Source organism: Drosophila miranda, chromosome XR (genome assembly GCF_003369915.1).
Source record: "Drosophila miranda strain MSH22 chromosome XR, D.miranda_PacBio2.1, whole genome shotgun sequence".
In the NCBI taxonomy this organism is placed as follows: Eukaryota; Metazoa; Arthropoda; class Insecta; order Diptera; family Drosophilidae; genus Drosophila; species Drosophila miranda.
In genome coordinates this window covers 145,444-212,614 of record NC_046674.1, presented here as the reverse complement: position 1 = coordinate 212,614, position 67,171 = coordinate 145,444, and the positions used below count along the sequence as shown (strand labels likewise).

Here is a 67,171-nt window from a genome sequence, read left to right as displayed (position 1 = left end):
GCCCACACAAAGGACGAAAATCTGTTGCATCCACAATATTGCAGATTCGAGAAAACTAAAAACGCAGAATCATAGATAACGACCATATCTATCAGATTGCTGAATCTGGATCAGATCAGATAATTTTTATAGCCAAAAGCAAGAAATCAATTTGCAGTGGACACGCAGCGCCCGACGTCACGCTCAGACTGATTTTCTGTCTCTCTCGCACGCACTCTTTGTCGTGTCGTTTAATATTAGCGGCGTCTGCCGGAGGAGAGCCATACTGACTTAGTATCGGGTATAACTGTAGAGTTGCGGTGTCCGCAGCAACTCACAACGTTCCCCCTCGTTTTTGCTTGCAATTTGGAAAGTGCCGCCGTCTCATATCGGTTTTCTTTCTTTCTTTCTTACCATAGTTTTTTGTCGAAACTGTCGAATGCTGCTGCCAAGGGAAGTGACATAAAAAAGAGGAAAAGGTAAAGAGAGTAGAATCGATAGACGAAAGAATCAGAAAAAATCTACCCGCTGCGCTTTTAGAATTTTCTGCTTGTGTAATGTTTGCTTTGTATTTTAAAGAAATTGTAAAAACTATAACAAAAATATAAATCAATGGGCGAACAGGGACCAACAGCAATCGAAGGCAAAACGGGAAACCAATGGAAAAAAAAAAAGCCAAAGTAAATCCAATCTAAAGACCAAACTCCTGGACTCCTGGACACATCGGGACACAGCGCTTTTCGGTAATGATATACCACTGGAACACTCGAGAACTCTGTGAGACGCTGGGCTGAGTTGGGCTGTTGGGACATACAATCAAAGCCAAGACACAGGCACCATTGGGCTAACCAGAGCTCTGTTTGTTATCCAAGTGGTGCTGGGGCTGGGGCAGGGGTAGGGCCAGGGCCAGAGGCAGTGTGTGCAACTCGACACTCTCGCTCCCCACATGGCATTCAATCTGCTGTGGAGCTGCCCAGCAGAATCCCAGAGACACAGATTCAGAATTGGAACAAAAAGGAAATGCCCCCCCAAGGACACCGAAAGATAGTCGATCCATGGATACTCTTTAGTCTGATTTTTCTATTGACACAACAAATCAATTCTATCTTTGCCCTGCATCCCGCGCTTTGGAAAATTCAATCGAATTGTAAAATAAATTTTTGCCCAAAAAGAAGGGAATATCTTATATCACATTTTTGAGATGCTCCCCCAAGGACTACTCAAGGATGTTTAATAGAGAATGCGAAAGAAATTGTTTGTCGCCTGCATCGTCTGTCTTTTTCAGGCAATGCCCCAATGCAATGCAATGCTCGGGTCTCATGCTGCGTTTTATTGAAAGAGAAATTGAATTTCCATTGAAGTTCTTTCTAGTTGGGATGCCAAGATAGGGAATGGGGGATAAAGAATGGAACGGAAGCCCCCCGCCCCGACTGTCAGGTGTTAAGCATATGGCATAATGGGACACTCTTTGTGGAGAAGAGTGGAGCTTGAGGCTTTCTGGGCTGTCGAAAGACTGTTGTTGATTGCATTTGATTTATTTGGCAAAGGACATGCCGCAAATCATAAACGCATTTCAAATGCCACAGCAGAGTAGCTACTGTCCCTGTCCCTGTCCCTGCCCCTGTCCTGTAGCTTTCCTGTCATAGTTGATAGATGTAAGCTGCGGCTGACTAAGCGAGCAGGTGAAAATTGCCAACATGAGTTGACAACACGAACAGGACACAACGGACACACGAGACAGCCATGAAGGGGCGAACGAAATGAGCTGAGATGGTACTATAAAAACTATTTTCTATGTCCCAGCGAGTACTTGGCACTGACTACGGACTATGGCCTGTGGACACGGACTGGCTGCTTCTGGCCTGCATTTTTACCAGGGTCCTACAGTCACGTCCTGCTGTTGCAAGAAATATGGATTTATATATAAAGTACATATATATTGTGTGGGGCCATGATAGCCACAAATATGACAACTACAACAATAGCTCTGTGTGTTTGTGTGGATGTGTGTGTGTGTGTGTGGCTGTAGCCACCAGGAAGCGGTCATGTGGGGCGTGTGCCAAGTGGCTTAGCCATTTTTACTATTATGGTCAAATTGAGCTCTGCTCTGTGCTTGTGAATGAAAATTATGTTGCTTAACTCGGATTTCGGTTTGGCATTTCCATGCATTTCCCTTTCCCACCTTTCCCTTTCGTGCACTGAGAAACGAGTAGCAGGGTTTTGGTTTGCTTGGAGGTTGGTTTGATGATGGTTCGACAGGTGTTTCATAGAGCTAAGTCGTGGCTCAAACTTGGTCCGGTTAGTTCGAAAGTGGTTTGACCGTTGTTCTTTGTTTGACACAAGTTTGAATGTGGTTCGATAGTGGTTTGGTCGTTGTTTGACACAAATTTTAACGGCATTCGATCATTTTCATAATTTTTTGAGCGATGTCCGATGGATTATGGATTGTGTTCCCGCGGTAAGTGTATTTAGCGACTTGCTATCCATAAAAAAAATCGAAGCAAAGTGTTTCGGCGATGTCTGACATACCGACTCTGACAGACATTTCCTTGAATACAAATATTTTTTCAGATCATGATATTTCTGTTTGCTGTGGGGAAAATTAAGCGTTTATTTACCATAAAGCGATCCGCTTAATTAGCTTTAATTAACTCTTTATAATTCTCTCGGCATTCAAATCCACAGCCATTCCCCATCTCATTTGGAATTTAAATACAATGGTAATTAATCAAGCGAACGCCTAAAGTCAATTTCAACAAATTGATTCAAATTTGTTGGGCAAAGCGGCCTGTATCTGTATACAGACTCGCTACAGGACTACAGGACTTCAGGGACAGGGCGCACCCCCAGAGGAAGAGTCAAACAGTCAGAGTCGGGCGGCGGCGGTGTAAGCCGGCTATTTGAGTTTGCCAACACGCAAAAGGCTGCCGCAGTTGGCAGCACGTACACATACAGTGGCTCTCACACGCACTCGCACACGCATTGTCGTGGGTGGGGCTCCTGGTTCCAGGTAGCTGGTTCCTGGTTCCAGGAGTCGGAAGCGCAAACATTTATTGCATCAATTAAGTTGGACATGTTAATTGCGTTAAGTTGAAACATCACGCACAGGCACGGGCATGGATGCAGGGTGCACAGGTGTGTGACGACTCCATCTCTCAGAATGCTCCATGGCCATGTGTGTGTGGTGTGATGTGGCAAGAGGATTGTGTGCTTATGTAACAGCCAAAGCGACAATGGCAGGACTCTGGCAGCAGGAGCTTTGTGAAAGGCAAGGCAGCATCGAACCTATTTACGCATTGCGTGTTAATTAGAATTTTGGTTTGGGTATTGCTTCGGGGCCTTCGGCTTTTGCCATTCCACAAAAGGGTCTGTCTCTCTCTCCCTCTCTCTCTCTGGATGGTGCGTGCATTTGAAATGTGACTTAAATTCAATTAAATTGCCAATTATTACTCGAACAAACGAAAAAAAAAACTAAAAAAACAAAAACCCACAATACAAATCGTTGATTAATTGCATTTTGCCAACCACAAAATGAGATTCAATTGGCATGTATTTCTGTATGTGTGTGTGTGCCCGCAAGGCAAAATGCCCCAAAAAGTATGCTTCATTAAAGTCATGTTCTATTTGCATTGCAAATGCCATTACTCACGAGTACGGGGTCTGACTGCCACCCCTCTCCTTGTCCTTCTCCCTTCCTTGCCAGTGCATCAACAGTTGTCGGCCGCTGCCTTAACCTATCGCAACTTTTAACCACCTTATTATTAACTCTCTTCCTGCCGTCTCCGCTGGCTTGCATAAATCACTCTGCACCCAAAAAAAATTCCGAAACGTAAAAAACTTCTGGCCCAAAACGTCGGCAGCAAATGTTACAATTTAAATTTGTTTGTTCGTTAAACAGCCAAATTCTGATAATTTATGGCAAACCTCTGGATAACATTATAAAAACAAATAAAATCGAGGGGGAACGTTGTGAGTTGCTGCTGAGACCGCAACTCTACATTTATACCCGATACTTAGTCAGTATGGCTCTCCTCCGGCAGACGCCGCTAATATTAAACGACACGACAAAGAGTGCGTGCGAGAGAGATAGAAACAGACAGACATGGCTCAATCGAATCGGATATTGATGATGATCAAGAATATATGTACTTTATAAGGACGGAAACACTTCCTTCTGGACATTACTTACATCTGCTTTCACCACAAATCTAATATACGACAAATATCTTATATATGACAAAAAAAGCAAATACAACCGTGAACATGATAAGGAACTATTTATTTTTATATTCAAGCGACACCCAAGAAGAGCACTCTGAAAATAATTATGAACTTTGAAGCTGCGACTGACTATAAAGACAATGAATATTTTACAATCAGAGGGGGAATAGGGGAAATACTGTAACAATTCGTACTACCAGAGAGAGTCGAATTTTCTATAGCTTCAAGCTCTATAGCTAAAACCGAATAGATACACTATAGATGACAGAAAAAAACTTACAAAATTTATGTCATTCCCCTCCACTATGCAGAAGATAATGTTATGTTTACTGCGGTGAGAGATCTCTAGAATATATATCCGCCAATTTCTTCCAGCCTAAGCGATGCATGGTGGCAGGGGGGTGCCAATAGGCCAGAAAAATAACAACTTTAGTCCATGCTTACCGAACCCTTGGAATTCTTCCATATTTTCTTGTAAAATATTTTCACTGTTTTCCACCACCGCAGTCGGGCTCATAAATATTGTCGCGATTGTCTGCAAATGAATTCAATAAATGAAATTTCATTTAAGCCAAACAGACAGATAGACAAACAGATAGATGGCTGTCCGCTGAGCGAGATGAAGGATATACTCGTGCTTTTTTTTGCAACATGAAATTGGCAGCCGCAAGAGTCGTACAGACAAAGGAACCGCAAATACCTGGCTGTTGGCTTTTTATAATATTAATTAATTCGAAATGAGTGCAGACTTTGGGCTAACAAAAATGTTATCAGTCAGATCGGGTCTGTGGTGCCGCGACGACCCGCGGCATTCTCCGTTTGGTGGTCGCAAAAACAATCGTTTTGGTCAGGTGATCGAAACACTGTGTGCGTGTTTTCACAGCCCCTGCAGTGAGTGAATACGAGTACATCCATCCATATTTATGTCCATGGATCATGGATGTATCTGTCTCTGTGTCCCTATCCCTATGTCCTATGCGGTTATTTATGGGAGAAATGTTGAACTTGATGTTGTTCTTGTTGATTGTTATTGCTGGTGTGCGGCACCGGCCCCGCGGGCGATGGTTAAATGAAATTTTGATAAACACAAATGTTCGACATGACTTTGAGGCTGCTCTGTTGAACAACAGCAACAACAAAAAGTCACTCTTTTTGTTGTATTTGCAGTTGGTTTTTGTTTGGTGGCGCGAGAGCGAGAGTTAATTAAATCGAATTAAATGTCACTCGTACGAGTGTGTACGGAGATGTATGTGTGCAGATAAGTATAGTTATTTAAATTATAGAAAATTATATTATCCGTAATTGTCAATTAAGCACACAATAATGCGCGATGGCAACAAATATGATTGAATCATCGGTTGCCAAGAAATCAAGCACTAAGACTTACATGAATCTCACTCCGACCCCCAGCGGCCTCATCAATCACCTGGAGGCCAAGCTCAAGCCCCTCAAAACCCCCACCCCGTAAAGGGGCTACTAATGATTTATGATGATCGCAAGGCCTAGCAAAAGGGGTAAACTGTACGCAAATTCAATCATTTAATTAGTTAGAGGCCAAAACAACAAAAGAAAATTAATTAAACCCCAAGCGAAAGGTAAAATTTCTAGCTAAATTAAATTCAATTTTCGGTCACGCCCCTTTATATGCATGTCTTTAGAGGGATAGGATAGGGTAAAAGACAACTGCCCTCTCGACCCTGCTTGACATTTGCATTATAAATTGTTCTAAGGCTGGCAGTTCCAAAGTGAGTGTCAGTGCCACAGCCATTGCCAGTGCCAGTGGAAGGACAACGCGAGGATGCTGACATTTCGCTGATGGGAACACGTAAAAAATTGCACATCCAGCGACTTTGTCAACCCCCCCGAGAAGCGGCTACATGAAAATTCATGACTTTCATGCGCACCGCCACTGACACTTTCAGCATTAGACTGGACGGCGGTGGCGGGGGCATCGGCGTGGGCGTTGCCATAGGGCAAAGGAATTTTTCGTGGAAAATCTGCGTTTTGGCCATTTTAAAGCCAAATTTGATTTACATTTCGCGAAAGTGGATCCCATAGCCAGCAGCAGCAACAGCAGAGCAAAGCAGCAGAGTTAGACGACCAGACGCCATTTTTGTTGTCAACAGCTGTGTGTATGTGTTTATGTGAAAGAGAAAGAATACGAGTGCATTTGAATTTTTATTTATTTTAGTTGACTTTTGCATAACTGCACTAAATTAAATTACACAACAAGAAAGTTGAACAGACAAAAAAGTTTCAACAAATAGTCGCCCAAGGGAATACTCTTTAGAAGAGAAAAAAAGATTGGGATTCCACTTTAATCACTCTTAGATCACTCTTAAAATTAGGTAATAAAAGAATTTGTTTATCCAAATATAAAACAGTTATAAATATTTTAAATTTAGATCAAATATTTGAAAATAGTGGCAGTTCTTTTACGGATACAATGTCAAATGGATGAAAAATGGATACACATTCTGTAAAAAGCGCTCTTTCCCAATAAGGACAATTCAATTATGAACGAAAATATGAAACAGAGCAGACAACGGGAGCAAGATGAATTTAGTAATAAGTGATGTTGTCCGCTATGGTGAGGACAATCAGTGATCTCTTAACTCTCAGACTGACAAGCGCACGTTTTACGTTCAACGAATGGTCCTCGAAGGAAATCCAGACAACATTCTGAACGGAAAGTACAAAAATTGGAGAGCTGAGAGAGAGATCGTGAGTGCTTGCTATGCTCTAACTATGTAAAACTGAACCCACTTTCGTTTCTCTTCCCATACAAACTGTAGATTAGAGCCATATTTTCCCTAGAATAAACTTCAAAAGATATTAGCATATCAATCTACCACAACTTCAGCAAATTAAATCTCTTATTGTTTCTAAATAAACATCAAAATGGATCGTTATTTAACAATTAGGTTGGACTGCGCTTGGCTCCATCTGCTTTAATAGCATTCAAACAACCCCTTCCGCCACCTACTCACACACCCCCCGAAAGAGTGGTGCAACTTTTTAGACATCAAAAATGCTGAAGGAACTACAAAGTCCGCTATGAAAGCAAAACGCTCCGCATATTGTCATAACTTTCACACAAAACTGTCGCAGCGCAGCGCGGAGCAGAGCCAAACAACAATAGAAATAACTGCAGAAGAGAAAAAAAAATATATATTTATAACACACAAAAAATGGAAAACTACTAAAAACGAAAATGAAAACTGCCAAAAATTGCAACCAACTGCAGCGAATGCAGTAGAGAAAAAAAATTTGCATTTTTATTGAATTGCCAAAGTTTTTATTTTTCGGTCACTGCTGTCAGTGCGCTCTGAATGCCAGATATCCTGAACCCCTGAACCCAATTCCCACTCGACATCGCGAAATGTCGGGCAGGAACAGCATCAGGCAACTGGAAAATTGTAATAATATTGAATTTGACTATTAAGTCATTAAGGCTTGTTTGTTGTACGGCCATAAAATTGGGCAAGGGCCCACAGCTCCCTAAAGCACCGGAAGAAGGATCTACTCTCCACCAATATCCACGACATGGACTAAACGGCCTTCAACTGAAAGGCATAAATAACTGCCACGCCCACATACACACGAAAAGAAAACTATACACAAAGATGCGGAATGCTGCTACAACCTTTTATTATGACTGCCATTGATTGTCTATTGACAGGCGCACGTGACTGGCAGGAAGACGACAGCGACGGCGAAGGCGACGACCCCGAGCCAAGAACTAAGTGAGCGTAAAAATTAAGCGACATGGGCTTTTCGCTGTGAAAAAAACGGTGTGAAAACTAAAATGGATTTCTTGCAGGAATTTCGCAATATTTTATGGCAAACTTTTAAGTCATTTAACCGATTTAAAGGCACTAAAACAAAATCCACAACCCAAGACCCCCGAACCGAGCATCGAAATTGATTCATAAAAGAGTATGAAAGGGTTGATCTATCCGACTAAAGGATACCCCAGGAAATCCGCACTATAAACAAGAATATATGTACATACATATTTATGTATCTGAGCAGGAGAAACTGCAATGACTATAAAATACAAGGATATTGCATCAGGAACAAATCCCATTTCAATCTAAACCCTCACCTTCTACCACGTTACTCTGCGCTGAGCCAGTCTTTTTCGGTCCTTCAAATCCAATAACAAAATACAATCTTTGACGAAAATATCCATTGGCTTCAGAAAAGTACGCAATATACCCCGTGCTTTCCACAATTAAAAGGTATGAAATCAGCCCCAAACAAAGGGAGAAAGTAGGGTTCCATGCGCAATAAAAAAATGTGATATGTGATGTGAGTGCCATTGTTGATTTTTAAGTGAATTTTAAAAGCCTTTTACCAGTTTTTCGCTTCATTTTTTTTTATATCCAAGCACTAGACATCAGACATAAGACAGCAGACTCCGAAGCAGGGGTTGAAGGAGAAGAAGCGTCAAGTAAATGGTTTTATTTAGTGACATATGTTTACGTATCAGCTAACAGGGATGTAGCCGTACTTCTAGATAGATTTACGAGGGTTTCTTTTGCTTCATTATGCTTCATTAAATGCAATTTAAAATCCCCATCCCCCCAGAGGCAGCAACAGCAGCAGCACGTGCGCCTTTCATTAGACACTCTGGCTGTTTTTTATATCCGATACTCAAAATGAGTATAGGGGTATATTAGATTTGTGGTGGAAATAGATGTGTGTAAAGTCCAGAAGGAATCGTTTCCGACCCCATAAAGTATATATATTCTTGATCAGCATCAATAGCCGAGTCGATTAAGCCCTGTCTGTCTGTCCGTCTGTCAGTCTGTCCGTCCCTATCAGCGCCTAGTGTTCAAAGACTACAAAAGCTAGAGCAACGACAATTTATATCCGGACTTTTGTGATATGTCACTGTTACAAGAATATTTCAAAACTTCGCCCCGCCCACTTCTGCCCCCACAAAGGGCGAAAATCTGTGGCATCCACAAATCTCAGAGACTATTAAGGTTAGAGCATCCAAATTTGGTATCCACACTTCTGTTAGATCTCACTATAAAACGTATATCTCAAAATTTCGACCCCACAAAGAACGAAAATCTGTGGCATCCACAATATTGAAGATTCGAGAAAACTAACAACGCACAATCATAGAGAATGGATATGGTCATATCAGATTGCTGAATCTGGATCAGATCGGATCATTTTTGTAGCCAAAAGCAAGAAATCAATTCGCAGTGCCCACGCAGCGCCCGACGTCACGCTCAGACTGATTTTCTGTCTCTCTCGCACGCACTCTTTGTCGTGTCGTTTTATATTAGCGGCGTCTGCCGGCGGAGAGCCATACTGACTAAGTATCGGGTATAAATGTAGAGTTGCGGTCTCCGCAGCAACTCACAACGTTCCCCCTGAATCTTTGTATTTGTGTAAACGCATCTGTGGCTGCGATGATGTGCTGCTGATAGATGCGCCCATTCTGCAGCTTAAATGTTGTAATTTTTAATGCATGAGCTTGTGCCAAAAACCAAAAACAAAACAAAACCGACAAATGTAATGATTAATTGCGGAATGGATTGCCAGCTGAATGCCGGATGTGTGTGTGTGTGTGCTCTCTCGCATCAAATATTAAATAAAATTCTCGGCTTGCAGCAATATCTTTGGCTTGAGAATAATTTCAAGCTAATTTTGTGGGGAATTATGAGCCCCAGAGAGCCAAACCAGAGAGGAGCCCTGAAGGAACTTCTAGCGTGGCATGAATGCAGTCAAATGTGAGCTTAGATCCTGCCATTAGCCACACCCGAATGCTCAAATACATAATTACAGTCCATGTAGTCCTTTAGCTGAATGCACAGTGTACTCAGAGCAGGAGCTGTTGTTGTTGCTGTAGCAGCACATTATTCAAGCATATTAATGAGGATATCTCTATATCATGTAAGGTATTGTATGTACTTATGTGCATGCATATAGGAATGTGCCAGCCAGCAATCATCAAAAGGACTGAACAAACACACACAGCTTCAATCAAAGCTAAAGGCTTTCAAGGACTTGTCCAGGACATGTTAATTGACAGCATAGCAGGTATGGTACAGCAGCTATCTTAATAGATCCTTTAATTTCCTTTCCCGTATTTTGAATTAAACGCACTTGAACTCCATCTAAAGAGGATTGCCAATTTCTTTCCCCCCAACTCTCCCTCTCTTTTCCTCTCCTTCTGCCGCCGTTCACTTTCAAATTAAAGACGCATTAAACTCGCAAATCACAGCAGAAAACAAAAAAGCAACGAAAAATAAAAGCGAAAAGATACTTACAGCAAAAAGGGAAATGAAAAGGAGAAAAAAAAGAAAAAAAAACGTTCTCTGCACCATTAATTCTGATGTCTAAGGCCTGTTTTGTAGGCCCACCAAAAACAAAGACGCATCTCATCGATTTTATTCAACCTTCGATGGGTCGCCAAGCGGTAATGTAAGAGACACACCCACCCTTCAGAGAGGCCAAAGCTGGACAAAGGCTTGGGCCTGAGGCCTTTTTGCAGAGGACATGTCAATTACATTGTGAGGACATGGCTGGCTACCCGTTGCGAGGGGGCGCGGGCGAGGGACATCGAGTGTTGGCAAGGGACAGCAAATGCAGCCGGGTATGATGCAGCGGTGTCAGCAACATTTTCGTGCAACATTAAGAGGCAACACAACATTTTAAATGGCACATAATTATATTGGACTGTGGCAGCATTTAGTGGTTTTGCCCCATAGGCACATGGCACACACACACAGAGAGAAGAGGAGAACAGAGCGACTGCATTTTGTCTAATAAACTTTTACCAAAAACCCCTAGCAACAATGAGAGGATGAGGAGGCAGATGCAATCCCAGAGACTGCCACAAGAGGTGCCACAACCAGGAGGGAATCTGGAAAGTACTGCAAAGGACCTTTGCCCCCAGGACATGTAAATGCAATTAAAATGCTGCTGCTGCTGCTCCCTTTGTGTGTGTGTGCGGCACATGGCTGTTGACTGATGCAATCGTTACATTGATTGTGGCAGCCAATGTTCTAATTAACTTAATAGTTTACTTTTTACCCGCCCCCCCTCTAGATTTCTCTAGCAACACGTCACATGCATATTACATAATTTTCAAAATTTTCTTTCTGACATTTTCCCGGAAGTGCGGGGCACTTTTCTAATAGTTTGGAACCGTAGGTCTTTATGGCCATTTTCGTTGCCTAATTGAGTTTTCTCCAGCACCGTGGCAACGTGGCATATACGCTAATAAAGTCAACACTAAAAGCCTCGTTCAATATTCAATTATATGCCATGCACGCACACAAGCACAAAGATACACACACAGAGAGACACACAGAGACATTCTGTATTGTCACCATATTTGAGGCTGCTGCCACTGACATTTTCGTTTCCGTGGCGCGGTGCGGTGCGGCACTGATTCAATTACCACTACACAAGCGTTGAGAAGGTGGAAAGCATGTGGCATGCTTCCTTAATGGTGCAAACAGACAGACAGACAGGACACCTTTAGAAGAACATCCTGAAAAGGACTGCTTAATTTCTGGGGAATGGAGGGGGGAAGGTAATACAATACAAACAATTGAAAATGAAACGATTATTCTTTCATGGATTATTTTCAAACATCCAGGCATTATAAAGTTATCAAAAATTCAACATAATCCCAATTATCTGGCAGGCAGAGCTAACGGGGCCCATACCCATATGAGTACTACAGCCACGCGCCTAGTTCTTAAAATAATTCGTCTCTCCTCGTGGCATAGTGTGCAGGACTCCTTTTCGGAAGGGGGAGTCTGTGGTTGTGCTGGTCATTTGACAAGTGCCAAAGTTGCCACTCGTAAAGTTCTCGCAATAAAAGGCTACTACCACGCCAAGGAACTCCTACAGCAAAGGAAGGGCTCTGGCTCTGCAGAGTTGAGGGATAACCAGGGGGAGTAGCGCATTCCAGGCCAGGCCTAAGGCTGCCCAGGGTCATAAATATTATGTTCATTGTGTGTGGTCATAAAAGCCCAAAAGACATTTGGGGAAAAACAACAACAAAATCCCCCTTACAACAGAAAAAAGACAAAATTTAATTTATGTAAATTAAACTGGCAAATAATTGGCTCAAAAGGCATTAGGAAAAGGGAGGAACTAAAAGGGAGGACGGGGGGTCTGAAAATGGCAATTACTTACCGAAGAAGATTCCCGCCTAGAATTTCCTTAAGAAAATCGCCTGCAATCAATCAACGTGCAACTGGCAACGGCAACAAACAGCAAAATCAATTGAAATTGAAAGATGATTTGCCCCTGCCCTGCCCACGCCGCCCCACCATAAGACCAGGCAAAAAAGGACTCTTTCTGAAGATCAGAACAGGGACCACGAGGGACCACCCAGTCAGCCAGCCAGCCAGTAGGAGACGAGTAGCGCCCGCAAGAAAAATCACTTACATTAATGAGTTCAAGTTGTTTTTGGCTTGAGGCTGGTTCTTTGCCTCTTTGGTAATTTATAATGTCAGCTGCCCAAAGAGGGAACTGGAATCATATACATACGTACATATAGAAAAACTGAAATGGATGGGGGGGGGGGAGCGGATTGGGTGTGGAGTAGAGCGGAGTTGCAACGAAGTGGAGTGGAGCGGATCGGAGTAGAGCAGAAGTTACATTTCCATGCACAATTTACACCAATCTACAAGCAACAGCTCCTACACACACACACACAGATACAATCACTCACACACACACTCAATGACAGAGGGAGAAAGACAGAGACAGAGACAGAGAGAGAGAGAGCGGAGAAAAGCAAAGCAAAGCAATGGCTTGCGGCTGAAGCTAATCAATCTCGTGGCATGTCAGGCAGCAGTCAATTTGTGAGCATGTGTGGCGGGGTTCTTATGTATGCATGTACATGCATATGTATGCATACATGTGTGTGTCTTAAGTGTATGTCTGTGTATCTCTATTGTAAGAAGTTAGTCTAATTAAATAAATAAGTGCATGTGATTTATTTGCCAGACACAAAAAACGAACAGCCACCAAAACCTAAACGAAACGAAACGAAATGAAATGGAATGAAGGGAAATAACTGGTATAAGATGAGCAGAGCGGAGCAGAGCAGAGCAGTGAGCTTATTGATGTTTGCATTTTTTTGGGCCAGCAGGGCCTTCTCTCCCTCACTCCCTCTATCTCCTTGTCTCCTAATTGAATCATAGATGAAATTGTCAAGGCCTTACTGCCTGCTGCCCTGCCATATAAATTGATATTTGAAGTTATTGAATGGTAATGGTACAATTACTAAAAGAAAAAGTCAATGGGTTGAGCAACTGTTTCAGAGAGCTGCTTTAACGACAAAGTAGCCAGGTTCATACAACAGAAGTTTTCGAGTCTTGAGATACCGAGAACTTCCTTTCTTATAGAGTACACAAAACGGACTCTCCGGTTTTCTTGAAAGAAAAGTGGAAACCTCAAATATCGTATATAACATCAGTATATCAAAATAAAATATCATAGTGGTACCATATCAGTCGAAGAGCATTAGTTAGTGATAAAACAAAGAAATTCAAATTTTGGAAAATTTAATGTTCGTTTCGGATTTTCAACAAATGAACACCTTTTCCATAATCAAATTGATTTATGGACCATTAATCTTAAAATTTGTTATTTACTCGGAATCTTTAATTAACTTCCATCCCAACCTTAGTCCCTACTAAATATAGTAAATCATTTATTGTGGAGCTGGCTTTTGCAAAGATATTAAATTCCTCGATACTTCTTCTGGGTGGCTTTATGGTAGGGCTTGGCTCTTGTCGGGGCATTTGATATGCGGAGACCCGCCCAGTTTAAGGGCACAAAACGAGGGCACAAAAAACAGCCACAAACAAGACCAGCGACCAGCCCACACGCTGCACAAAGAATTTAATGAATTTTGTAAATTTATTAAAGCCGCACGCACTGCTGCAACGAAACGCAACCGAATGCAGCAACAACGAGGCACAAAAATGTAATTAATTGCAGTCTAAGGGGCACGGCACAACTCCAGGAGCTCGAGCCGGGGATTGGTATTGGATGCCTGGGAGCTGGATCTGGAGCTGGATGCCAAGCTTCCATGGGGCGGGAGTCTTTCAGCTTTCATGCAATCAGCAGCGCCAAATCGCTATGGCCTAATGATTTTCCTGTTATGCTGCCAGAGCAAAAGAAAACATAATGAAGCCCAGACGGGAAACAGAGATAGGAGCAGAGGAGTTGCGGAAAAAAAACAGAAAGAGAGATATAGAGAAAGAGAGGGCACAGAATAACGACAACCGAAAACGACAACGACAACGACAACGACAACGGACTTCATTATCAAATTGAGCGGCGACTGGCATTCGCCATCACCATCGATGTTCTCGGGCTGCTGCATCTGCTGTACACTGACTTCCGTTTCCGCCCTGCACTGGACTGGACGAAGGTCGAATCGAAGGAGCTGCTGCTGCTGCACTAATGCCAGACCATACTCCTCGGTATAAAGATATAAACGTGGAAAAGCAATCAAGCAGCTATGGCGACGATTTCCTTTGGATTTGCAGTCCACCCGCACCCGCACCCAGCTCCTCTTGCTCCTCCTGCTATTTCAGCCTTAGGGCTAAAACTCTGGCACCAAAAAATCCATCAAATCTCCCGCCGACTTCTGAGCCCATAAACTCTTGATTGATACTGAATTTAATCAACTCGAGCGCATTTGGCATGCCGAAAGGGCCGAAAGGCCCTCAAAATCTCCTTTACTTCTTCCTTTTTTTTTGGCGCTTTCCTGTTTGACCACCGCCGGCGCTTCTTATATTTTTAATTTACGCCTCGCAGCACGATTCTGCATGGCTTATCACAGAGATTGGCAAACGGTTCCGCTTCAGTGCACTTCAATTAGTTGGAAGAATACGAAAGAGAGAAAGTCCGAGAGTTGATTGATGATCCTGCATACATATTTACTTGTTTTTCTATGATTACTTGTCTGTCCCATCCGTGGTTTTTTCTCTCTTCTTTTTTTTTGTTGTGGTTTTCATTTTCAATATGCACAAAAAACAAAAAAAATCAAATGAAAAACCACACAACATATTCCGGATGTTCATCAACCAAATGAGAAACTAAAAAAAAAATCCCACTATAATGCCACGATACTGCGATATCCCATAGCCAGATACTCTGTAGACACTGAGGAAAATGGCATAGTAGCAAAGAAACCCTATCCCCAAATTTAAGTTAAGTATTCGCATACATTGGTACATATGTATATTGGTAAAGGTTTTGAAATCTTTTCTAACTTGATATTCGTGCGCATCCCCAAAACTATGCTACGGAAAAGTGCGTGATCGAAAATCCAGGTGTTCAAAGATCCAAAAGATTCTTGAATTTTTCACATATTCCTGCTCTAATTTTGAACCGATCGGAATGCTTTTCTGCCATCTAGTAGATATGATCCTTCTTTACGATTATGCACTTGAGGAATCTGTGGCATCCATCCACACACAAATAGAACACACCCCTGAGTACCCTTAGCTGAAAACCAGAGAATGGTGGCATTGGAGAGAAATCCTTTCGCAGTTGGTTTTCGTTTTTGAGAAAGCGAGGAGTCGGTGAGAGAAGGTCATCCGCTTCACTTACAAATTTCGTCAAAATTTCAGTCCCAAAAATGGGTTGACACACATTGCATTGCATTCTTTCTCTCTCGCTCTATCTCTTTCACTCTCTCCCTGTCTCACTATATGCATCTCTTTCTGCCGCCAAAATATTCATGGAAATGCACTTAAAACATTTTAAAAGCGTTTCTGCGGTTCAATTTGCATAATTCCACTGCCGCACTCACACTGTGTAAAAATTTACAACATTTTACCACTAATGGCACGTGCACACACACACAGATACATTCACACAGACACACATGTGCATTCATTTAATTATCGAAATGGCAACGGGGAGGGGGGCTAGCGGTCTCGTCTCCTGCATTTCCCTGATGTCCTGATTCTGATGCTGCCGCCTCGACTTCAACTAAATTTCTGTGAAATTGACCAAAAGCAAGACATTCAATTGCAAATAAAAAAAGGGAAACCAGAACCAAAGGAACCACGAGGACCAGAGGCCAGGAGCTATCAGCTAGCAGCCACCAGCTAGCATCCACTAGCCAGACGAGGCGCGATATATGTAGGTTGTAGAAGAACAAGGCCCACCCAGCTCAGCCCTCCCTTATAATTTTCGAAAAGTGTCAACAATTTCCATTCAATTGAATTGGGCATATCACAAGATTTATGAAGGAAAACTAGAAACTAGAAACAATTAATTGTTCACCCGGAGACAGGCTCAATGGATATTCCATTCAAGAGTTTAACATTTTCAAGCAGGATATGTTCCACACACTGAACATTGATGGAGTTCATGTCATAGCTCCCTTAAGAGTAAAAGACTGTTCCCTTACAAACTTTTATCCTAGGACTGCGAAGATATATCTGTTCTCTTTAGAACATTATTGGAATTTCTTTCCCCTGTTCCTGCACATTAACATTCCAAAGAAAACTTTATGGCAGATTTAACATGAGCTTAATTCACTACATGTTACATGCTGAACAGGAATGTAACAATCGTAAGGGATGTGCATCGGGGGGTTGGATATAATGGCGCTATATCCTGTTCTGGACAATAAATGAACAGAATGTTTAACATTTTAAAGGAGGGAAATGTTTCATACACTACACATTGGTGGAGCTAACATTTCATGCCCCTTCGGAGCAAATAAATCCCTGGCAGACGTTCTCTTTAGATCATTATAGGAAGTTCTTGCCCCTGTTTCTGCACATTAACATTCCAAAGAAAGCTTTAGCAGCAGATATAACATGAGCTCCCCCGCTAAATCTACTACAAATAATAGCTGTAATAATAGCAGTAACAGCACATTTTATTCTTTAAACTCGACCCCTAAGAAAACATGAAAGAGCTGTACGAAATCTAAACGGAAATAATACATAGGTTTTCCATTCTACAGCGAAAAGAATTCCAGAAGCTTAACAGAAATGTTGCCATAATCAACCATAATCTGCGCTCTGTAGTTGTTACATTCTGCCCCTTAAAAAACATAACATAGGATGCCATAAATTCCATTCCCCTTGCCAATAAGTAATGCGCTTAACATAACAGCAAGAATGCCATAAAAATCCACAGTTTCTGTCTCTCTGTATAAATGAGGAACGCATGCGGCGTAGTGAAAACTGTTCCCAGGCCACCCCTCTGGTGGGTCTTAATGTTAAGGGTGCGTGTGCGTCGAGGTGCTTAAGGGTGCAGTAATATAAAAATAAAAAATTTCACGTATCGCGTACGAGTATTTCGCATATATTTTAAAAGTTTTATTCTCTCGAAAACCACCTCAAGTATTGTACGAAGGGAAATCATTAGAAAAACTTAACCAAAAGTCACGAACAAGCCCGAACCTTCCCGTCCCACTGCTTTGCACGGGCGATAATTGCGAGAAAGGCTGAAGGCTACTGGGAGAAAGGGAATCCGACATGAACTGCATTTGAGGAAATATTTGCTTAAATGCCGCAAACCAAAACTCTGGATAGTTGAGGAATGAAATAAGCACACACACATCATGCAACTACAGCTGCACCATAAAGCTGCGGCGCGCGTTCTATGCGGAGTACATTTTACATCTAACGTTTGTTATCCCTGGCACTATCCTATATCCCATCCCCATGCCATGCCATTCCATTCCGCTGGGGTGCACCACAAAACGCGATGCCAATACGTCCGCGGGTCCCCCCCCCCTGGAAACTTTTGGGGATTCGGGTATTGGGGTATTGGGTATTGGAATGGATGCCAACTAGCACGCGAGATATTGATGTGCGCCAAAATATGCCAAATATCAGTGAGGGGCAAGCGGTCGAGGAAGGGTTGAGGCAAGAGTTGGAGAAAGCCCCATACATTATACATGTATACGAGAGTGTGGAAGTGTGTGAGAGTGTGTGGGGGAGAGTGCTGCCAAATCAAGCGAAAGGCCCAAAAGTAGCAACAAATAAAATTTTATGCGCTGTGCAAACAAGTTTTTCTTTTTGCATAACGCCCCAACAGCAACAGCAGCCGGACCAGCAGCAGTAGCATCAACAACAAGGAAGGAAAGGCTCGGATTGGAGTCGAGGTTTTGGATACCCTTTGCTGATACTATATTGATCTAATGGCACGGAAGGTCTTCTTTATGCAGTGCCAAGTTTCAAGAATGAGTTTTAAGAGTGAGAGGAGAGCTCTTTCCTGCTGCTGGCACTTCTTCCTTTTGCCAAACATTTGCAAGACATTTCCTGCACACTCGCACTTAATACGCTCAACGACAGCAGTTAGAGCAACGATCTTAGAGAGAGAATGAGAGAGAGGTGTATGCATACTCAATATGCATACTTTCCATGCATTTAAGCACGAGTGTGTTTCTTTTTACTCGGCCATTTTTCTCTCAGAGTGTACACTGTACAGTGATGGGAAAATAACAAGAATAACGGACTAGTGGTTCAAAGCAGACGACAGATACACCGCAGGATTATTCAACTTTGATTTGTTGCTGATCGGAATACACGCTTTCACTATAAAATCATAATACCCTTTACCATAGAGTACACTGACAGAAGCAGCAGCAGAGTAACAGCAGCAGCAGAATCATTGGGAAAGGCAATGGCAATTTGCATATACAATGCAAAAGTTTCGATTTTATTGTATGGGGGGATTGTACGAGCGCGGAGGGAAGCGTATGGGAAAGGCATGCCCGTGTGTGTCTGTGTATGTGTGCGTGCGCCCCGTCGGTTGAGATGTGTGATTCTGTTTGTTTTCCGTTCTAACGGAGATCGAAACGCTCTCTTTTCCCCGATTCCCTCACGCAGCCTGGTTACGATTACCGCTGCCGGCCAAAAAGTCCAAATATAGTTTCGAAACATTCATTTTTTGTAATGCCAGTTAATTGGCAAGCCTTCACTTTTTTTGACATTACAGCACACTTTAAATAGGGAATATTTCTCGCTTTCCTGGGCTAATCACCCGAACGAACAGCTTTTCCATAAGCCAATTGTTTCCTTAATTTGTTTTGGCCAAAGGCGAAGTGTATCCTCCTTCGAGCACAGACAAATCGTTGGCCATTTAAAGCGCACTTCCTGCTACTTATACATGCCGCCGCCCTGTCTATCTATAAGATATGCGGAATGGGCCCTAGGAAAGTACTCTAAGCTCCTCCAGCTACCAACTGCAGCGGAGTGCGCTGTGCATGGCCATAAATAATTTGCATATTGCCTGATCCAATTGTATTACAGACGACTCGACGATTGGGGCCAAAGCCAATTCAATTGGATTGTTGTGCTCCCCGTCCCCCTAAAACGCAAAGTGTGGGCCATGTATTGTATTCCACACAGTGGCACCAAAAAAAAAAAGAACGAGTCGCTGACCAGAACATGTCTGAACTTGCAGCATCACAGCACATGTCACGTCTACCTAATTAGTGTGTGCAGAGGAAAATGTAATTATGTCTGGGACCAAAAAAAAAACAACAGAATAAACAGTTGAGCACACGGCCCAGGGGGCAGATCTTTAGAATAGAGGGAGGAGTACGAGGAGTTGGCAGCAGAAAAATGTAAAGGATATATGTACATATGATAAGAAATGTAATCCTTCAAGCATTTAAAACTGCATTTTGATTCTCGTGTTGTATGCTGCACAGTGTGGTATACATGTAACATATAATCGAGGCGGGAGCTTGGTCTTGGGGCAGGCACCACCGCTAGACAACCACCGACGTATTAGCAAACCCCCAACCGTTTTTTTCCAGAGCTTTGTTTTAGCCTCACGCTGCTGCCTCCTGCTGCTGCTGCTGGCCAGGAAACACAACGAACTGCCAAATGGCTTGCGCAAAGCGGAAGAAAAACTAAAACAAATGTCAGTCGTAGTTGACGCGTTGCCACCAGGCAGGGGCAGAGAAGAATTAGGGAGGCAGGAGGACGGGGAGGACCGGGTGGAGTAGCCGTGGCCATTCCCCTTTGCCAGTAACCCGCTGTACCGGCTGCCAGCGAAATGCAAATGTCATTTGCAGTTGACACTTGACTCAGCACTTCGCACTGTCCTAAGGCACTTTGGGGTTTTCACCTGCGTCATCTTCCCGGGATATCCCTCAACCTGTCCACCAATGCACCGCCAGCTGTTGGCACAATGGCGGTACACAGAGCGAGAGAGAGAGAGAGAGAGAGAGAGACAGACAAATAAAAGAAAGTAAAATAAAACAAAAAGGGGGTCGGTCGTCGACTAATGCCAACTGAACATGAATAAAGTCGTAGCCCTTTGGGAATCTGCGCTACCGCTGGCAGTGCCAGTGCCATGTCGTCGTCACCGTTGTCGTCCTAGCCCATCGTTATTCTCGTGGTCGTCATTAGGAGGGCAGACGTCAAAGTACGCGCTTTGTTTTTTCTGCGTGCAAGGCAGGCAGGCAGGCATCACCAGCAGCGTGTTAATGGCCGGGCACCCGAACCACATGTATCCTCCCCTGCTGCTCCTGCTGCTCCTGCTTGCCACAACCTCTGAGTTGACAGAGGTGGCCGTCGGTCCACGTGGACGCCATGGCAAAGTCAAGTGTTTCACAGTGTTGCCGTCGTCTGGCCTGTGGCAAAAGAGAAGCCTCCTGCTGCACAGCAGGCGGCAACTGGCTGGCATGTTGTGGGTGCGACATCCATGGCGAAGAGTGAGTGTTGATACACTTAATGGGTGTGAGGGAGCGTTCGCTCCACCCAAATTTTTTCCGCCCACCATTCACTCTCGTTTTCTTTCCCACTGGAGGGACCCTACGTTTGCAATTCGATTCAGTTAACTATTGGAAGTAAGTTACGATTACCTATTAGAATTAAGTTACTGACCCTTCATATTTTTCTAGATTTAAGCGTTGACCTTTTCAGCTTTAGGGGGGGGGAGCCACGAAGGCCCAACTTCATTAATTGCCATATTACACGGCCCGAGGGGTCTCTAAGCCCCACGTAGTCTCTTATCTTTTTAAAAGGGGGGAAACTCGTGATCACGGCAGGCGCCACTGGCTTTCCGGGGTTGCGGGCAACATTAACTTGTAAACCGTGTTTTAGTCAAAATATAATACAGGCAAGTAATGAAAAGTAGTTAATCTTGTAGAAAATGCAGCTTGCAGCTTGGAAAACAAGTATCATTATATAATATTAACGAAATATAACGAGTATACAAATGTTCATACTCTGGTTGACAGGAAATGAGTCTGAAAATACCAGCAACATTGACGTCACAACACTGCGACTGTTCTTTTTGTTGAGCATTTTTGTTGAAACCGTGTTTTTGTCAAAATAAAATACATGCAAGTACTTAAAAGTAATTAATCTTTAACAAAATTCATTCAGCAATCATATAAAATAATGTGGGAAAAGCTCAGAGAGCTATATAGCTAGTAATATTTGACGGAAGATCAAAAACCTGGAATTCGTCGTAATAACAACAATTATTCCCGGCAACAATAATTTTCATACCCTAGGGAAAAGGATATTATATAATTGAGAAAATTTTTGTCATCCCATACATGACTATGTCTAAAACATATCAATTTGAGAAAAGTAAAGACCTTAAACTACGTTTTATCTTCATATAAAATTAACGAATTAGGGTATACAAAGCAACATTGCGATTTTTTTTTTGTTGAACTATTTTGTGTAAACCTTGTTTTAGTCAAAATACTATAAAAGCAAGGACTAAAAACTAACCAATTTTGTAGAAAATTTATTCATCAATGGCCTAAAATTATGTGGGCAAAACTAAGGGTTTTAGTTAGACAGAATTATTCAACGGAATCTCTATATTTTATTGATAAGTCCGCGGTAACACTCGTGCAAAGCGGACGTATTCGCGCTTGAAATTCGAGATCGAGTGGCTGACGAAAATATAAAGCACGTGTGGAACGGGACCCGCGCCAACGCGAAAGTTACACGAGTGGTACGAGCAAAGATCCTGCACCGACGCCGCGCCAACGGAGGAGAAGGGAGAGGACAGCAATATGCGTGGGAGTTCAGGGCTAAGCGAGTCTCTCGTCGTGTGTACGGGCTGCTAAGCGGTGCGATAGGCAGGGAAGTAAAAGAATAAAGGAGAAAAGAATATAATGAACATATAACCCAGTCACTAAAGGTCGGTATCCATTCACTGGAGAAACTGTATGTCAGGGGTCTCGTCTTCTCTTTCCATCCTGACGCCGCTTCCCCGGGCCCCCTCTTTCGCCCCATCCACGTGGTGATCCGTATTGGTTACAGATTCCCGTTGGTACCCTCGCATGATTCCCTCCAGTAGTTCGTAGTCCAACAGGATCCCGAGGCCCCTATCCGGCGATTGCCTAAGCGCTCTCGGTGATACCGGTCGGTACTCCCCGCATAGACCATAAACCCCCGCATAGACGCATACACCATTGAAGGTCCTATACTCGGAGTCCCGGCAAATTACAAATATGGCTGTAGTTTCGACCCTGGAGTAGACTGAGATGTGTAATAAAGCCAGGATCGCTTCCTTACATGGGGATGGAGAATTAACGAAACAAAAAGTGAATTAAAATGCAACAAAATAATTCAAATTTATACAAAAAAAAATAAACTTAATTAAATTTTTAACTGCATTTTAAAATAACGAAATTCAATCATTTTCCTTTTTAAATTAAATACAAATTTCAATAGTGCAGTGGGACGTAGGCGTAACTTGATTAAAGGCGCCACACTAGCGGCTGTTTGCGGAACTAACAAAAGCTTGTGCGCTTTGGAAATTCAACGCCAGAGGTCGCAATAGAAAATCCGCCGAAGCCACTAGTGGTTGTTGTTTTTTTTTTAATAATTCAATTATTCAAGCATTCAGTTCAAACAGAACTATTTTTAACAGAAAATTACCTAGTTGATATGTAAATGACTAGATATTCCCCAGATAAGTTTATCTAACTTGCAAGTACAGCACATGACTAGCACTCAGACTACATTCAAATCAGAATCGAGTCATTACAGAGTCTGACGATTAAATTATCTGTGGCTCGTAAAAAATTTTCCCAAATATTCAACTGATTTCCGTGCATTAAAAAAAAAAAAGCTAAAGAGTTTCCGAACGAGTGAGAGAGAGAGAGAGAGCAATGCAGAGCCCAAAGATAGAGAGAAAGATATAGAGAGGACTCAGATATTTGTATTTCCCCAACGGCGGGCAATGCAATATCCAGCAGTCGTCGTTAGGCTGGCACCGCAAGCGGCACAAAGCGCAGCTCCCTCCCTCGATATACACATATATAGATATAGTTCTCGAACTGAATACTTCTTCCGATCATGTTCGAGCAGAACAGCAGCAGCAGTTCGACGATGGCGGCTGAGTCTGCGCTCTGCTCTGTGTCCAGGCAGCGGGAGCGGTCCAGGCCGAGTCCCGCCCAAAGGCTGCACAATCTTACATCAGCCTCGGCCTCATCATCCACCTCAACAGCCATTCCATTGCCACAGAACGTCTTCACCAATCCTTCGATACAGCCATCCAGTGTGGTCAATCTTTCGCACTCTACAGATGTGGTCATTGGACCGATGACCCAATATCAAGGACCGGTATCTATATACTACATGGATGCCAGCATGGAGGCGCATGCCATGCAAGCGGCAGCTGGTAAGTTTTCGCTACTTTCCTGCCACGTAGAATATCGGAAATATCTGACAGATCGAAGTTCAAGCTGAGTTTTTTAATTATCTGGCTGTCAGAAAAACTTAAATGCAAATTGTTTTAGCTGTTAAACGAGAGGTAGGGTATTCCTGGAACTGCAGGGCAAAGAGAGAGAGAGCACTTAGCGAGCTACCCTATCCCCTAAGTACCGCCCTGTTTTTGTTGTTTGTATATCAATCTTGGGGCATTACCAATGCACGGCACAGCGCATTGCGCATACGTCACGCAGTCTTGCTGCAGCGGACAACAATGGAGGCGAGAGAGAGACAAACAAGAGTGCAAAGCGTAGAGTGTGTAAAATGTGATATGGCAAACCAAACAAAAAGCAAACCAAGCAAGAAAGAAATGCAAGAAGTCAAGATTACGACTAAGAGATACCCCTGCTAGTCCGTGTCAACTAATCTCAAACTAATCTTCACTATTCTGGCTTAAATTAAAATATTGCCAAGATGCCACGGAATGTTCTGACCCTATATAGTAAATGTATACTCTCTCGGATATTCATCGGTAGCTATCTAGCGGAAATGCTTTTCGCGAATCAAATATACCCCCTGGGACTCTGGAAATGTCGGGCCTGCCGACACCATTGGCATCATAATGACGCAGCCCCTACCTACCTCTGATATTCCCTCCGCACCATACAAAACATGTCAACCGGAGGCGTCCGAGGGTGATGGAACGAACGGCTGCCGACCATCGACAACTGCGCGGCGGCAGTTCAGTTGTTTCTGTGACGGGTTCAGGTGCGGTGCCATTGGCGCTGGAGTTCCGGTCTTCTCTCTATTTATCGGTCGCCATTGGCGTGCCACCGGTCTGCTCTGTGCCACTCTCTCGTGCCTCAGTTATTATGATAATTTGGATGATTCAGCGCTGGGCAATTACTCATAATAATTAACTCTTATAATTACCTGTCTTATGTGGGCAAACGAATTTTGATAAGCAATAGGCTACTGTTTTTCCGTGCATATACGCAATGAAACTGTTGCTCAAAGTGCACTCGGAGCGCACGGCGCGCAGGAGACGCACACCAGAACCAAGCCTGGGACACTCTAGAGATTCCTCAAGTATGGGGAGATTCCTCCCAACTGGAGATCTCCGCCGCAATCAAAAAGTAAACCATTTTTTGGGTGTTTTTATTTTCTGGACAGGAATCAACAGCAGCAGTAATCGAAGTCGCGATAATTCCCCATCGAAGCGTCTCAACCGGAACACCATCCTACTGATCACACTCATCCTTCTCGTCCTAGCCACAGCACTGATTGTGCTCTATGTGGAACTGAATCGACCACGATCGGAGGGCGCCAACAAGGCGATCTACTTTGGGAACACCTATGACCACGATACGTGTAAGTCGGGACCGGCTAATGCGTACCATCCGCCATAGCAAAATTCACCAATTGTACAGTTCCGAATCTAGGAAATGGTCATCTCGTCATCGATCGGATACAGTGGGGCGCCTCGAGCAACGTCCGGCCATTGACAGTTCCCCTCCGGCGACCCATTCCCTATGTCCTGATTACACACATAGGAGTCCAGTCGATACCCTGTTCCAATGTCTACAAATGCTCCATCAAAATGCGTACCATCCAAGACGCCGCAGTGGCGGAGAAGATCCTACCAGATATTCAGTCCAACTTTTATGTACGTAAGACCAAAAGAAAAACGAAATCCCCAATCCAGATATAATTATATGCCCTGCACGTCCATTTCTCCTTTTCCGTTTTACGCATATATTTTGGCAGGTCTCCGACGAGGGAAACATCTATGTGGGCCGTGGATGGGACTGGGCTAACACGTATGCCAACCAGACGCTGGCCATTACCTTTATGGGTGACTACGGACGGTACATGCCATCACCCAAGCAGCTGGAAGGTGTCCAATTTCTGCTTGCCCATGCAGTGGCAAATCACCAGCTGGAAGCAGACTACAAACTGGTGGCCCAGAATCAGGTAAAGCAAAACCAGAGGACCAAAAGCCATTTGACATGTTCTGTTGATTCCAGACGAAGACGGCCAAGAGTCCCGGCGTCAATGTGTTTCGGGAGATCCGAAAATGGCCCCATTTTTATGGCTGTGGCTTGGACGATGCACCCGCTTGTGGGAGCGAGCTGGGCATGACGCGTGCCTCCTGGGATGCCAAGCAGTAGACCTACCTTTCCATAGACTTCATACCACCTAAAAGAGTATCCAAATACAAATTACATTTAATATACATATATACTAAACAAGAAAACGACACGAGCTTTCTTTTTTCTTCTGGCTAATCGGTTATGTCTGACTTGGGTTTTGGTTTAAACAAAAAAAAAACCAAACCGGTTGAGAGAGAGACATATGTACGTTTATTTATAGAGCAGTTCCTCTCTCTCTCTCTCTCTCTCTCTCTATCTCTCTGTCTGCGATTCACCCTCTCTCTTAATTTTTTTTTAACTGTTGCTCAAAAGCTGGAAATTCCCAAGCCGCAAACACCGAACCGAACCTATCAGTAAATGTATATAGTAGACCAGCTTTTAACACTCTCATGAGCACTGTAGTATACTATATGATCGTGCCCATATATACTCTATCTACTCTACTATACACATATCTGTATCATACGTATGATTGTGTATGCAAGTACAACCATCATTATCGGTAGCTTCATGTTCACTTGTGTATGGGGGATAGTGTTTTGACTGTCGCTGTCGTCGTCGCCTGTTATTTATCTGGTTTTCAACTTAATTAAAATACTGTACAACAAAAAAATGCACGAAAAACAAATGATGTACGTACATATAAATTGAGGTCGCTACATATAGCCCTTTCACAGGATAGATTTTGCTACATTACTGGAGTAATTCTCGTGATTACTGGAAAATTACCTATTGATATAATTACTGGAACCAAAACTGCTAGAACGTTTTCCATTGGTACACTCCTAATTCTATAATATTCTTGAATACTTCTTCCTGCATGGTGGGTGTGTCTAATCGACGACCTTCACTGAAACCACTCATCGTATTCATTCATCAAATAGCAACGCCCTTAAAGAAATAAATCATACTCGAATATACCCCCGCGGACCAAATTTGGCCTCAAGAGTGATGCCATGGGGCTGAGAAAACAATGACGAAAGTGCGGCATGTGTAGAAACCACACGCAAAAAAGGGAACCACTATAATTAATAATAATTAAAGAAAGAAAATGATAAAATGGTGTAAGGGCATATACAAATGGTATTACGATTGGTATAAGGTTTATTTATAGGTATTCAACTTGAAAATTCATCGGAAATGATTTGTACACAAACAAAGAAATGGGCGACCAATAAAGAAGTTGGTAGCTTGTAGAAGATCGATAGATAACATCAGCATTTCCATAGAGAGAGGGGTATTTTCTTGGTATATGTTTAAACAGCGCTTTGCTATTTTTCAAGAAAATTTTTTTTATTCCTGGTATATTTTTTAGTATTTATAGTATTGATTGTCAGTATTTCTGTAATTTTTTTTTAGTTTACCTGATAGTAGTATTTGAGTATTTTCGTAGTACCTTAACGCCGTTTTTTATGAGCTTTTCAGAGGAAGTAGAACAGAAACTGCGATTATTCAAAAAAATATTTTTACCATTTTTGGTAAACTTTATTTAGTTTTTTTGTTATTTTTACTGTTCAATGTCAGTATTTCATGTAGTTATTACTTCAGTATTTTCTTGATATTTTACAGCGCTTTTCAAAAGATTTTTTTTAGTATTAATATTTTTCTTATATATTTTGTATTGTTTCTGGAATTTTTCTGGTAATTGTAACAACAACTTTTTATGCAGAATATACATATAAACATTTTGTAGAGCTTCTGATATTAAATGTAAGTATTTTCAATATTTTCTTGGTATATTAACAGCAATTTCAGCTATAAAGATTTTTGATTTAACAATATTTTAGTTTTTTTGGAATTAAATGCTATACGTTGCTTATACTATTGAGTCCCTCGAAAATTTCAAGTACCAATACAAACTTGACAAGCTTTCAACCCATCCCAGCATCCAAGGAAGAGCCGAGCATTTCAATGTATGGCTGTTTTGTTGTTGCATAATTTATCCATAAAAAGTTTTCCCCGACACTCTCTTCATCAGACTATCAGACAATGTGACCGATCATCATAGAATGTGTGCGATAAAAAAGCGGCCAAGCAATAATTACATTCAATATTTTTGCCACAGAGCAAGTACAACGGCTATTTTGCGAATGGGAAGAAAATACAACAAACAAAATAGACCAAAAACACATTGCGGTGGTGCACAAAAGAAAAACAATTCTCGAAATGGTAGCGCAATTTGAAATGTTAAAATTTTTGGCCGCACGTGTACCACCGTGAATGCCGTGAACCAGCCGCCGGGGAGAGAGCAAGAGATTTGTGTTGTTTATTGGATGAACAAATAACACAAAAAAAAACAAAAGTTAAATATATATGCGTTTCGCGGTATATACAGTACCGTATCTGTGTATACGTCTAAACAAAAACAAACAGTCATCGTCGGTTGGGCGCTGGAGAACTAACTAACCGCCAAGTGCTGTCGAGAGAGCTCCAGCTTCAGTTTCAGCTCCAGGTACCAGCTACCAGCGATGGGGCGTATCTAGAGAAATATCATTATAAATTTGACGAATATCTGGAACCAGACAGACAGAAATACAAAAAAAAAAACCGAAAGAACTGGTTACGCAGTGACGCATGGGGAAATCGAGTAATTAAACCAAGATATAACGATCTCCCAGAATGCAGCCGTATCACATGCATACGATCTCGGAATTCTTGGGTCCCATTACCATTTCAGAAAGAGAGGAAAAAGCGGCAACAACCTGCTGCAACGTACGCTTAATAAAACTGGTAAGACTTGTAGAACAGCATACATAAATATATACCTACCTACCATCTATAGATTTTAGTTGGGCATAATTAGGACAAGGTTTTCCAAAGTCAGAAGTTGGTGAAAAAAATTCATAAAATATTCAAAATATATTTTAGTATAACGTAAAGCTTTAAAGCGCGTTCTCGAAGTTGCAGCGCAAAATCAAGCCCAAATCAAAAAATTATAAACAGCGATTCTCAAGCAGACCTGTGGCTCTCTATCTCTCTCTCTCCCTCCCCTCTTTTCCTCTCTCTCTCTCTCTCTCTCTCTCTGTCTCTCTTTTTCCCTATGTGCTTCGGGGGGTCTCTGACTCTCCAGCCTGACGATCCGCCGTGTGATCGGATCGCCCGCTCAGTCGATCAGAGTCATTCGAACGCGCCGCTGCTCGACAATTTCATCTTTGGCGCGCAATAAAATTACAATAAAACGAATCGCTGATCATTTTACAACATCTATATAGTGGTACAAATATTTACATGTACATATGTGCTGCATTCGATTCGCGTCGGCCTTTTGGAAGTCCGTAAAAATGTTTTCTATTTTTTTTTGATAATTTTGTGAGCATTTTTTTAAGTTGAGAAGATTTTGTTTTAATTTTTGGTGCTACCAAAAAGTTAACAACAATCACATTAAATATATATGTATTATGTATGTATATGTGTGTAAAAAGTGTAAATTAGAGTAATCACAATAAAAATGATCAAACAAAAATAGCGATGAAAGAATTTCAAAATGGAAATGGAAAAATGTTCAAGGAAAAAAACCACAAATGAAAACACGTTCAAGCTAAAATCAATTAATTTGCACATGCGAGTAGTAGGCAATATTTAATGATAATTTTCGAAAAAACGTAAAAAAAAAAGAGAGACAGACAGTCAGAGAGACAGCCTCCACTTTGAACAGAACCTCGGAGCCCAACAAAGAGACAGAAACGCAGACACAGATACATACAGATACAGGGGATGTAGGGATGTATTGGTGACAATGGCCGCTTAGATTTGAGTGTATTGGTGCGCTCACAAATTATTTTTGCTCCTCATTTGTAGCGGTTGTTCGTGTGTTATCTCAAAAGCCCGCTCTGTGCCAACTCTATGGCCAGGCACAACCCCTCTCGTGGGTTTTTTTTATCAAAGTTCCGCGAATTTATTCTCCCAGTTTGTGCAATGAAAGAGTTTCGATTGTCTTGGAAAGGTGTTAAATATTTTTTTCAACCGGACGGGACGTCATAGTTATAGACAAATAGGTACACACAACAAGTCCGAATGGATCTGTACTATAGCCAGTGGTTGGCAGCAGCGTAGCTTTTCTCGGAACTAAAGTAAATATATTACGTCAATGATTATAGATAATTTGCATAAGCCTCTCGGTCTAGTCGTTGTCGTCTCCAGTGTGAAAACGTCAAGCGTCAATTTATGGGGCTGATTGGGTAACTTTATGAATCAAAATTGAAAGAGGGGCATACAATAGAAAACTGCATAATTTTTAGGTTTGAGCAGTGCTGGGCTACAGGTTTTATAATACGAAATATAATTGTATATTCCAAAAAATAATAATGCAGACAGGCCCCTAAGACAGCAGCCTTCATTATCAAATATGGCATATAAATGATCTATTAATAAAAATATAGTATACGAATAAATCACAAGGAAAACTGTCTCTCTGATAACAATAAAACGATTAAAAGCTATGCAATTGTTGAAATATAAAATCTAACTTTTTTTCTTTTCTTATGTTCTTATATTCTTTATTTTAAATGTGTCCAAAGATTGGATTAAATTATTGTATAAAGTCTGGTAAACTCAAGTAAAAAAGTGCACAAAGATAAACATCAAAGACATAATCAAACAAAGAGAAAATTTCAAACAGAATTTCAACTGAGTAGAGATCAAATGTTACTGTTTGCAGATGCTCATAATGTGATGTGATATTTGCCAAAAGCCTTGAGCCTCCAACAGTGTCAGAAAATCCGATACCACAAAAAGAACAAGTTCTGAATGTGCAAAAATGTTCTCCCAAATCTGAGGGAGGGGGGATGCTAAATAGCTAAACCAACAGCAGCAGAACACGAAACAGAGAGAGACAGAGAGATATTCCCAGAGTCAAGTTCTGATTACGCGATGCATGTGAATTATGAAAGGAATATGAACGGGCAGCCGTTGAGTGCCGATATGAGCAATCGGATCATTAATCTGACGACTGGCAAGAACTGCAGCACTTCATCCACAGATTCCGGTGTCATACTCATCGATAATGTGCCTACCCTCAAGGTTGAGGGACCAATGACCAAAGATACGAGTAGCAGCAGCGATGAGGAGCCCCAGTCAAAACCCAAGGCGGAAGCGAATATGAAGTCACAGGATCCCAAGCTCATTAGCATCGAGCATACAGTGAATATCAGTCAGAGTAAAGGGGCTAAGACCTCGCCCACTCTCTCCATTCGGAGTACGACTATCTCGATTGTGTCCATCGATGAGAATGCCCTCGATTCCAGCTGCATTGATAGCGACTCCGATGTCGATGGCATCCACGATGACTGCACGGTCCAGAAGCTAGGCCAGCAGATCAGTTACCCGCCCAACTGCAGCTCCCAGCTTCGTGACCTTAACCAGGGCCTGACCCTAATAAGTCGTCAGGTGACACCGGGCCAGACCGAAGTGTCGCCACCCACAGCCTCCGAGGCTGGGGCCATGGCCAAGCAGCTGCTCAACGGGAGCCTGGCCTTGGCCACCCCCACCCAAACCGGGCCCAATTCGCCGCAGGGCATCGGCAGCATAGCGCTGACCAACTCCACAGACGTGACCTTCGGGGACAAGCACTTCTATGAGGGTCCCGTCACGATACAACAGTTTCTCATCGACAATCGGGACAAGTGGAAACCCGGCGATTGCGCCGATGGCGGTGTGGGCGCTGGCCAGGATAATCCCGCCTTCAATGGTCGCCCCCAGGCGAATGGCACTGCAGCGGGTGAGTGCCTACTATATCCAATGGGTGCTATATACATATATATCTATCTATGATTTCCTGTTGCCTAAGTAGCACATTCCTGACTTGTGTTCACCTTCGACTCTGCTCTATTCTGTTCTGTTTGCTTTATTGGGGCAGCAATTTGTTTACTCAGAGGTTTACGAATGTGCTGCGAATCGTAGATTAGCAGATGGCCCCCCACAATTTGAGATACATCGAACAAATATACAATAAATAGTATTTTCTATAAGTTGGGAGTGGAAAAACCCAGCGACACTGCAGCTGGGGAAACTTAAAAATCATTCAAAGAAAGAGAGATACATATATGTATCTACTTTCATTCGCAAAGAAAAAGAGAAATCTTTTAGTTTCGTTTTGTCGACTGTTAGGAGATCGATTAAAACCATAAAAATCAACCACAAAAATAGAATTTTACTGCGAAATTCAAGGTCTGCTAGGAAGTTTTTTCCACAAGAAGACAGACCCCAGATGCGATTGTTTACTTGATTGGTTTTCACAATTACCATAATTAAATGAGCCAGCCAGAAATCCAATTCCAGTGCAGCAGTAGCAGGGGACTCCGCAAACAGAGGGGGACGTAGTCTCCATTTTGTTAGTAGCTTTTATTAACACAGAGAGAGAGACCGTACCTAGAAAGGTTCTTCCCCATTTCTGGCGTAGTAAATGGCACGTGTACACAGGGGGTTTTTATTTTTGCCTAAATAAATAGCAAGAGAGGAAAAAATGTGGCACGCACTTGTCTGTAGGTGTGTATTTCGAAAAAAGTACCGCTAGTGCATGCCAAAATCTGATCGGAATCAGATTCGAAATTGCTTCAGTTGTTCATTGGGAACGATCGGACGATGTTGGATAGTGCGCTCGAATGTTGCCAGAAGTGTCGCGGTGTGATAGCAACGATCCCTAGTCGGATCGAATGTGATAATGGTCTATGCAGCCGTGTCTTGCATAGCCAGTGCACGGGCCTGACCAAAGAGCAGCTTAAGCTGCTAGAGACAATCCACAATTTAAGTTGGAAATGTGATGGGTGTCTGGGGAGCAACCAAAACCAGAGTTTGTTGCAGTTGAGCAAATGGTTGGAGCAGAGTCTCAGGCAGCACGAGAAGAGATTGGAGGTGTTAGAGCAGCGTAAGAGTGCTTTCACTCTAGAAGAAAACAACAGCAAACTATAAGTTCCCATCATTGATCATCATTGACCATCATTGATCATCATTGACCATAATTTTTTTCGTTGGCTGTTCCCTCTTGTAGGTTCCAAGCTTGATGATCCTGGTCAGCAGGCGCCTATGCTCTGTCCGTATCTGCCAAATACCATAAGTCGCAAGGCCATCAGCATAACGGTGGCATTTGTATTGTTAACAACACTATTGGGCATCATATTGGCCACCACAACGAACCTCTTTGGCAAGACGTTGAACAAAAGTAAGCTCGGTGATGTTCTCGACGATTCCAGACTAAATATTCCAATCAATTCAACAATAGGTACAGTTTTTTTATCCTCAATTAAGTGTCTTTTTGTGTGTGAGCCAAAAGTGCTTTTTACTCGATTGGTTTAATCTTAACCTTAACCCATTCCCAACAACATCTATTCCTTTCTTGCATGTCTCTAACCCTCAGAAACAAAAGCAAATTCAACATACAATTCACACTAAATACACATACAACCGGTGTAATATACTCGTACACTTACATTTATACATACATACATCCTGCTACTACTAAAACGCGCGTAACTGTACTGTACGAACAGTGTTGTGAAGTGAACAAAGTACAAACTCGGTATAAAGAAGTAACTGAGAGCGTAACCTTAGTTTAATTGAATGGAATATAGAGAGAGTGAATCAAGCGTTATGCGATCGTACATTGCTAACCCACGAAACTTTCCATATGCAGCTGACTTTGATGTCATCGACAATGGCACCCTAGTCATGCTCAAAGTTGCCGAATGGGGTGGTAAGCCCCCCAAGACCACTCTAGATCCCTTGGAACTGCCAGTTCATCGTGTAATCATCTCACACACAGCCGCCGAAGGCTGTGAATCGAGGGTAAGTCTAGTCCCGTCCAATCACAGGGTATTCCATCGATGTTTGTAACGTTGTAACGTTTGTTATCCTCCCATCGCAAGGAGATCTGCTCGAATCGCACGCAGGTCGTTCAGTCCTTTCACGTAGACAGCTGGGGATGGGATCATATCGGCTATAACTTTCTAGTGGGCGGCGATGGACGCGTCTACGAGGGACGCGGCTGGGATCGAGTGGGTGCCCACACCAAGGGCTATAACAAAGGCAGCATAGGTATCTCCTTCATTGGTACCTTTACGGCTATAAGGCCAGCAGAGAGGCAGCTCAAGGCCTGCCAGCTCCTGATTTCCGAGGGAGTACGTCTCAAGATGCTGGCCCCCGATTTTCGGCTATACGGACATCGACAACTAAGTGCCACCGAGAGTCCCGGCGAGGAGCTGTACAAAATCATCCAAAAATGGCCCCATTGGTCTCACGACATCTAGTTTAGATCTAAGTTTAGTTAAGTTTTGTTTAATGGAATGGCTTATATATTATCTATGTTCAAATAGAGTCTATCTACACACTCACACAAGGAAAATCCCATTTGCATTTTCATTTTCAACACAAAAAAAATTACCTCATCCATTCGTTTCCTGTTGGAACCTGTTCCATCACGGGTTCTCGTTTTGTCCAAAACAACAAAAAAAAAATGTGTCCAAAAGTGTTGCCTAAAGTTGAGTTGAATGGAATATATGACATGTATGTACTCTACTCTTCTTATCACTTCCCCTACCACTCCCCAAACGACTTATGATGATCTTTGTTCTAGTCGAAGGTGATATTGTGTTGGATGGAGATTTAGAGATGATCAAACTCAAGGACTGGGGCGGCAAGCCAACTAGAGGTGAGCCTGATCTTCTTGATCTACCCGTTTCACGTGTGATCATCTCCCACACCGCCTCCGAGGGCTGTGAATCGTTGGTGAGTGGACTTACACCTTTATAAGAAGTTTTCTGGATATCACCGCCTTTCAGGAAGTCTGCTCGTATCGGGCACGAGTGGCTCAAAGCTTTCATATGGATGGCTACAATTGGGATCAGGTGGGCTACAACTTTATGATTGGCGGCGATGGTCGCGTCTACGAGGGACGCGGCTGGGATATTATAGGCGCCCACGCAATACGTCACAACATGGACAGCATTGGCATCTCTTTTCTGGGTAGCTTTGACAAGATCCAGCCGACAAAGGCCCAGCTCCGTGCCTGTCAACTGCTGATCGCAGAGGGAGTGCGCCTCAAGAAGCTGAAGCTGGACTACAGGCTCTACGGACATCGCCAGCTTGTGGCCACCAAGAGTCCCGGCGATGAACTCTACAAAATCATACAGACGTGGCCACACTGGCAGAAATAACAAAATGTGTTGTAAATAAATGTTATTTTTGCACTTAATAAAAGAAAATCCAATAAACATGCAAACAAAAAATCGCTTATGTACTCCATAATTCCACACTAGCTCCTAACGGTAGTCCTGACCAACACTAGTTCGTAACGTTCATCTCTAATCAACACTAGTTCCTAGCGATAGTCCGTAACCAACACTAGTTCCTAACGTTAACCAACACTTTCATTACTTTTGGAGCATAAGGAATAAGATATCCCCACACAACCTGCCTGTTTCCAGAACTAATTACTATTCAAATTCCTAAATTCGTTCTCTTATTTACATATATCCACGATATTCATTCCTTCAGATCAAGACAACATTGGCGGCGGCCTAATCCTGCGTTTTGTTCACCGTCAAGCCTGGCTGGCCCAGCCGCCACAGAAGACCCTGGCCGATCTCACGCTGCCCGTCTCCCTGGTCATCGTGCTGCCCACCAATTCCGACAACTGCAGCACCCAGGCCCAGTGTGTGCTGCGTGTACGCCTGCGTCAGACGTTTGACATTGAGTCCCTTCAGGAGGACGACATTGCCTTCAACTTTGTGATTGGCGGCGATGGCAATGTGTATGTGGGTCGTGGCTGGAACCAGGTGGGGGCCCACATGAGTGGCTACAATGTACGGAGTTTGAGCTTCGCGTACATCGGCTCGTTCCAAAACCAGAAGCCGTCGGCCAAGCAGCTTAGCGTCACCCATCTGCTGCTCGAACGTGGCGTCAGTCTGGGCAAGATTTCCCCCAATTACCGCCTGACGGGTGCCAGCAAACTGGAGCCCAGCATCACCGAATACAAGGCCGATCAACTGTACCAGAGCTTTAGCAATTGGACGCACTGGTCGTGATTAGGTTAGGCCATTTACTACCACTAGTACGAGTACATATTGTATATTTGATATTGTAATATAATTTCATCCTTCTCCTTCTTTAATGTGTGGCATATACAATTTAGCTAGACTTACGATTCGCTCGAAATCTGAAGAAAATGTGATATTATATGAAAACCAAAAGCAAAAAGCGATTAATTAGACTTGTTTTTCTGTCAAAGGGGATGACCGCCATAGGGGTCACAACTGCTTGAACTGCCCTGCCTGATAATGAGAATATAAGAATATCTGATTTCGCTTCATTGCGGTTTCGGCTTCTTGTAAACGCCCCTTCGTTCAAAAGGGGATTCCCATTTCTTCAGTCTCTAATCTCTTTTTTTGGTCAAAGAGAAAGAGAGATATCTTTGTTTTGCGTCTTCAAAGTGGGCGGCGTTTAGAGCTCGTTCAACCTTCAATAAAAAATAAACACCCTATATTGTCAGAGAGCTTTTTTATGACAAAGACATACAAATCACACAGTATTTATATATGAGTATACATATATAACGACTACTGATCAAAAAGCTCTTTATACGATCTTGCCGCTGCGCTGCCACTGCGCTGTTCAGAGCGGGGGATTTTTCCACCTGTCAACAGTAAAAGCAAAAATAAACCCCCCCAAACGAGCAGAACTTGTTTGAGATCAACAACAAGTAGGGTCTCGGGCTCTGGTCGAATCACTTCCCGTCAAACAGTTGTCTTGAGTAGACCTCAAAACGTAGTCACAAAATGCAGAAAACTGAGCAAAACAATCTCGCAACTGAGCGGAATACAAACGTTAAGAGATTCCCAAAGGAACTGATATTTCTCTGTGTGTTTCTACTGATACTAGTGGCACTGGCTGCTGGTTACGCCTTTTGGATGATGAGTGAGTCGAAATCAATCTCCAAACTATTAGAAATATAAATATTAATAGATACAAATCTGGGTTTAGCCCATTCCCCAATGAATTCCAATAATAATCTGCACATACTCGACCGCATCGAATGGCAGGGTGAACCACCCAGCGATAAATATGAGCACCTCAAGCTCCCCATCACCAATGTAATCATCAGTCACACGGCCACCGAGGGATGTAAGACAGAAGTGAGTGCGAAAAAGAACCCCTTCTTGGGGCAATCTTGAATTAACTTCCCATCCCCAATTTCCATAGGAGATTTGCATCTATCGGATGCAGACTATTCAGGGTTTTCACATGAAATCCCTCGGCTGGGTGGATATTGGCTATAACTTTCTGGTAGGCGGGGACGGGCAGATCTATGTGGGACGTGGCTGGCATAGTCAGGGGCAGCATGTGCGCGGCTATGGTGCTGTATCCATAAGCATTGCCTTCATTGGAACCTTTGTGAATATGGAGCCACCAGTGCGACAAGTGGAGGCGGCCAAGCGACTGATGGACGAGGGTGTGCGCCTGCACAAGCTGAGTCCGGACTACCACATCTATGCCCATCGCCAGCTGAGTCCCAGCGAGAGTCCCGGCCAGAAGCTGTTCGAGATGATCAAGCGCTGGCCACGCTGGATACCGGATGTGACACAATGTACACGCCTGTAAGGACATATTAAAATGGTTAACTAATCTCCCTTTGATTTAAGTGCGCTTGCTTGGAAATGCCACGCTAAAGTTCGTCACACGCGCCTACTGGTTGGCCCAACTTCCTGGGAAGGCACTGCCTCCCCTGAACCGGCCCGTGAACAGCGTACGCTTCGTGCTCACTGCGTCACCCGCGTGCCACACCCAAGCAGGGTGCGTTTTCCAAGTGCGGCTACTCCAAACATTTCACATCGAGAGCAGCGGTTACACGGACATCAACTACAATTTTGTGATTGCCGGCGATACGAACATCTACGAGGGCAGGGGCTGGGATCAAAGCTGCGAGACAGAACAAGATCAATTTTCCTCGAATAAGGTCGTGGTGGGCTTTGTGGGTCCCTCAGATAGCAATAAGAAACTGGCCCTGGAACTCATAGAGCTGGGTATCAAATGGGGTCGCATAAGCAAGGATTATACACTTATAGACAACACAGCATAGAATTCAGGAAGCAGGCAAGGATTACCAGTGCCATCCATCAAGTGATACTAGTGTTAAGATCTATACAAAATCCCGTGTCATACTTATATAGAAATAATCATGCCTTTAATGAGTGTTTTAACAGCTTCTCTTTTGAACTTTTGACTACATTTTTGAAGATATTTTTTGAAAGTAGATTTTTAAAACTTTAGCTTTAGCTTCAACCTAACGATATATACAGAACGATCGACTGACACAGGACACACTTTGTGCTTAAGCTGTTTGTTTGGGCTAACAAATGAAATTCGTGATTCGTAAATTTGAAATTTTGGGGGATAACAGCAAACACTCCTCCTCCTGTGACGAGGCTAGTACTACATAAAACTTAGAAAGTTAGACTACATATATAATGAGACAGACAGCATCCAATTGCACTTCCAATTCCAGGTTCTAGGTTCCATGTGAGGGGGGGGGGGGGGGGGGGGGGGGTGGTTTTGGAGGGAGTGAAGGGAAATATTAATGGTCCAGGATGCGCATATTGCCAGAGACAATCTTGTTCTCTAGGATGGCCCCAGCGGGTATATCAATACGATCTCCATGATTGGCAATGATGATCACAGTGCCCTGTACGTATACAAAATACGGAAATAAATCAAGAATAAACTACAGAAATCTCAAATTTACCCTCAAAGAAACACCACGGCCAAAGGTCACGTCTCCACTGACCGTCAAATGATCCAGCTCAATAATGTCGGGTATATTGGCAAAGCGACCCAGAAACTCCTTCACCTTGGAGAAGTGATTCTCGCCCAGCTTCACCAGTGGCGTGGTGGGGAACATGCGCTGCGGCGACATCACCAGGCTGCCGTTCTTCAGCGTATACAGATTGGACATGACCAAAAGCAGATCGGAAGACTTCTTCACGGGCAAGAAGCGCGACCGAGGTACATTGATGCCAATTGCGCCATCAAAGCACTTCATGGCCGAACCCACAGCTGTCTCCAATTGAATGACACGCAGACCCGTTTCTAGCGTTTTGTTGTTCACAATAATCTCCATACTCAAGGTGCGCTCCCGCAAGACCCGATCGATGGCTATACAAAGAAATGAAGCATCATTTTAGGCATTGATATGATATGAAAACTAAAGACAAATGGGGTAAATTCCATACATGTTAGATTGGCCCAAATGTTGTTGGTGTTGAAGAACTTGAAGGTCTTCACCGATTTAAAGTCATCCACATGCTCTGGCGGCACTTGGGCGATTTCCAGCAGCCGCAGCTTGTTCTCGAACTGGATGAGAGTGCCACCCTGAAGGGGAAAAAAATAGCCGAAATTATAAGGTTTTTGCTGAACAATCGTTGTGCCTTTCCCACCTTGACATCAGCCCGTGTCTTGTCAGTGACTTCCATGACAAATTCCACTGGAGTGCTGGCCCGCTCCTCGCCCACCAGCTTATTGAGTATATTCAAATCCACGGTGGCGCCCAGATTGTCAATGTTGGAGAGGAAACAATATTCGCGTCCCTCTTCGATGAACTTCTTCAGCAGCCCAGAGTTGCGGAAGGTGTCGTAAAAGTCGCCATGACCAGGTGGATACCAACTAATAAGAAAGAGAAGTAGGATATTACTTCGTACAAAATCGGAATAATCAGAGTTTAAAGATTATTCTTACGCCTCCATATCCTTCTCCACATCAAAGTCCTTGGCCACAGGCAGAAAATGCTCGCGACTGATGCGCGGAAAGCAGCTCTGATTGAAGGTGTGTATCTGCACGCGGAAGCCCTTGTATTTCCGAACAATCTTCTCGGTATCCTCATCGGTGTTGAAGGAGTTCATCAGCACCAGCGGCACATTGGCATCGTAGGTCTTGTTCAGATGCTCGATCTGCTGGACGGTCAGATCCAAAAACGTCAAATCAGATCGTACGGGAATCACACTCTTGGGTCCATGACAACCCATGGAAGTTCCCAGGCCACCGTTCAGCTTAATGACCACCAATTTGTCCAGCATATTGCGTATCTATCGGAATCATGCACGTATCGTTAGTTAAAGACATATCAATGTCTCGCTCTTTTGCTAAGAGGGATTTATTGTGTTAGAGAGCAAAAGGAATTGGTTGCAGTGAGAGCCAAATTTCTTTATGGTTTTAGTAGTACAGCGTGTGCTAGAGGTTACAAGCTAAAGCAAAAACTAAAAAATAGAATCAGCAACTAAAGAAGCGTCCAAAAGCCCAATAGGGGTTAGTTTTTTTGAGCTGTGCTCCAAGTCGAAAGATAGAGCGAAGCATAGAGAGGTTTTTAAGTGTAAGGGAAAACGCTTTTACCTCATTCTATATATAAGATATATAAAAATATATATTTATATATATATGTGTTGGCCAGATATTAGCCAGGGAATTTGCCGTAGATTATATTGTGGCAACAACGAGAGTATTCAAACATTTCAGTAATCAGTTTTCAAATCAAAGAACATGAAAATATGCAAATTAAAAAAAGTTAACATCTTCATTTCCGTTTTGTTTTAGTTTCTAGATTCTGTGAATGGGGCATTTCTTGAAGTTTTCGTGGATGGAAAGTAAGGGTATGGGCCCGATCGTTGGACCCTGCTGCATACCTGCTCATTCTTTGGCAACTTTAGGTTCGAATAGTTCATCACAGCATTTTCTGGCAGCTTCTGGATCTTGTTCCAGTCCAAAGCGGGACCCTCTGGAAACCGAAAAGCATTAGGAAGATTAATTAAAGGTGATTCTATTCCACCACTTACCCTCCTGCAGGAAGCGTCCGAAGAGATCGGCAAAGCGACCCATCTCCGCCTGGAGGGCTGGCCGACGCACCTGTTCTGTTGTCTGGAGCAGACGGTCCACATCATTCTCCAGCAGCCGCAGAGCATCCCGCTTGGTGACCTCATGGAACTCCTTCGAATCGGAGGGCACTCGCTGGTGGCCACGCACCTGAAAAAGTTGTTTACACTTGGAGAAACTTTCGTGACAAATCGATTAAGGCAGGCAGCAAAGCGCATCGAAGGCACGCACTCAAGTGACAAAATCACAGAGGCAGTGGCTGCTGCTTTCGTAAGACTCCAATTACTGGTGCTCTCTCATCCAGACGATGGCTTTGCTAAAGACCAACGCAATGACAGTATTCCTTGAAACCTCGCGATGACAAGTCGTTGGATATTTTTGATCCTACTCCTTTATGTGGGCGCCCAGGAGGGCAACGCTGGCACCGTCTTGGATAACGTTGGGGACAGCTTGAAGATGGCGGGACAAATGTTTGGCATCAATACAGCCGCCGATGTGGCAAATCTGGTGGCGCAAGCCTTCTCGGGCAATGGCTCCAGGGGCAACCCGCTAGGTTTCATGAGTATTCTGCAGCACGGCTTCCAGCCCTCAGAGGACCAAGCGGAGCAGAATCAATCGGAGCAGCAGGAAGAGCCGCCTCAAGAGGATGACGGCACTCGAAGGCCTCCTCATCCGCCGCCTTTAATGGGCAGTTTCGATAGCGGACAACTGCTGACGAATATGCTGCGGATGGTGGGCTTTGATGCCCGAAAACTGGGAGCTCTGGCGCTCAATGCCATTATCATGATTGCCCAGGCGGTAGGTCTACGTTTAGAGAGATACAGATCCAGATAGCTTCCCAAAATGCAGTGCAATTAAATGTTTGAGCACATTTAATTCCGTTTGCTGTTTGATGCGAATCTGCCGCCCATTAGTTTTGGCGACATTAATTATTTTTGGTTTGATAACTTTTCAATTTGTTTGGAATTTTTTGATTGCAGATTGGCAACACTCTGATGCAGGCAACGCGAGGTGGAGCCGGCGGAAATAACGGCGCGGCCTTCGAGGGACCTGAGGCGCTGTACGAACCCAACGATCATCAGCCGCGTTCTTTATCCATGGGTTCACCGATAGATTGGTTTCTACAGCGACCTGGGGCGCACAGCAAGCGATTGCTGGGCCGCATTATGGATAGGGATCTGCCCGAGCACATACTGGACATGATCGAGTCCAAGGAGGACCTAGAAAGGGGCCACGAGGCCGGCTGCCTGAAGATGCTCATGTGCAAGAGCAAACCCATTATCTGGGGCATGCAGAATTCGCTAAAGAAGCGTCTGGCCGGGGAGCCCGAGCTACCAGAGGAGCAGGACAATCACAACTTTTTCAACAAGGGTATATTCTTCAAGTTTCTGCCCAGCCTGAAGGACTTCAAGGAGCACAGTGCTGGCTGTGAGACGCGTTTCAATGAGGAATGTCCCAGGAATGCAACAACGCAAGAGTATTAATATTCATTTTTCGATGGAAACCCATCTATTATATTCTATATATGTATATATAGTTATATTTTTTTTTTTATTATTTGTTTAGCAACTTTTTGCAAAGGGATTTGTAATTTGTATCTTAAACTTGCATTCTACAATATAAATCAAGAAGATCGATAAATTTCCTTTGACAAATAACATATTATTCATTTAGAACCCTATTGGTTCAATAATAAACACGGGGAATATTTAGCTATGTATTTGTATAATGAGTTTGACATTTGAACATTCGGTTGAAAGATGATCCCAGAGATAAGCCCCCGGATCCTCCTCCGTAATTGGATTTCCAGAGCGTGCGTAATGTACCATGAAACGACCTCTAGGCGGGTGCAATTTCCTTGTGTAACATTTGGCTTAATCTCGATCTCTCTCATCATGACTTTTATAATATGTACTCCTAGTTAAAAGTTGCTCCTATATGTAATCTGATTCCACCAGCCAGTAATCTGGGTAATATTTTTACTTCACGTATACGCTCTATCACGTTTGCGTGTCTGATAATCAAATTTCATCGATAAGATTAAATACAAAAAATTAACATATGTATTTCATGAATACGGTGCGGCGCTCCTAAATATTGATATGTTTGCTTTAACCTGAATAACCTGAAATATAGCCTGGGTATAAATACCAAAATTATCTTTTTTGGAAACATGTTTCTGTTTCTGACACCATCTTATTATTATTTTCATCTGGTTGTTACTCAAGACAAAGTTTTTCCATTGGTATTCCTTTTGGTATTTAAATTTCAATTCTAATGTGTTTAAATATCGCTGTTAAGTTTGTTCAAGTGCATAAAAGACAACCGGATCTGTATGAAACGATTGCTCGATTTTAAGTTTTCGGACCATTAAAAAACCACTATTTTCACGGGTGAAATTTTGTAGGTAAAACTCAAAAAGTAACGCTGTCTGTAAAATTAATTCTTCTCGTAGATCAATCAATCTTTCCTCCTTAATGAACAAGAATAACTATTGCGATATCTTTCACCAGCTCCGCGCTAAAATTCTTCAAGTTCCATAATTTTTCTAGATATTTATATAACCATTGGCTCTTAATGGGTTAACAGTTATTTCTTAAGCACCATGCAATCCATAAAGAGCATATTGACAATCAATCGTTCGACACCCAGTCCTATGGGGGGTGGAAGAGGTGGTGTTGCGACCTTGAACTCCACTCACAAGGTTGTCCCGATATCTATCTTCAAATAAAAATACAAAGACAACTCGAAACAAACAAAACTACGTTTTGCTTGAAAACAGTACGTTTTGTTTTTTTTAATCTTCCGATTGAGGCCCAGTGTCAGTCAATCAGTCAATCCGAGTCGGGAAAAATGCAATCGAATTGTGAAAAAAAAATGATTGCTGCAATCGTTTTTTTTTTTCAAAATGATTACGCAAATTAATGGTGTGGAGTGAAAAACAAGTGCCACGCCTATGGCGCCCAAGATGGCAGAAGATTGCATGGGGTTTATTTTGATAAACACACAATGATGATGAGCAATCTGAGCGATAAGCCGGTGTCAGAGGGCAGGTGCTTGAACTTCGACAAGGTCAACACAAGCTCAAGATAATTGGCCCACGTTTCGTTGTTGGGATCTCTGTCTTTTGTGGCGACTCTTTCCGTGCGCAGCTCGGAGAAGTCTTGTGCATTCCATCATCGGAATCTCGGAATATTTGTATGCTCAAATAAAAACAGCTGTGCTAACTTGGAAATGGATTTTAGGGATCAACAACCACCCAGGTTACCAACCAGGCCCTCTAACACACCTGACACACACACATACAAGTCTGGAGATCCGGTAATTAAAGTAAATTATATATTCTCTTTTTTCCTCTTTGTCTGCTTTGAGATAAGATATGTATGTACTGCCGTCGAGACAAGCAAATAATTTTTCTACCTTACTTTTTACAGAACACTTACTTCCTTACAACAGAAATTCAAACGACAAACACTTTTTGAAATCATCGAGACCTATCTACAAAAAGTCATATTTTTGATCAAATCCGAGGAATCTAGGACAAGAGATCTCTCGACAAGTAGCTCCCTTGACCCGAAACAATTAATTAGTCGTACCAGGTCTCTAATGCAAAAACTACCCTATAACATTGGCTCTTAAGGGGGAAATTATTATTTTCCTTCGTAGGACTGTTTCTGGTTTTTATAGAACAGGTTCTTTCGATGATCACGTCAGAACCGTTTACACTTAACGACTATGTGGCTCATTAACGTTTTGAACTTGGCCTTAATATCGTCTTACGAAGGGTGTTTCGGTTCGAATTTAAGAACTTACACCGGCACGCTGAAGCAAAACATCAATGGGCCTGATGCCAGATGTCATTGTGTACAGTTCAAAAGGGTTTTATATGAAATTTGTTTGTTGACTATTATATTTTTTGCACTTGAGAAACGCGCGCGTTTATTGTCGCACACAGTTGATCGGGAAAACAGCGGAAAGAACAGAAAACAATAGTGAAACAGCACGGAACGAAGCGCGCTGGTCGAGTGTTCAATTGAAAATAAAGCTAGGGTTCCATTTGAATTTCAATTTCAATACGGGATTTTTTAACAAGCGTACGGGCGGCAGAAACAGCAACAGCGACGGACGCGACAGAAGCAACAAGTGATAGCAAGCTGCTCTTTCTGTTTGAGTGTATGTGTGTGTGTGTGTGTGTGTGTGTGTGCGTTTGCGTCAAGTGCTGAGCAAAACAAAAAAAAACCATCCAAACAAACAAAACCAACAATGCGCCGGCCAAGGTATATTTTAAGGTAAGGTAAGGTGGCGGTAGACTGGTGCCCAATCAATTGTCTTAGAAAACTATACATATGCGTAACAGAACGGCTTTGACTGATTGCAAAAATGTTCCCAGTTCGCTGAATTTTCACCTTCGACCCTGTTTGGGTCCAGTCAGTCAGCAGCGCATTTTAATGTATGCGTGTAAGCCGTTCCTCACACTGGGATTTTAGGGTGAACTGAGCGAGTGGGTAAAAAAGATCACTTTACCAGCGAAAGCTAAGTTTATTCAACGATAAGTATTTTTTATGTTATTGCAACAAAAATGTGATTTTTGCCGTTCTCCGATGCGTATGCAAACCAATTAGTGTACCTAAGAGAGCGCCACACCTTGCAATTATTACACCTTGAAGCCGGCCACCACTTAATGAACAAAGCAGCAAAGATAAGAGAGGCCACGTAGTGGTCAAGTGGGAGGAGAACAGCACAAAGAAGATGAAGCTTAAGAGGAAGGAAAATAAATATGGAGAAGCACCATATGAGAGTAAGAAATGTAATCAAAGGCATTAGGAAGAGTGGGTGTGAGAGCCAATATCCGCGGGCACTTATCACCAAACATGTGAACAACGCTAACGGAACAACTGCTACACAGTCTGAAGGAGTTATCAGCACGTCCTACAAATACCACCGATTAAAGTGTATTAAGGGGAGCGATTGATAAGGCATATACAATCGTATTATATATGTATTTTCTACAATTGTGGTCCCAACGGCTTGGCAAATGTTGGCCCCCCAAAAAACCACACAGACCCACTCACACACACACACACTGTCGGGGACACACAGCTGTGCGACACATGCCAGTACTTGGCGTCGCGGCTGAAGGGAGGTCACTTGAAGGTTAACGTTAAGCAAATGCAAGAGTCTCATAAAGGGAAAGACAAAACCAGTCAGAGAGTCCGAGTCAAAAGGGCTTCGTTACCAGATATCCGGAGAAGAGAGGTGCGGTGCCTATAAATACAGTCCATGAAACCGGCAACATTTGTTGCATCTACTGGAATGCAAGAATGCACTCACCCATACAAACCTGCGTTTGCCGAGACGAGAGAGAGAGAGAGCCTAGCGTTTGCGGGAGGAAACAGAAACACTGCATACAATTTAGTTAAAACTTACCTTTCCTTCATTGGGCACATCCAACATAATGATTTATTATAGTAGGGGTCACCAGCCGAATTAGTAATTAAGCGTCGATAATTGGTTATCTCTAAATTTTAGCACTCAAACGCACACAGACACGGAAAAAGTGCGCGCCCATACACTACGCCTGCACAAAACAGCTGAAGAGAGGACGACGGATCGCGTGTAAGCACCCCAACTGAGCCCACGCAATGTTTTTCTTTAGCATAAGCTGTTTGCTCGCAAAGTTAAAGGTCGGGACCGATGGGGCAAGATAAACTAGAACAAGAACGATACTAATTTATAGCGCAGGAGCGTTCTTGGCTGAGAAATTCAAATTAGCTCTCACGTTTTAACCAAACTGCGTTCTTCGTAGTAGAGCCTACGTCACAAATTTCCAAATATACCGCGAATATACTGACGAACTATCTGCGCTCAACTTCCATCATATCCCTCGTTTTTGATATTCGGTTGAATACTACAATCTATTAAGACCCCTCAGCTCCAGACTCATAATTTGATCCGATTACTTAATCAATTTCCCACAAGACTGGTTGAATTTAAGTTTTCATTCTTGTTGAAATGTTCATAAAATAGGGTTTAGGCCAAAACAGTGAACAAAAATGTTCACTAAATTAATTTCTTGACCTAGTAACTACATGCTAACTTCACATCTGCTACATATTAACGACATGGTCATGTAATTACCAAAGGCGACACCTGAAGGGGAAAACCGGCCCGTTTTTTTCATATAAGCTCCATGGAAGTGCCAGTGTGGCGTTATCCACTTTTTGACATGCCTTTTTATCTGCCTTTTTTGAAAAAAGTGATATTTTGAGGGCAAACAATCGAAAATTCGATGCTGGTCCCGATGTGGCCTGGGATATGGCCCAAAGCGGCATTTCTACACGATTTCTACATTTGTGCATTCGACAAGAGGGTGAGTCAATAACGCGTCTTAAAATATACTGGAAAGTACTAGAAAACACTATGAAAAGTATAAAATTTGCAAGGTGTGTGAGCTAGACATGGTGGCAAAAAAGTCAGTGTGACCGACCATCAGAAATATTTCAAAATATACCGTCTCTGTTAAAATTATACTGACAAATTCAGGTTCTATTATACATATTCCTCGTTTTTGATGTTCCGTTGAATATTACTAGCTATCTAGATCTCTCAGCCCTGCCCACATAATATTATCCAATTAATTAACCTATTTTCTACCTTACTGGTTTATTATAATACTTGCTTTTATTAGATTTTTCCTAAAAAATGGTTTTAGCGAAAAAGGTAAAACAAAAAACACGTAAGACAGTAATCGTTCCAATTGCTCAATTTTGATATTCCGTTGAATAATGCTGGCTAACTAAGACTCTCAGCTCTGCCTACATAGTTTTATTCATTTGATGAATAAATTTTCTACAAGATTAATTACTTTTAAGTACTTCCATTTATTGTATTTTGACTAAAAGACGGTTTGAACAAAGAAGAACATGAAAGAAACTGTCGCAATGTTGTCACTTCAATGTTGCTGGTATTTGAAGACTTGTTGCTTGTCAACCGGAGTATGGCCATACCCTCTTCGTTCATTTAATACTAAGAAACTGTTTTTAAAACTTAATTAATAAAGACATTTTTGGTCTCTGTAAGCAAACCACTAATTTTAAAGTATCGTTGAAGTTCCCTTAAAACAGAAACTGATTAGTTTCTGAATTAATGAGTGCGACAGCCCTAGCAGTCAGCTGACACACAAAAACAAAGTAGAAGGCGAAACAAACTACGCAAAAACAACACAAGAAGGAAGCCCTATTTTTGTTTTGTGTACAAATAAAACAAAATAAAAACAGACATGGGTGTGTGCCTATCCTGCTGCGGCAACAGTGCCGAGGAAGCCAATCTCATGCCCTCACCGGTGCGACAAATGCGATATAGCTGTGCTGGAAGCGATGTAGACACCATATTGAAATCTGATTTTTTGCAGGATGAGCGCCGCCAACAGCAACTGGACGCCGCGGAAAAGCGTCGCCAGGAGAACGAGTCGCGTGGAATTAAAAATCCCGAAAACCTGCGCAGGCAGCAGCAGAAGGCATTGGAGCAGGAACGTCGCGAGCGGGAAGCGGACCGCCAAGGCCAAGGACAGCCCACCCTGAAGGTGATTCAGTTATCTAATTACCCAATGCAATCCATCCACCTGCAAATCCGAATGTTTTCTTTCAGTGGCAGACTACTTAAGGCTACAGTGAATGAAATCCCCACCGCAGCTGCCTCTGTCCGGCTGCTTCTAAAGCGCTAGACGACGGACGCCCTTCATATTGTATGACGTTATCGAAGCTATCCGGGTGCCAGGGTACATTGCTTTTTGTATATCTTTATAAATGGTTTATTTGTTAGCCATCTTTGTACCTTATCTATTGTATATTTATACACGTCTACATCTACCTTCGAAGCACACTCCAAGTTTTTTTAAAAAGCGTTAAACTGTGTACCAAATTGCTACCAAAAATAAAAAGACCACGAAAACTACATCAAACAACAACAAAAAGTATATTCATATAAAGAGATCTGAAAATTAAAAGATTTATTCCTTACTGTTACATCGAACCATAGATAAACAAATTATAAAATAAAAACTAAGTAGAAATCATAGATGAAAAAGAGATCTAGAGATTTCAAATGAAGAATATTGAATAATATTACAAAAATTAAATTCAAAAACCAAATTAAATAAAGATCCAAAACGTAGAATATTCAAAGAAAAATCGTTGATATATGAAGAAAAACAGATACTTGTTTAGCGGATCTTAAAATTAAAAGATTCCTGATAGTTCGAACCATAAAAAATACCAATAAAATTAAGAGATTTCAAATTGAGAATAAATATACAAAAAAATTGAAAGGGGAAAACCAAATGAAAATTATTTTCCACGGAAAAGAGATCTGAAATGGGGAATATTTTGAAGAAAAATCGTTGAAATACAGGAAGCCACTTCCTATAGATAATTCAATTTCCATTTCCCATTAATCATTCAGCACTTTCCTTTTTCTATACATTTATTAAGTAAATTAGTCAAATGAAAATATGAAAACACGAAATCAATAGATAAAACTTTAATAATATTATTGATTTTGATGAAAATAAGTAAAAATCCCATTTTCTAAATAGATTTCTTGTCCCTTATGAAGAGATCTCGTGTCCGTTAATGCATTCCCCGTCGAGAGATCTCCTCCAGCAGTATTTTTTATGTACCATTTTATTTACAAGTTTATTTTTTTAGTAAAATAATAAAAAAATATTTATATATGCAACTCTTTTTTATACGATAAATTTATGTGTCCCGAACAGAAAAGTAGAATTAATCTTAAGATTACATTTTTGAACCATTTAATCCATTAGTGGATCTCGTGCTTCCACTTGTCGCGTGCCTCGAGCTTCGCCTCCGGCACCAGGGAGCTCTTGGCACCGCCGAGTATGTTCGTTGTGGCCTGCGTCGCCAGGACAGCCGGACAGACGACTAGCTGGGGTATCTGCCGCACAACAGCTCCCACAGCGCCACTGTAGCCCTTCTGGTCGTGCTCTGTCATGGCCGCCTCGATCAGCGTATTGGCCGAGTCGTTGATGCCCTCCTTGACGATAGTGTACGCATTGGCTACGCCCTCGCGCAGATCCTTGGGCCTACCCTGACGCTTCTTCTTGCCTCGCTTCGTGTATCGCTTTTTGAGGGACGGGCCCGCCGACAGCATGTCGAAGGTGGTCTCCGCCGTGAACTGCAGCAAGTGGATGATCCGCGAGGTGATCTCCAGTGCCGCGAGGGCCGTGCGAGCCGTGAAACTCTGGGCCCCCAGCTGGAATCCTCGAATGATGCGCCCATCCTTGTTGTACTGCTCGATGGGCAGCCGGAAAAGGTCGTAAACGCCCTGGAACAGCTGCAGCACCGCATTGGTGGGCCCAATACCACTCAGGATGTTCGGCAGTTGATTGCGTTTGATGTCCTTTAGCCACTCCTTGCAGAGGAACTCGCAGAGCTTGTTCCAGCCGAGGATGCCGCGACGGTTGACGATCTCCCGCAGACAGATGCCCGATCCCTGTAGCTGGGCCAGACCCATAATGAGACCCGTAATGGGGCCACGCGACAATTCGATCCTACGGCCATGGTAGTCGAAGCAGATGGGCAAAGCGGGGCTGAAGATCACCTCCCGAAAGTAGACGGGCGCCGACTCTCCTCCCAGGGGATCATCCTCCAGCTCTGCGGTGGTGTCTTTGCCCTCGTCGATGAGCACATCAAGATTCCGCTCCACAATCTGCCTCGCCTCCAGATCCTGCAGGGCATCAGACATTTTGTTCACCGACATCACGGGCATGTCGGAGGAGGAGTTGAGCTCCATTTTGGAATTCGCTGAGGCACTGGAATTGGAGGAGGAGTTCTTGAACAACGCCGAAAAGAAGTCCTCCAGAAAGAGCAGCGTATCCTGGTCAATATTCAATTTGATGGGCAGAATGGACACCCGAAGGGAGCACTCCTCCGCGGTGCTCTTCTGAGGGTTGGGTCGCACATTCAAGGCCTTCACAATGACCATGTTCTCGTCGGGTCGGCGGGATATATTGCTGATGTTCGGATGATATAGGAACTTGTTGATGTCTGAGGAGCGCAGGCGGTCTCGAATTTCGATCTCCGAGACGAGCAGCACCTGCCGCGAGGAGTATATGGAGCTGAGGGGATAGGCCTCGTAAGAAAAGCGGATCTTCGACAGTTGTATCTCCACCAGCACATCCAGGTTCCTTCTCGAGCCCTTTGGCTCCTTGGGCAGACCTACCCCCTTCTTCGAAGCCTTCTCGCCTTGCGGCTGCGATACCCCGTACTTGTACGTGTCCGACATGTGTCCGTAGCTTGCGCTCTGGGTCTGCTTACTGCTGCCATCGATTGTGGGTTGATCTGGAAAGTCCCTGCCGCCGTACAGGTGCCACGTGAAGGTCATCTCGCACAAAGTGTAGCTGCTCTCGGCAATGGGAAAGTTCACGGGCGGCCTCAGCAGATCCACCTTCTCGTGGGGCAGACAGAAGTGATTGTCCACGATCTGGAGCGGATCCTCGGACACGTAGATCTGCTTGACTCCGAACTTGTCCATGCGGGAGATCTCATCGTCGTGAATGATGTCAAAGTCACGCTCCTCCATCAGCGGGGGGAGCACATCCCCCAGTTCCTGCTGCACCTGCTGCAGGGGCTGTTCCAGCGTCTGATTGTAGTACGACTGGAGCATCACGTTCGACTCAAAGTCCACAATGTTGCAGATCTCTGAAGGGCCACTCTCCACAATCAGGGATATGCTCTGCATATCGCCGGGCTCCTTCTTCTTCGAGGGCGAGGATGCTATATTCTTTTTCTTCTGCAGCTCCGCCTTCTCCTTGGGTTCGTCGGGGAAGTAGAAGATCTCGATGCCCTCCTCCTTCCCCGCCAGCTTGTTGTGCCTTGGTCCGGGCGTACTCTCCACATCCATCACGGCATCGGCCATCAGTTTGTTCACATGATCCTGGGTCTGGTCGTCGCACACCTGATCCTCCTCACTGGCCTTGGACTCAGCAATTTTGCTCTCGGCCTCCAGTGAGCTCCCTTCGGGCGAAATGAGATCCTTGTCATTGGCCACATAGCCAATGAGCTGTGCCAGAGCCGCCGCCGAGTCGTAGCAGGTCTTCAGGTGCATGTCGTGGATGGAGGAACGCAGATCCACTCTGGGCTGCTGTTTATCGTCCTCGTTAAGGCGGAAGGAGATGTTCAGCAGACCGACATTCAGCACGGGGATCAGGGTATCAGAGCCGGAGGAACCGGAGCCGGAGCCCATGCTGAGGACACAGTCCTCGCCAATCACCCGCAGGGTGCAGCCGCTCATCGAGGATATAATGTTGCTGCTCAGCGTGCAGTAGCCAATGTCAATAAGGGCCCGATGCGGGAAGAACTGGGGCCGATAGTCGATGGCCGCATTCCACACATGAAGCTGGATCTCGGAGACGAGAGCGAAGGGCACATACGCCTCGATGGGGAAATCGGTTACATCCATAAAGTCAAGCAATTGATTCAGCCAATTGTGCTCCGAGAAGGCGGGATGGTGCTGCAGTATGGCCCCATTGATACCGAAAGACATCTTCATGCGTTTTATGCGCTTCTCCGGCTGCTTCTTGATCTCCGCCACCACGGAGAGCACCTCCTGCCGCTTCCTGTAGGGTTCCTGATGCTGCTCCTGCCTGCCAAAATTGTAGATGGTGGGCTGGAGATTGGCATCTAGATGATCGCTCCAGGCGAGATGCAAATCGTGCTGGGTATTTCCACAGTGAAGCGCCTCCACGTGGCTCAATTGAATGCAAAAGTAACTCCGATTCGGATCGTTGTTCAGTCCGTTGATGGTGAAGAGCTTGAGCTCCTTGATATTCACCTGAAACTTGCCGCATTGTTGCGTCCGCAGTTGCGTCTCGGGATCCACAAAGTGCGAGAATAATATCAGGGATCCCTCTGCCACAAACAGCTCAAAGGAGAAGGCGTCATCGGTGCACAGTTGGGGACTGCGACTGGGATTGGGATTGGCATGGGATTTGGGTAGAGTATTCTCTGCCATGGAAAAATAGATGCTGCTCTCCATGGCACTGGTGCTCAGCAGAACACTCCTGTCGTATTTGTGCTTCTGATATTCCATGGCACTCTCCTCCAGGGTGGGCTCCTCCTCCTCCCTTTCGTTCTGCTTCTCCTCCTCTTCCTCGTAGTCGTAGTAAGGGGAACGCGGCTCCCACATGAACAGATCGCCATTGAGGCGATTGTAGATCAGTTCGTACATCAGCTTAGACTCCAACACCACCTTGATCTGAGGCACATACACCGCGACCTTTAGCTTCGAGGATTGCGTGCAGCTCTGGCAAAAGTCGTTGATCTCCTCCGTCTCGCCAGGCAGAAAGGAATCCGTTTTATCCGCACACCCATCAAGACCCTCCACATTGGTGGTGTAGCCAAAGGTGCACTTGGAGCTAAAGGGCGACCGCCGCTTGGGCTTCTTGTTATGATCCGTCGTTCGGGTGTCGTTGTTGTTCTCCCTGGGCTGCAGCACATCGATTTGGATCTTCTTGTTGTTCTTTTGATGGCCCTTCAGCAGGGGAATGGCACTCTGCTTCTCAGCATCGCAGTAGAAGGCGTCCATTTCCTCCGCCAGGATGGTGATGTGGGCCCGCGAGGCGATCAACAAACTCCGAAACTCTAGGGCCAGGAAATCCTGGCGGACGTTCTTCTTCCACCAGGGAATCTTGTGGGGATCGTTGGGCGGCCGCCCATCGACTACTGGGAATCGCAGATGTAGCCTCAAGTTCTCGCATTTCACTTGCACTTCCGTCAGACTGCCATCCTCTGGATAGATCTCATTCTCCCGAGAGCTCTGTGCAAAGTGCGACTGCCCGAAGAGGGCGCCCAATCGATCGTAAATCGAGATGTCGAGCTCTGCGGTGCACTCATCGAAGATACACTCAATCTTGTTGGTGCAACGATTGTGGTTCTGCTTGAACAGGAACGACGAGCTCTGATTGACCACGATCTCCGGACGAATGTGGTAGCCATCAGGGCAGTTCCGGTGGCGATCGAACTGGATGAGATGGTCTATCGCATTGTCGAGCACCTCGCAAAAGTCCACTGCCGTTGCCGAGAGTGTGGTCTTTGAGGTGAGCTCCTGAAAGTAGCGCTGCTGATTTCCGCTCACAATAATGGGCGCCGCTTTTACCAGCAAATAGTTCAGGTTCTCCATCGGCAGGTGGTTTGCCGTCTGGGTGTTCTGGTGGAAAAACTGCTGCGACGTCTGCGAGTAGCTCTGGAAACTAGAGCTGTCGAACACACGCGTATAGCTATCGATGCTCGCGGTGTTCTGGATTAGAATATCATTGTGCAGGGCGATCCCAAAGACCTGGGAGATCTGTATCTTGAATTTAAGGATCTCCCCGGATTTTTCCGTGTAGCCCATCTCTTGCTGGGCATTGCTGCAGGAGGTAACCATGCTGGAGGCCGAATTTCCACCCACAGATTCGCACATCTTGCGATGTGTACTCCTGGAGTAGACGCTCCTGGTGGCTCCAGGCTCCTGGTTTGCTACTTCATAGCTCGAGTACTCTGTGGGCTCTGAGGACCAGTCGGCATTTTGCGAGAGTATACCCGTCATTTTGGTGGGCTCGCGTTGCTGATACTCGCTCGGCGGCGTCGTAGACTTGATGCTCTTGCAGCGTGTCTTGCGCAGCGTATCCTTGGGCCGTTCATTGTTGCTGAAGCCCTTGGAGATCTCCACCAGGAGGTGGATTTGCCGCGGCGTCAGTATAAAGTAGATATCATCCAGTATGATCTCCAGATTCACTTTGGGACCAACAATGTTCTCGGTTTGCTTGATGTTGATCTGGATGTTCTGCGATCCCTTGAGCTCTACGATCTTGCAGAGCTGCTCGTACTGGATGGGCCCGCTCACCGAATGGATGTGTCTGTCGATATCCAGCACTTCGGAAGTGTGTATGGTCAGCCCCTCGATCACCAGATTGTGCTTAGCAATCATTGGCAGCGTATTGAAGTTAGAGGTAATGCTATCATCGTCATCCGCCATCGTCTGGCTGCTGCTCAGGTCCACACCATTGTGATTGAGGCTCTCGTAGCCCGTTTTGTTCATATAGTCTACGTGACTGGCCTGGAAGGACATAACAAGCTTTTTGTCCGACTGCGGGAGCAGGTACTCGATATTGAGCGTTGTATTCGTGAGTTTGGCCTTAATGCGATTTAGGACATTGTCGATAGTCTCCGCGAACTTCTCCAGGCCAATAAGGGCATTGTTGTGGTTGAGGAAGGGCACATCATCGTCCACCTGCTTCATGCACTCCTCGGCCATCTGCATGGAGCTGCTCACCGACGACCACATGGACTCCAGCATGGTGGTGCCGCTCTGGAAGCGTGTCACCGGACGTAGCGTTATCGTCAGATTGGAGATCTCCAGCGAGCTGTCGTTGGTCATGAGAGCATTCCATGGTACCGCCACCGTCAGGCAGCCAATGTGTCCGGATACTACCTCAAAGGCCCAGCCCTGGTCCTCGAACAGATCATTGAAGGCGTTCACCTTGAGCGAGATATTCTCCACCACGGCCCTGCCATTGTACAGATCCACTTTCAGCTGCTCCAAATTCAGATTGTTCTCAAAAAACTGACCCAAATATCGCTGCAGCAGGTATCTGCACATCTTTGTCTTTAGCCCATCCCAGGGATTAAACCACGACATGGTGGTGCTGTTGATTTCTGATTCGCAGTTTTTCGGCCTTCTGCGTTGTATTTTTTCCAGACCAGTCGAACAACAACAACCACACGCACACGCAGTCAGACCTTTGTTATTGTTCGTCGGTGAAAGACGGAAATGGAAATCACAGCGGACGTTTCTTAGCGATAACTGGTGTTACTGCGCAAATCACTTGCATCTTAATGTAGAATTGGGATTAATATTTATAAGGGTCAGGTTGGCTGCAATGAAAAAGAGCCTTAGCTACTCGCAAATGTACAAATAATGCGTTTAAAAAATCACCATTCAAACACCAGACGAGGCAGCTTTTTGTTCTTCTTCTTCTCATCGATAAAATATACCGTCCGACCCTCAGAAATATACCGAAACATACCATCTCATTTATAAAAGATACCGTATTTATACTGACGAATTCAAGTTCTATTTACATATTCCTCGTTTTTGATCTTCCGTGGAATATTCTCAGCTATATTGAACATTTAGCCATGCCCACATAATTTTATCCAATTAGTGAATCTATTTTCTAATTGTCTGATTTATTTAAAACACTTGCTTTTATTGCATTTTGCGTTAAAAAAACAGTCGCAATGTTGCTGGTATTTTAAGACATGATGAGCGCATAGGCTTTTGTATACCCTAATTCGTTAATTTTATATGAAGATAAAACGTAATTTATAAAGACCTTTTCTCAAATTGCTATGTTTTAGACATAATCATGTATATTATTAATATCTTGTATATATTAATCTCGATCCTGATACCTACGGAGCCTGGGATGACAAAAATTTTCTCAGTTCTATAATATCTTTTCCCTAGGGTATGAAAATTAGTGTTGCCGGGAATCATTGTTGTCAACCGGTTATTCACCAAGAAATACTCGTTTTTGATGTTCCGGTAAATATTACTAGCTATCTAGATCTCTCAGCCCTGCCCACATATTTGTATCCAATTAATGAATCAATTTTCTACTTGAATGCCTTATTTTAAACACTTGCTTTTATTAGATTTTTATATACCTTTAAAAATCCAAAATAGTTCTTCCCACAATAAGCAAAATCGAGCAAAATGATGCCATTTAAAATCCCAATCCACCTGTTGATACCCTGGTCAAAGTCGTGACCTAAGCAGTGCTGCAAAATGACCGTATCCCAACACAGCTGTTGCTCGAAAAGTTCTTAATTATACTATTCTCTTTTGTTTTGTTGGTCTTTTGTTTCCTTCAATTGCAATTGTTATGTTCCTTTTGCGTTCTTTGACCGTTTTGTGCCTTATCATTGCTACATGTCAGGCTAAGTCCATCAAAAAAGCGCAGGCCAATCTTCTGGAGCCGACTTTCGGCCTGGACGACTGGCAGGGAAAATGGTTTCCCTACGCTCCCGGAGAGCCTCACATTCCGAAAGTGCAACGTGTACCGGAGACGACCACAATACCCAACACCAAAGATGATTGGAGGGGCAAGTGGTTCCCTTATGCCCCGGGGGAGCCCCATGTGATAAAGCAACAAAACACAAGCACATCGGCGGCATCGGAGGAGGCTTTTACAGATAGCTGGAATGGGAACTGGTTTCCCCAGGCGCCCAATGAACGACTTAAGCAACAGGTGGAGGCAGTCAAAACCCTAAAGGAAACCATCTGCGATGACGGAATGGTGAGTGGGTGGGGATTTCCCCTTTGAGCCGTGATTCATCTTTGATACTTTTAGAGCAATCTTGCGGTGGACTACGATCCGAATGATGTGGGCCAGAGCTTCAATATCCTCTGCATCAGCAACAATCGCAGCACCTACGATCCGAATATGTCCAGGGAGGCCGTGCTTACGGAGCACTTCCTACCCAGTGCCTATGTCCCGCCATCCAAGTGCCTGAACGTGTCCATCGAGTACACGCATCTCCCACCCACCAAGTAGGGATCATACATCAAGACTTTCCTTCTCATATTAATTTGGTTATGTGATTCCTGGTACCCAGTGGCCAATTCCGTCCATTGCCAGCGGAGTACGGCACCTACTCGTACCTGCCGCCACAGCGATACATGAGGAATCTCGCCGAGGGCGCTATTGTAATGCTGTACCATCCCTGCGCCTTCCAGGGCCAAGTGGATCAGCTGCAGCAGATTGTCGGCGGCTGCCTCTATCGCCACCTTATCACGCCCTCGCAATCGCTCTCGCCGGAACGACCGCTGGCCCTGCTCGCCTGGAGCCACATCCTAGAGATGTCCGTGGTGGACAAGCATCTCGTGGCGGATTTCATAAAGAAGTACGCCAAGCAGGGACCCTTGGCTGTAGAGGACCTGTCGAGACTGGTGGACAAGCGAGAGTCCTACAAGGTCGGACTGCAGACGGAGGCGCGTCTGGTCACGAGTGAGGATGATGCGGAGCTGTGCGGTTACCTGGGGGAGCAAATGTAGTGGAGATGGGGGTTTACTTTACTACGTGTTTTCTGTTGAATAAAATTCGAATACTTTTATGAAAATTAACGCCATTTACCAACACTACAAGCGCAACCGATTATGCGATGTATCGATAGTGCGTTTACAGCTTGTTTTACCCAGCTCTAGTTTACAGTCCTCGTTTCGATTTTGTTCTTTTTCTTGATAAAAATCAACTAAAATTAACCGATCGCGATCCCATTTATTTCGTACATACACTGACACCGAAACAGCACTCCAACCAGTCCCACTCCAACCGCCAGCCATCACCCAATACTTGTCCAATGCTCTGGCGTGCGTAGAGAGCCATCGGAGCAAAGAAGAAGAAGAAGAAGCAACGCAACAACAGTGGCAGAGCAGAGCAGCGTCAGAGGAGAGGTGAAACAAAGGAGACGCACAAAAAATACAATTAAAATTGTGAATTGACACAAGCGACGGCCTCGACTGCGGACGTAACGCTGACACACATAAAGCGAGCCGCTGGAGTATCACGTGATAATTATCTGCGATTTGTAGAGTAATCAGACCCCATATCCACACATCTATAACATCCTGCGGCAGTTGTGTTATTTACATAACAGCGCCAGAGCGAAGGCAGAAGCAGAGGCAAAGGATAATATATTATGAACAATCTGGCGGACACGGTGGTGGTGGATCCCGGTTTCGGTGGTGGCGACAAGCAGCAGCAGGCTGCCGTACCGCCTCAGGATGCCAGCGTTGTGGTGCCACCACCCCCCACCAAGCAATCGTCGGCTCTCAAGAAGACCAGCCGCTATCGCAGTCGCTCGCTGAGCGCCTCTTCCACGGATTCGTTCAGCTCTGCCTCGTACACGGGCAGCAGCGACGACGGTGACGATGTGCCACCCCGCGAAAAGGTTCAGAAGAACACCAAAGGCAGCTCTGATTTTTGTGTGCGCAACATTACCGCCCAACATGCGTTTGGTCGGCGTGAGATCGAAATTGCCGAACAGGAGATGCCCGGCATTATGGCCCTGCGTAAGCGTGCCGCCGAGGATAAGCCCCTGAAGGATGCCAAGATCGTCGGCTGTACACACATAAATGCCCAGACGGCGGTGCTCATCGAAACCCTTGTCGAGCTGGGGGCCAGCGTGCGCTGGGCCGCCTGTAACATTTACTCCACGCAAGTGAGTAGAGTCACTTGATCTCCCACCCCCTACTCATCCCCCCCCCCTCCCCTTAACCCACCCCCTGCGAAAATTGTTGTCACGCAAAAGCGAAGCGCAGCACAAACAAATGATCAATCAAGTCATGTTAATCAATTAAGTACTGGCTGTGCGGGTCCGCTGCGGCTCAAGTGTTTGGCAATCGATGACGCGACGTTGCTGATAATTGATGTGCCCTGAATTGGGTCACAGCCCCAGGGAGACCAGGGAAGCAAGATCGGGCCACTCCATATCACTACACACGTGTAGTCAATGCTTTGGCCCGTCATCTCCTGGTGCCGTGGCCAATGCAATTAGCACAAGTCTCCCCGCCTCTAACCAGTTTATGGTTCGTCTAATGGAACGCTGCCCACAAGCACACACAGCCGCTGGCCGACATGCCAAGGTTTCCATCGGCCTTTCGAGGTTTTTTTTTATCGAGAACTGCCATGACACGTTGTCACGCTGAATCAGAGAACCCTCCCTCCCTCCCTGTCATGTCAGACCCTGTCCCTGTACCTGTGCCTGCCCCCGCACCGAAGCACGGGGCTTATCAGACAAGTACCGTGCTTAAAGAGGGTGCAGCAATGGACTGGAAATAAGTTCCTAATCGTACTGATTTCGCCCTGTGATATAAGACCCCAAACAATGCCAAATATACAACCCACTGATTAACCACTGTCTATCCGCTCTCCCCTCCCTCTCTCCTCTCTCTCTCTCTCTCTCTCTCTCTCTCTCTCTCTCTCGTTCTCGCCTTCTCTTTCTCTCTCTCTCTCTCTCTCTCTCTCTCTCTCTCTCTCTCTCTCTCTCCTGCAGAACGAGGTGGCTGCCGCTTTGGCCGAGTCCAACATTCCCATCTTTGCCTGGCGCGGCGAGACGGAGGAGGACTTCTGGTGGTGCATCGATCGATGTGTGAATGCCGAGAACTGGCAGCCCAACATGATACTGGACGACGGTGGGGATGCCACCCACCTGATGCTGAAAAAGTATCCCACAATGTTCAAGCTCGTCAAAGGTATTGTAGAGGAGAGCGTCACGGGCGTGCATCGCCTCTATCAGCTGTCCAAGGCGGGCAAGCTGACGGTCCCCGCGATGAATGTGAACGATTCGGTGACAAAGACAAAATTCGATAACCTCTACAGCTGTAAGGAGTCGATTCTGGACAGTTTAAAGCGATCCACGGACGTTATGTTTGGCGGCAAGCAGGTCGTTGTCTGTGGCTACGGGGATGTGGGCAAGGGCTGTGCCCAGGCCCTCAAGGGACAGGTGCGAATATATACAAACGAAATGCTTCTCTAGAATATCTCTTAGTCCTCTTTGCAATTCTCTTTTTAGGGCTGCATTGTGTATATCACGGAAATCGATCCGATATGCGCTCTGCAGGCCAGCATGGATGGCTTTCGTGTGGTGAAGCTGAACGAGGTGATCCGGAATGTGGACATTGTGGTCACTGCCACTGGCAACAAGAATGTGGTGGTGCGCGAGCACATGGACAAGATGAAGAGTGGCTGCATTGTCAGCAATATGGGGCACTCCAACACGGAGATCGATGTAAATGGATTGCGCACACCGGACCTCACCTGGGAAAAGGTGCGCTCGCAGGTGGATCACATCATCTGGCCGGAGGGCAAGTACATCATTCTCCTGGCTGAGGGGCGTCTGGTGAATCTGAGCTGTTCGAGCATTCCCTCCTTTGCGGTGTCCATTACATCGGCGACGCAGGCGCTGGCCCTCATCGAGCTTTTTAATGCACCGCCTGGGCGCTATAAGTCCGATGTGTATTTGCTGCCCAAGAAGATGGACGAGTATGTGGCCAGCCTCCATCTGCCCACGTTCGATGCCCATCTGACGGAACTGAGCGACGAGCAGGCCAAGTACATGGGCCTAAACAAGGCCGGTCCTTTCAAGCCCAATTACTATCGCTACTAAAGACGTTGATCCAGGAGGAGGACAATAACAATAACAGCAGCAGTAGCAGCAACAAGCAGCAACAATTAGAAGAAACAACGCCAACGAAAGTATTGTCTTTGCAAAAGTAAAACTATTTAAGAGAGAATGCTGGCCAGAAATGGGATACGGATGGATGAATGAAGTCGGAGTAAGGGCCTCTCGAAATTGTTGACAACAGACAGAAAACCACACACACAACACACAAAAAGGAGAACACTAGAACACAAAGTTACTATTACAAAATGTATTGCTTAGTTTAGCGAGTAGAGATCCAATAGCCAACCATGGCCCATGCTGAAGATGAGAACCAATTCGGAAGAGAGCACGGGATACTGGACAAGAATTCAAACCCTTAGTTTGGCTTTTCCTAGCATTTAACGTTATTTCCGATAGTATTTAGAGCATTTTTGAGTATATTTCGTTTGTCGTTGATCAACACCTAACACGCAACCCTCCACAACACAGCTGACCACTGACCAACACTGCTCTCTCTATCTCTCTTCCGCTGCTTCACCCAAACCGAAAACCATGTGAATCCCCAAAGAATTTAACAAAATTTGAAACGTTTTATTGCCGATCTTTGAATTTATATAACTAATATATATATGTATGTGTATATCTATCTATCTATCTATCTATACATTTTTTTCGTCGTATTCTTTACGTACTTAATCTGTTACATGTCTTATGTTAGCCCCTGCCACCCCCACGGGCTCTTTTCGTCCTTTGGTTCCGTTTTTGTTGAGCGTCCGAGCAATAAGCCGCGTCTGAAAAAAGTTAATTGAAAATGCAGTGCAAAGTAATTCCATTTATTCAATTATATACACGCGCTGGTATATATATATATATATCAGATCCACAATATATATATATATACACTGCATATACACATATGTATATTAGAGCGAACTTTATGTATAAAAAAAACGAAAAGTCTTAAAGCGAATTAAAACTGAAAAATGTTTGTAAGAAGTTTTGTGAGAAATGCAAAAACAATAATAAAAAAGGGCATTCTTTATTGATCAATGATGAGACGGGGGTTTGAAAATCTATTAAGGGATACATGTATACCTCTTCTTTAATGATATATTTGATATTTGAAAAAGTGTAAAGTCACGGCTTCTTATAGAGCTTAATAATGGTTCCAGCGATGATCTTTACGAAAGGTTGCGAAAAGAAAGCATAATGCACATCATGTGTCTTAGATATGAACAGGTATACGCTAAATATAAGGTTCTCTATTCCTATGGTAATATTTATGAGGAATATTCTCCTTCGTAGAGAAAACCATCTTCCATTTCCAGGAAAGTACCATCGTACCCATTAATACGTACCAGAGCCCTGCATGAATCCACAGTATTCATAATATCACAGCTATACTGATGTCCCCGCATTAGGTGTTCGATCCCTACGAATCCTTCCTTCAGTCAGATTTGAATCACCTCGAATCCAAGCACTGCGGAATGAAAATCAGGAAGTTTTGTTCGGATTTCTTTAAAATGACTCAAAACATAACACTAAGCACTGGAAAAATGTTCAAATGGCGCTAAAAATTCTCTTACTATATCTGATTCATATTCATTCATATTTTTCAGTGTTAAACAATAAAACGTACGGACACATAGCACACAAGCACCAAATTTATGCTGCTTTCTCGTTCTCTCTACCAGAAAATAGAATGGATAGTAAGCAAGAGAATACATTCAGAGGAAACACTTCCCTTTGTTTGTTGTTGTCATACATAAAGATGTATATTCAGATGCATCATTGCTCGTCGTCTATTTCAAAGTTTATTCTTGATTATTATGCCTTAAAATTGTTTGTTTTTCTTTGATTTGTTATAAAATGTAAATTACACACGAGAGTACGTTACACAAAAAATTATACAATTCGTTTCTTCTTCATCATGTATTGTTGTTGTTGTTACAATTCGTTTTGTTAGTCGCAGTTTTTTTTAAATATAATTTTTTATGTATAATTAAAATGCCGTAGACTACATAAAAATTGTTTAGTAGATCCGTCTTAATTAAGGTTTTAATGCTAAACACATTGCTACTGTGGCTGTGGCTCCCCAAAGGAGTCAAATGGGGCGTCATTATCGTCGGAGTCCATCGTTTCCTGGTTCTCGCTGTCGTTGGTTGTCCTGGTCGCTGTCTACATCGCGTAAAAGTAAGTCTTAAAAGATTGGAACAGAGCCGAAAGGTTTGCGGTGACATGACTGAAGAGAAAAATGGAAAAACTAAACTAATATTAAGCGATGCGATGTATAGAGATGTTAGTGTGCGTGTGCTTGTGTTGGTTGGTGTCTGTGGTGGTGGTGCATGCTGACCGTTTGCATCTGGATGGGATCTGGGTGGAGAGTGCTCCTCCTCCTCCTCTTCACGCTTAGTCAAGGAAATGCGGCTTGAGGTGCTTCAGCATGCCAAAGGTGCGGAATCGGCGGATCTTCATGACCTTCATCAGCTCCTCGTCGCAGATGGCAAACTGCTTGTTCTTCGGATCGTACAGATCCCGCTCCTTGATGATGGCCCAGACTTTCTTTACCACCTCGTGACGGGGCAGCGAGGGGGCGCCCATGAGGGCGGACAGCTCGGGCGAGAGATTGTAGGCGCGGGTGAAGCCGGTGCTCTTGCGAGGGGCACCCGTGCCGGAACTACCGCCGCCGGCGGCCTTGGTCTTCTTCTTCGCGGGCGGCTTCTTGACCACCTCGTAGTCGGAATCGGAGCCTGCATCGCTTTCGGTGCCCGAGTCGTCGGCGTTAAGTGTCTTGCGCTTCTTCTTAGGCGCCTTGTGCTTGGTCGGCTGTGGCCGCTTTTTCTGTACCGGCTTCTTCTTGGCCTTCTCCTCCTCGCTGCTGCTGGGAGACTCCTCCTCGCTGGGCTCGCTCTCATCGTCCGGATCGGCATCGGGATCCTTGTCATCGTCGTCATCTTCCTCTTCGTCCTGCTGCTCGTTTATCACCTCCATGACAATCTTGTCGAACTCCTTCTTGCGGCCGAGCAGCGAGCAATTGAGTTTTCCCTCTACCTGCTCGCGCACCCGCTTGGCCGAGATGGTGGCCAAATCGGCGTCCTTCAGCACCGCCTGCACTTCGCGGCGCAGGTCCTCGCTGGAAATGTCGGACATCTTGTTCTTGTTCTTCTTGTTGTTTTGCTGTAGACGCGCAGAGGGGCCCCCTTCTTCAGACACGTTTCTGCGGCACTGCGAGCGGATCGGGTAGCACGTGCAGGTGGAATTAGTTGGGGCTAGGTCTGTGTTAGGCTTGGGTGCAAACTGCTGCTCACCGTGGGTCTGCTTTTGGCTAAATTTTCACCTTCCTTTGGATGGCGATTTTTTCAAGCGGCGGCGGCGTCCTGCGTTTTTTTTCTTTATGAAAAAAACTCTACACGGCTACTACACATTTGCTACATAATGGAAGGAAAAAGAGGGTGTGGACAACAGGCAGAACGACCCAGAAAATGCAGCGCATGCCTGTTGTACGTACCCTCTTGTATAGCCCATTCAAAACTACGACTCATTTTTTCGTCGCAGGTGAGAGCACTGTATCGCTAATCGATATATAAATCATGAATTTGGCGGTAACTTTGAACATAACCTTTGCTCTTAAATATACCTTTGAAAATGAAAATATATTAACGACACACTGTAAATATACCTGCCACGCAATTTCAATGTCAAAATAAACAAAAAAGTATGGAATGTACAGTAAATGGTCACCCTTCTGTATTGCGATTGGTTTTTGATGCAATTTCTTGATATCGCTATCGCTATCGATAGCAGGGCTGCCAACTGTTTGGGAATGCTGTAAATAGTTCGGCTGACCAACCACAGACGGCGCTGTCTTGATTGTTTTGTGAAGGAGTTTATTTGCAAAAATTCAATTAAAAACGTCTTTAAATAAATAATTTAGCAAATTAAATCTATAAATCTTTAGATATATTGCTGATTTTAAAAATAATTCTTTGCAAATTGATACATCTCTGTGCAATCGGACATCTACGCAAGACGCAAGTTGGCAGCACTGGCTAGAATCTCCCGTGGAGAACATCGCGATATTGTTGTTCACTCAAAAGTTTTAATAAACATTTTATAACTTTTAACGCTCAATCCATCGGTTTAGTTCCGGTCTTAAATGTTGTACCAGTGCCACCCGCTGTCAATGCCATGCCACGTGCCGCGTAATTTCCTCAAACTTCACCAGCTGCAGCAACAATAACACGACAACAACGCTGGCGACCAATAAAAAATTATACCAGCAACAAAAACAACAACAACATTAATCTGGCGCTGAGGTAATTTTGCTATTTTGTATGCCATTTTTTTGTTTATTTAAATATAGATAGGCATAGTGCGGTGCGTGCAAGAGTGTGCGTGCCAGTGACGTGCCACAGTGCGTGCGTGTAGTGTGTTCTCTTTCTAATTTTGATAATTGGGTTCAACCTGGAGGTAGACGTTGCACGCAGCGCTGCTGTGATTTTTGTTGCATTTTTCGCATTCATGTATGTATATTTAATGCCAATTTCTAAAGTGATATACAGTTATTTCTGGTGCCTGCTATCTGCTCTCTTCTTCTTGTACTTCTTGTTCCGTTTTGTGGCTCTGATTCGCGTCTTTGTTTTGCCGGCGTTTTGGATAGCCCTGCCCTTTTTTTGTTTTCTTATTTGCAAAGTAGAAGTAAATCCCAATTGGAATTAATACCGAATAAAATAACACAAAGTTCTATACATTTTTCGAAGATCACACAGTATAAATATCGCACCAGCCTCTCGATTTCACGAAATTTGAACTGTGCAGAAGGCGAATAAATCCCACCTGACTGGGCAGCGGGATGCATATATATATATATATATATATACAGAGAAAATATCCAATAAAATGGGCTCCACCATGTCCCCTCTTTTGCAGCTGTTGTGGTGGCGGCGGCGGCGGTTTCGGTGTCAGTCAGTCTCTAGGCCATTTCCATTTTATGGGTTTTCTGTGTGTGTCTTTTCCGCGGATATGACACGGAATCTGGCATGTTTTATTCATTGTTGGATGCACTAGTTCTGTAAATTAGATAAATGTATTTTAATCCGTTTTAAGATAAGCTTAGCCCTTAGAATTGAAATGTGAAAGAGAGATGTAATCGCTTCCTCGGGGGCTTGCTTGCATTGTTATCTCCTTCTCTTTTCCGTTACTCCTTTTTATCTTTTTTTTGCTTGGTTGATGTTTAATCAGGCCCTCGGCCAAAGAGGAGGGCTGTAGAATGATCCAAACAAAAAGGGGAAATATAATAAGTTCTTCGATAAAATAGTATCGAGGCTTAAGGCGAATAAGTGATACAAGTAGTAAGCAGAGACGAAAAATTTCTAGAATCCACAAATGTAGTGCTCTAAATAGTCGCCTTTTGGTTTTTTTCCTGTCATACATACATTCGCTTTTACATACATATATGTACATATGTATGTACGATATTCTGTAGCATTATTAGTCGATTTGAATATTTATTTATTGCAGCGCCTGTGGTCTCGTCTTGTTGTTTGTTAGTCGATTTTCTTAGCGTTTTTTTTTGTGTTGGTGTCTTGCGGTCGGCTGTCGTCGCTATACAGTGCCCGTCGAGTAGTTTTCTTCCCCTACCTGTTGATCGGCCACCACCCACTAGTGTGTGGGCATACTTTGTGCCACCAGTGTGACACGCCAGACGGACAGATTTAATATTTCAGAATAGTTTTTTTCCATTTTTTTCTATCTTTCTTGTTGTGTACCAATTAGATGTTCTTGGCATAGTTTTTTGTTTTTTTTTTGTTTCTTATTTCCAAGCGATCTAACATTGCTCATTTAAGTAATCACATAAATTATCGTTGATTATGAAATCAGCAGGTGGCGGAGTGGGGGTTTTTGGAGAGGAAAATACTACAGAGATATCGATAGTCGATGGAGGGCTTGAATTTGATCGGATTTGAGATGAAAATGTATCGGATTGCATTCCGATAGATCATTGAAATAAGATTTAAAAATGATTGCTGCTCAATAGTTTTAGGTATAAACTGAGAAAATATTAGAAAAT

At 44.0% G+C, this 67,171-nt stretch overlaps 10 protein-coding genes and 1 long non-coding RNA gene across 28 annotated transcripts; 8 read left to right on the top strand and 3 right to left on the bottom strand.

Annotated features, from left to right (window-relative positions):
* Window positions 1-23,429: 23,429 nt before the first annotated feature.
* Window positions 23,430-26,130, top strand: LOC108153691 (peptidoglycan-recognition protein LA). 3 transcript variants are annotated; one of them, XM_017283815.2, is made up of 5 exons: window positions 23,451-23,841; window positions 25,044-25,241; window positions 25,301-25,536; window positions 25,638-25,844; window positions 25,898-26,130. In XM_017283815.2, the coding sequence occupies exons 1-5, from the start codon at window positions 23,517-23,519 to the stop codon at window positions 26,039-26,041; spliced, it is 1,110 nt and encodes a 369-aa protein (XP_017139304.1). In that variant the 5' UTR covers window positions 23,451-23,516; the 3' UTR covers window positions 26,042-26,130. The 3 variants fall into 3 exon arrangements, with proteins under 3 accessions (XP_017139306.1, XP_017139304.1, XP_017139305.1); XM_017283816.2 differs by lacking the exon at window positions 23,451-23,841 and adding an exon at window positions 24,610-24,959; XM_017283817.2 differs by lacking the exons at window positions 25,638-25,844; window positions 25,898-26,130 and having other exon boundaries at window positions 23,430-23,841; window positions 25,313-25,405.
* A 2,605-nt stretch (window positions 26,131-28,735) lies between these two features.
* On the top strand, window positions 28,736-36,215 carry LOC108152109 (peptidoglycan-recognition protein LC). Of its 12 annotated transcripts, none has more exons than XM_017281175.2 (5): window positions 29,122-29,294; window positions 30,541-31,739; window positions 33,009-33,179; window positions 33,651-33,802; window positions 33,883-34,358. In XM_017281175.2, the coding sequence occupies exons 2-5, from the start codon at window positions 30,893-30,895 to the stop codon at window positions 34,261-34,263; spliced, it is 1,551 nt and encodes a 516-aa protein (XP_017136664.1). In that variant the 5' UTR covers window positions 29,122-29,294; window positions 30,541-30,892; the 3' UTR covers window positions 34,264-34,358. The 12 variants fall into 12 exon arrangements, with proteins under 12 accessions (XP_017136661.1, XP_017136664.1, XP_017136666.1 ...); XM_017281177.2 differs by lacking the exons at window positions 33,651-33,802; window positions 33,883-34,358 and adding exons at window positions 34,590-34,741; window positions 34,795-35,491 and having other exon boundaries at window positions 29,123-29,294; XM_033387539.1 differs by lacking the exons at window positions 33,651-33,802; window positions 33,883-34,358 and adding exons at window positions 34,590-34,737; window positions 34,795-34,981 and having other exon boundaries at window positions 29,123-29,294.
* Window positions 36,216-36,312: 97 nt separating this feature from the next.
* On the top strand, window positions 36,313-38,211 carry LOC108152111 (peptidoglycan-recognition protein LF). Of its 2 annotated transcripts, none has more exons than XM_017281187.2 (4): window positions 36,313-36,928; window positions 36,995-37,146; window positions 37,214-37,598; window positions 37,654-38,211. In XM_017281187.2, the coding sequence occupies exons 1-4, from the start codon at window positions 36,790-36,792 to the stop codon at window positions 38,088-38,090; spliced, it is 1,113 nt and encodes a 370-aa protein (XP_017136676.1). In that variant the 5' UTR covers window positions 36,313-36,789; the 3' UTR covers window positions 38,091-38,211. The 2 variants fall into 2 exon arrangements, with proteins under 2 accessions (XP_017136676.1, XP_017136675.1); XM_017281186.2 differs by having other exon boundaries at window positions 36,977-37,146.
* A 350-nt stretch (window positions 38,212-38,561) lies between these two features.
* Window positions 38,562-46,667, bottom strand: LOC108152110 (UTP--glucose-1-phosphate uridylyltransferase). 4 transcript variants are annotated; one of them, XM_017281184.2, is made up of 9 exons: window positions 46,298-46,667; window positions 40,834-41,020; window positions 40,684-40,775; window positions 40,394-40,399; window positions 39,743-40,089; window positions 39,445-39,670; window positions 39,241-39,379; window positions 38,754-39,163; window positions 38,562-38,693 (listed from the first exon to the last, which is right to left on the bottom strand). In XM_017281184.2, the coding sequence occupies exons 1-9, from the start codon at window positions 46,322-46,324 to the stop codon at window positions 38,586-38,588; spliced, it is 1,542 nt and encodes a 513-aa protein (XP_017136673.1). In that variant the 5' UTR covers window positions 46,325-46,667; the 3' UTR covers window positions 38,562-38,585. The 4 variants fall into 4 exon arrangements, with proteins under 4 accessions (XP_017136673.1, XP_017136671.1, XP_017136674.1 ...); XM_017281182.2 differs by lacking the exon at window positions 46,298-46,667 and adding an exon at window positions 44,684-44,914; XM_017281185.2 differs by lacking the exon at window positions 40,394-40,399.
* On the top strand, window positions 41,020-42,987 carry LOC108152112. The gene is made up of 2 exons (XM_017281188.2): window positions 41,020-41,668; window positions 41,851-42,987. The coding sequence occupies exons 1-2, from the start codon at window positions 41,228-41,230 to the stop codon at window positions 42,352-42,354; spliced, it is 945 nt and encodes a 314-aa protein (XP_017136677.1). The 5' UTR covers window positions 41,020-41,227; the 3' UTR covers window positions 42,355-42,987.
* LOC117186580 lies at window positions 43,978-44,860 on the top strand. Its single transcript, XR_004471582.1, has 2 exons — window positions 43,978-44,191; window positions 44,305-44,860. It is a non-coding gene; the product is annotated as an uncharacterized LOC117186580 (long non-coding RNA).
* Window positions 46,668-47,955: 1,288 nt separating the features above from the next.
* On the top strand, window positions 47,956-48,833 carry LOC108152144 (small VCP/p97-interacting protein). Its single transcript, XM_017281255.2, has 3 exons — window positions 47,956-48,212; window positions 48,282-48,452; window positions 48,518-48,833. Exons 1-3 carry the CDS (start codon window positions 48,150-48,152, stop codon window positions 48,530-48,532), a joined length of 249 nt encoding a protein of 82 aa, XP_017136744.1. The 5' UTR covers window positions 47,956-48,149; the 3' UTR covers window positions 48,533-48,833.
* A 560-nt stretch (window positions 48,834-49,393) lies between these two features.
* On the bottom strand, window positions 49,394-55,914 carry LOC108152143 (autophagy-related protein 2 homolog A). Its single transcript, XM_017281254.2, has 2 exons — window positions 55,868-55,914; window positions 49,394-55,806 (listed from the first exon to the last, which is right to left on the bottom strand). The coding sequence occupies exon 2, from the start codon at window positions 55,568-55,570 to the stop codon at window positions 49,691-49,693; it is 5,880 nt and encodes a 1,959-aa protein (XP_017136743.1). The 5' UTR covers window positions 55,571-55,806; window positions 55,868-55,914; the 3' UTR covers window positions 49,394-49,690.
* An 809-nt stretch (window positions 55,915-56,723) lies between these two features.
* On the top strand, window positions 56,724-58,056 carry LOC108152670. The gene is made up of 3 exons (XM_017282167.2): window positions 56,724-57,233; window positions 57,288-57,487; window positions 57,553-58,056. Exons 1-3 carry the CDS (start codon window positions 56,820-56,822, stop codon window positions 57,989-57,991), a joined length of 1,053 nt encoding a protein of 350 aa, XP_017137656.1. The 5' UTR covers window positions 56,724-56,819; the 3' UTR covers window positions 57,992-58,056.
* Window positions 58,057-58,124: 68 nt separating this feature from the next.
* Window positions 58,125-62,152, top strand: LOC108152669 (adenosylhomocysteinase-like 1). The gene is made up of 3 exons (XM_017282166.2): window positions 58,125-59,157; window positions 59,992-60,441; window positions 60,511-62,152. Exons 1-3 carry the CDS (start codon window positions 58,636-58,638, stop codon window positions 61,102-61,104), a joined length of 1,566 nt encoding a protein of 521 aa, XP_017137655.1. The 5' UTR covers window positions 58,125-58,635; the 3' UTR covers window positions 61,105-62,152.
* Window positions 62,153-62,879: 727 nt separating this feature from the next.
* Window positions 62,880-64,521, bottom strand: LOC108153185 (upstream activation factor subunit spp27). Its single transcript, XM_017282997.2, has 2 exons — window positions 64,410-64,521; window positions 62,880-64,326 (listed from the first exon to the last, which is right to left on the bottom strand). Exon 2 carries the CDS (start codon window positions 64,249-64,251, stop codon window positions 63,511-63,513), a length of 741 nt encoding a protein of 246 aa, XP_017138486.1. The 5' UTR covers window positions 64,252-64,326; window positions 64,410-64,521; the 3' UTR covers window positions 62,880-63,510.
* Between the last annotated feature and the right edge of the window lie 2,650 nt (window positions 64,522-67,171).

What these genes read in the sequence shown, in the direction of transcription:
- LOC108153691 (XM_017283815.2), top strand. Translation starts at nt 23,517, where the DNA reads ATGTTCGAGCAGAACAGCAGCAGCAGTTCGACGATGGCGGCTGAGTCT. An exon ending in TGCCATGCAAGCGGCAGCTG is followed by an intron (nt 23,842 to 25,043) that starts GTAAGTTTTCGC and finishes TTTTCTGGACAG; the next exon opens with GAATCAACAGCAGCAGTAAT. An exon ending in ATATTCAGTCCAACTTTTAT is followed by an intron (nt 25,537 to 25,637) that starts GTACGTAAGACC and finishes ATATTTTGGCAG; the next exon opens with GTCTCCGACGAGGGAAACAT.
- LOC108152109 (XM_017281172.2), top strand. Translation starts at nt 30,893, where the DNA reads ATGCATGTGAATTATGAAAGGAATATGAACGGGCAGCCGTTGAGTGCC. An exon ending in GGCGAATGGCACTGCAGCGG is followed by an intron (nt 31,740 to 33,008) that starts GTGAGTGCCTAC and finishes TCCCTCTTGTAG; the next exon opens with GTTCCAAGCTTGATGATCCT. An exon ending in TCCAATCAATTCAACAATAG is followed by an intron (nt 33,240 to 35,509) that starts GTACAGTTTTTT and finishes TCATTCCTTCAG; the next exon opens with ATCAAGACAACATTGGCGGC.
- LOC108152111 (XM_017281186.2), top strand. Translation starts at nt 36,790, where the DNA reads ATGCAGAAAACTGAGCAAAACAATCTCGCAACTGAGCGGAATACAAAC. An exon ending in TTACGCCTTTTGGATGATGA is followed by an intron (nt 36,929 to 36,976) that starts GTGAGTCGAAAT and finishes AAATATTAATAG; the next exon opens with ATACAAATCTGGGTTTAGCC. An exon ending in GATACCGGATGTGACACAAT is followed by an intron (nt 37,599 to 37,653) that starts GTACACGCCTGT and finishes CTTTGATTTAAG; the next exon opens with TGCGCTTGCTTGGAAATGCC.
- LOC108152112 (XM_017281188.2), top strand. Translation starts at nt 41,228, where the DNA reads ATGACAAGTCGTTGGATATTTTTGATCCTACTCCTTTATGTGGGCGCC. An exon ending in TTATCATGATTGCCCAGGCG is followed by an intron (nt 41,669 to 41,850) that starts GTAGGTCTACGT and finishes TTTTGATTGCAG; the next exon opens with ATTGGCAACACTCTGATGCA.
- LOC108152110 (XM_017281182.2), bottom strand. Translation starts at nt 44,731, where the DNA reads ATGACATCTGGCATCAGGCCCATTGATGTTTTGCTTCAGCGTGCCGGT. An exon ending in TTTTGCTTCAGCGTGCCGGT is followed by an intron (nt 41,021 to 44,683) that starts GTAAGTTCTTAA and finishes CAACTTTTTCAG; the next exon opens with GTGCGTGGCCACCAGCGAGT. An exon ending in AGACACGGGCTGATGTCAAG is followed by an intron (nt 39,380 to 39,444) that starts GTGGGAAAGGCA and finishes TTTCCCCTTCAG; the next exon opens with GGTGGCACTCTCATCCAGTT.
- LOC108152144 (XM_017281255.2), top strand. Translation starts at nt 48,150, where the DNA reads ATGGGTGTGTGCCTATCCTGCTGCGGCAACAGTGCCGAGGAAGCCAAT. An exon ending in CCAATCTCATGCCCTCACCG is followed by an intron (nt 48,213 to 48,281) that starts GTGCGACAAATG and finishes GATTTTTTGCAG; the next exon opens with GATGAGCGCCGCCAACAGCA.
- LOC108152143 (XM_017281254.2), bottom strand. Translation starts at nt 55,570, where the DNA reads ATGTCGTGGTTTAATCCCTGGGATGGGCTAAAGACAAAGATGTGCAGA.
- LOC108152670 (XM_017282167.2), top strand. Translation starts at nt 56,820, where the DNA reads ATGTTCCTTTTGCGTTCTTTGACCGTTTTGTGCCTTATCATTGCTACA. An exon ending in CCATCTGCGATGACGGAATG is followed by an intron (nt 57,234 to 57,287) that starts GTGAGTGGGTGG and finishes TGATACTTTTAG; the next exon opens with AGCAATCTTGCGGTGGACTA. An exon ending in ACGCATCTCCCACCCACCAA is followed by an intron (nt 57,488 to 57,552) that starts GTAGGGATCATA and finishes CCTGGTACCCAG; the next exon opens with TGGCCAATTCCGTCCATTGC.
- LOC108152669 (XM_017282166.2), top strand. Translation starts at nt 58,636, where the DNA reads ATGAACAATCTGGCGGACACGGTGGTGGTGGATCCCGGTTTCGGTGGT. An exon ending in GTAACATTTACTCCACGCAA is followed by an intron (nt 59,158 to 59,991) that starts GTGAGTAGAGTC and finishes TCTCTCCTGCAG; the next exon opens with AACGAGGTGGCTGCCGCTTT. An exon ending in CCCAGGCCCTCAAGGGACAG is followed by an intron (nt 60,442 to 60,510) that starts GTGCGAATATAT and finishes TTCTCTTTTTAG; the next exon opens with GGCTGCATTGTGTATATCAC.
- LOC108153185 (XM_017282997.2), bottom strand. Translation starts at nt 64,251, where the DNA reads ATGTCCGACATTTCCAGCGAGGACCTGCGCCGCGAAGTGCAGGCGGTG.